A 72089-nucleotide genomic window follows, 5' to 3' on the forward strand; every position below is an offset into this window, starting at 1 on the left:
CGCGTCTCCTTGAGTACATACAGCACACTCGGGAGGCGAGCGCTAACACAGGCCACACGCCCGGGCACAGACTGTGCACCCGAGCCACACGCCTAACTAACCTGCGGGGCGCCATGCACGGGCCTCCAACGAGCTCCGTGACTTCCTCCGACCTCCGTGCTCGCGGGGTGGGCACCCGCTATCGCGGTGCCCGGCTTCTCCGACAGGAGCGGGCCTTCTGCAGGGGATGGGGGGTGGGCACCCATGGTCCCGATGATGTCCTGGGCGCTGCAGGGCCAGGAGCAAGGCCACGTGGGCGTGCGATGTCCGATCGGCGCTTCACCGTGCAGCGGCGGGCCAGGCGACAGGATCATGTTGGGTCGGCCGAGGCGTGGGTGGGACCCGCCTTGGCGCCAACGTGGTGATCGACCTTGGCGAGGCAAGGAATACAAGGTAGGCCTTTATTACTGGATATAAATAATGCAACACCACAATTCACTGCTATAGTATGGGCCAAGACCTCGAGCGGTCATGTGTCCTTTTATTTATACCATTGGGCGTGCCCACCCTCCGGGTGCCTGTTATAGCAACTATGTATAGGGCAAGCCAGTTGGCTCCGTCACTACATTTATCTTTTGTATCCCAATCACAGGTCTCCAAAGCACCCTATTTAATGTCCCGATGCATTTTGAGTTATTTGAGGTATCTAGTTACTTATGTGGTAGACATGCATGTCTTCAAATTTTGCTTCAACCCACCCCATAATTTGCTGTTTGGGACTCATCAGACCAGTGAAGCTGTGCTGATTTGTAAGCAGTTAAATAGTTTATTATTCAATATATTAATGAAATGTTCACATATAGAAAATATGTGGAAGAGATTTTTTTGCAATATGATCATCCTCACCTTTTAGGTTTTGTAAAACCCTTCAGAGCCACAATGGTGATCCAGGTGTGGATGGTCTAGGACAGGTTCATTTTTAAAACCAAACAAGTTCCCTCTATTCCCTCTATTTTTTATCGCCTGCTTGCTGATATGCCCCAGGGTTTTTTGGGTTTGAATTCTGATTCTGCAGTATCTACCTTATGTAAATTGATATCGAGCTAATTACAACAACTGTGTATGATGGTGAGAGTTTTACTGTAACCATGGTGGCCTCTGGGGCTTTGAAGTCTTGGTTTAAAGAGCACAAGGGTAAAACAGATCTATTGCTGACTTCATATATTGGGGAAAGGATGTAGCCTTACGGCTTTGAGCGGGTTCGAGTCTTGGCAATGACACTCAACATCCTGTGAATCTGGGCAAATCAGTTAATCTCCCAGTGCCTAACAAAAAGAAATGAATGTGTCCATCTGTAACGAAGCTGGTGCTCATGTAAAGCGCTCTTATACCTGATGGCTCGGGTCTAGTTTGCGCTATATAGAAAACAAAACAAAAAACACACACAAAAAAATATATATAGAAGGCTTTGGACTCCTCCATTCAACCATTGGCTTTTCCCCGACAAGCTTCTCTCAGCCATTGGCTGAAGACTTTGTCAATCACTTCTTGGCTCAGCCAAGGCTAGTATTCATCTCCCATCTAATGGTATTGGTGTTGATTGTGGGTGTATCCTTCCGATTGTAAGTTGTGACAATGCATGACATTACCCCGCATGCCGTTGCAACGCATACCTTTACCCGGACTTGCTGTCAGGGGTGCGCTGGAAGTTGGAATAGTATAATTTACTATTCCAACTCCAGTGTCTGCAACAGTAGGGAAGGTGTCGGAGTTAAATCGAACACCTTCTGCCCCCTGCAGCAAGCCTTTCGCATTGTAACGACATGCGGAGTAAGGGCATACATTGTAACGCATGCGTTGTAGCGGTTGTTTCCCATCCTTCCACTTCCTCTTGAGTGTTTTTATTGAACTTTACAGCTATAACCCTCTCTGTCTGCTCCTTCAGGCTCCCTCTCAAGTAGATTGCTCCCACATGCTATTGCTGCATGCATTAGCACATTAAACCCAGGCCTGTTGTCTTTGCCAATGCTTGTTACCTTGATTGAGATGCGAACAAGTTGATTGTCCACAACTAAGCTGTATTTCTGATCAAAATGCTTATAAAAAAGTAAAATAAAGCGCTTCAATTTGTTCTATAAGGTGAAGGCTGCCCCTGTTGTGTCGTGGGGTTGCCGGGGTATGACGAGTAAGTTGCCCTTAATCATCGAGTTTCCTCTGATATTGTGTCTGATTCTCCTCTGACTCTTGCAACATCTCACTCTTGTCATCCTCACTGGTCCACATGACACTAAAGGGTGTCGCGCACAAGGTATATTGGTGCAATACCCAATTAAATGTCACCCTTTCTGGACATCTGACCTTGATAGCTCCAGGCCCAGGTGAGGGAGAGTTTACCTTTGGACTTAGGAAGGGATCACTCAGCTGGAGAAACTGTACATGTGCAATAACACAGGAGCCTGGAAGTCACCACACCGGAGCACAGCCAGGAAGTCAGAAGTGATATGGACATGGAGATGCAGAGGTCATAAGGGCAGCAGAGGGATAGTAATAAGACGAGGAGGGTGTTATGGCAGGGGAGGAGAAGGGTTAGTAAAATAGGGCACATCCCACAAACAAAACAATCTAGTGTACAGGATAGGCCAAGAGCATCTTATGTAATGGGTGAGGTATGGTGGGGGACACATGGTGACAGGCAGGGCGATGGGGGAACGGAAATAATACAACTCGCGACAGCTGACATACGATGGTTGTGCAACAATAACAAAACAAAGGGAGCAGCAATCAAGAGACAGAAAGCGAAACGGAGAATTTAAAAAACATATATGTTTTATTAAGGTGAATACATGGATAAACAACTAAACAAACCCCTCCCAACTGTATGAGGCATGTATTAGAGCATACACTCAAAAATAACCAGTCCTCTCGTATTAGTCCCAGGCTGTACCACATCCCTCGGTGGAAAAGTACATGGTGGTTTTCCACCACTTGCACCCTCTCGTCTCTTTTAGAACCTTCTGCACTCATTTGTCTTGCTACCTTCAACCTCTATTGTACCCTCATAATTTCACGTCTCCTGCTGCCATCCACAGGGCCAATTCATGTGGACAGCCCCTTGCTATACCAACCTCTCTGCCCCCATACACCAGTCCATGCCTTCTTCCCCCTCCCGCAAGGTTGTCAACAACCTCTTCCCCCGCATTTGATTGGATCTCTCCGCACCATCATCAGGACCATATTACTAAAGAGCAAGCTATAACGATCAAGGGGTTTTCCCCACCATATGCCTTGGGAGATGAGAGTGAGCATCACCCTAAAGTCTGACACCTCCAATAGCCTGCCACCTATCCTCTCCCAGTATTCTCAGGCCTCCAGACACTCCCAGATATTGTCAATCAAGGAACCCCTCATCCCACAGCCCCGGGGACAATGGTCATTGGCAGTCCGCTCCACCCGGAACAACCGGTTCCTTGTATAGTGCACCCTGAGAAAAAGTTTCAGTTGAATTAACTGAAAACCTGCCCTGATTGCTACCACCCCCGGGTATCGAAACGCCATCCCCCAATCATCATTTTCTAGTAGAAACAGATGATTTAGGGGTATATAAATCAGTTTAAATTCTGCAGAGGGGATAAACAAGACAAGGGTGGTACAGTAGCAGAAAGGGCTCCAGCACATGGGTAAGTGGGCCCAACTCTGCAAAGTTTCCCTGGACCTCATGACATGAGAGGTCTCCCCTACACTACCTTGAATGATCTGAATTGTCTGTCACTGATTAATCCAGAGAAGAGTGATGCTTGCCTTTGATTTCTTTGTTGTAGGAGAGGAAGTTAGTCACCAATTTTTGCTGAAAACGCTTCTCTGAAACTGCACCATGAGAAGTCCCGCCCTAAATAGTGGTATCGTTCAGAGGCAGGGAAGGCGTCTGCCCTGCGGCGGATGGACGCCGGCAAAGGGTTTTCAGCGGCAGACCCAGCTGAGGTGCCACGGTCAGATAAAAAGTGGTTTAGAATCAGGGCAGAGGGACAAGCCAACCTTTGGTGGATTTGATGGTACCACCCTACTCTAAATGACAGCCTAGATATAAATTCTCGTTTGTGTGCTAGATGTCACTACATGAGTTCTCCTTCTTAGTAGGTGAGTTGGGTATACATGTAAGCTAATCTCTTCTGACCCAGGAACTAGGTAGAATTTAGTTATTTAGAAAATACTTCTTAATTCATGTTAAATTATGGGGATTTAGGACTCCATGTCAAGGTCACAAAGTCTTCTCTGCATTTCCTCTGGCTGACTGAGAGCCCTGAAACCTCTGACTGCATAAATTACACTCTGGATTTCAGTTACATACACGGTGTAATCATACATTTTCAAACAAAACTAAATATCAAAAGTAATGGTTAAATTGTAATACATTTAATTAATCACATAGCGGTTTTCTTTTCTTTTTGTGATAATATAAAAACATATGATCTAAAATGACAATCAAATGATCAAAATATGAATTAGTACAAAGGGGTTTCAGAAAGCCCTGCACTCAAATGAGAAATTAAATGTGCCCCTCCCCCGCTAAGCCTCTCAGTATCCTCACATTCCAATAAGTTTTGTAAGCCATCCCATTGCTACAATTTACACAATTTACACAGCGTGCACCAGTGCGAATCTGTAGGGAATCATGGGCCAGATGTACGACCATTTTTGCATGCACAAACGGGTTTGCGAACCCATTTGCGCATGCAAAAACAGCATGGGGAATGTACAAACCCTATTTTGCGAGTCACAATTTTTTGCGACTCGCAAGAATGTTTTGCGTCCGCAATTGTGGGCGCAAACCACTTGCAAATTACCACCCTCTTCAAGAATTATTTATTTTAGTGTGAGTGAGAGAAAGGCTCCTTATGTTCATTATGAGTATGTCCGTATGTCTCTGATATCTTGGGGTCCTGATTTATCTTTGGGAGGAAAGAGTTATGACTCAGATTTGTTCGTATGATGTGCAAGGTCTGTTCTGAATTTGTCCATAGATGTATGAATCTAGCTCCCATTTCTTTTTGTGAGGTGAAGAGTATATACCTGATTTCTCATTGAGTACAATAGCAGTGGCCCAGAATTCCTGGTAAGAGGTACAAAGTATGTCCTTAAGGTATAAAGATGTCCTACATTTCTCTGGGTGAGGTGAAAGGTATAAATCAGATTTCCCGCTGTGGGCAATAGCAACGGCTACGATTTCATTGTATGAGGTACAAGGTATGCCCTTGTTTCAGAATATGAGGTATAAAGATGTCCCTCATTTATCGGTGTGAGATGCAAGGTATATACCAGATTTATAATTGGGAGTGGAAGTGATAGACATGGCCCAGATTTCCCCATACAAGATACAATGTATGTCCTTGATTTCTCCATGTGAAGTATGAAGACTGTCCCTTATTCCTCTGTGTGAAGAGAGAGGGATGTCCTTGATTTTTCTTTAGGAGATAAAAAGTAATTTCTCTCTGTGAAGTCAGAGTCCTGTTCTTGATTTCTCTATAGGAATGAGAGGTCTGAGGTTGGTCATTTCTCTGAGGGAGCTCAGAGGTCTGCTGTAAGAATTCTCCAGGAGGAGAAAGGTTGTTCTCAAGTTTCTCAGTAGAGGGAAGGATGCTACATTTGTTTTGCATTGGAAGTGAGAGGTCTCTTTCTGTTTTCTCCGTTGTGCAAGAGAGTATGTCTGTTTTCGATGCAGTAGCTAAGAAGTCTCTCCCTGACTCAGACCTGTCTCCAATAATGTCTTCAAGGGAGGTGAAATGTAGTGCAGTGTGTGTGTGTATGTTCTGTGTTATGTGGGATTAAGGGGATGTGTCCTTAACTGCTTACCTAATTTAATTCTGCCTTTTCAAACTCTTTTTCTTTTATCTTAATGCAGATGTACATCCTCATTAGGGAGAGAGGGCACTCAGGACTTCATTATAGTCTCCTTTATCCACTGGAGGTAGTTGCCCACTTTGGTATAGAGGGCAAAGTTACCACAGACCCGGGGACCCCAGGATACAATGCCCCCTGCATAGTAGCGGGAGTTGTCATCAGGGTAGTTAAACACATACGCTCCCCCACTGTCCCCACTGCAGCTGTCTGTCTTCTTCAGTTTGTCCCCTGCACAGACCATATTGTTGGTGAACATGTCTTGAGGGAATTTTTTACCTTTCCCCCTTTCCATGTCTTTACAGTTCTGCATCCCCACCACTGAGATAGGGGCCTTCATTAGATCATCTGATGCTAGGTTGGTCTCTGTTTTCCCCCACCCAGATAAATACCCAATTTTCTTCTCCTGAAGTTCGTAGTGGAGACTTGGTCCTGGAAGGCAAATGGGAGAGATAAACTGGTTCATTGTGACCTTCTCGTTGAGCCTGATCAAAGCAATGTCGTTGTTGAAGTTTGTACGTGACTGATGGGCACTGTTCAATTTCCAGTCTGGGTGAATGAAGATCTCTTTGCTTGTCAGTTTAATGGCAAAATCCATCTTCTCCAGGTTGGTTACATTAATGAGCATATCAATGCTTTCTTGATTCTCCACCACATGGGCAGCTGTCATGACCCACTCGTCCGAGATCAGGGCTCCTCCACCCCTCGGCTGGGGAACAAAGACCTGCCAAGGGAAGTTACCTGGTTGGGCTTTGCTTCCTCCAAACACACGTGCTTCTTCTTCAATAGGGTTACTAGGGAACCCGCACACTGAGACGAGAGAAGAAGGGGAGGTCAATGTTCAAAAGCCGATTCAAAGGTGGCAGAGCATTTATATCTCTCTGGCTGATTTGGAATTGCCTAGCAATATAGTAGCTTTGAAAAGGAAGCCTGGAATCAACCAATTTATTTTACAGCCACAAACCATTGATTCATCAGGGTGCCAATCACAATTTGGAAGGGATGCCTACAACACGCTCTTCCAAATTTCGATTCATTGTCCATTTCTAAACCCATTTACCGATTCAGAAAGAGATCTCTGAATTGGTAAATGGATGTAAAAAATTGGAGAATGCTTTTTAGATATCGTATTGCAGCATCTGCAACCATTAAAATGGTTCTTCATCTGGCCCCTAGCACCCTCTCTCTAGTTTCTAGCTACAGCCCTCACTTCCACCGTACCCCCTTGCTTCATCTACGCTGATATGGTACTAGAATATAGTTGCAAGAATATTGTGTGGCATAAATATTGTGTTCCAAATATTGTTCTCGAAAATATCCTTTGGCGATAATAATAGAAAATCTACACCCAATAAGATGATATTTTTCTAAACAATTTTTAGGGCATGCTATTAATGTCAAAGAATATTTCTACATATGATATCCTCTCATACAACCTCTGCACCATTCTTCGCACCCTGTGCACCTGTCCCTGTCTTACCATGTCCTCCTGCACCTACCATACTCCCTGCTTTCTTCTGATCATATTTCTATAGATAAGTCTTCAGCTTCTTCCCACCCTTGAAGGCTATTTACCATCGTACCTCCGTCCCTTCCTTCAACTGCACCTCTTTCCTAATTCTGTGCATTTATCTCTGCCTTCATATCTCTTGCATCGGCAATCCTCCCTCTTCTCTTCTGTTCACATTTCCATACTTTAGTCCTTACCTTCATTTCTCCTTTGAAGGCTACCTACCACCATACCTCCCTTCCTCCTCCCGCACCTCTTTTCTTACCCTGCGCATCTATCACTGCCTTTGTATGATTCTCCCTCTATCCTTCTGTTCACATCTCCATACTTCAACCAATAACTTCTTTGCTCTCTTTCACTCTTGAAGACCTTCCACCATATCATACCACCCTCTACACATTAATCTTCCCTATGTCCATCCCTACCTCCATGCATCTCTTTTTACAGCCCTACTCCTGTCCATTTCCCTCTCCCTCAATCTGTACCTCAATTTCTGCCTCAATGCGTCTTCCATATAACCCACACTACTTCCAAGCATCCGTTCATTCCTCTCCCTTAGTCCATGTCTCTCTACAACACTATTGGCATCAGAACCTCCCATGTTGCTTTTATACTTCACCACTTTACATGATTCCCTCCATAGTGCGATCCAGACTTCCTTCTCTACTGCCAACCAACATACAAGACTAATCCAAGGCAGCACCACCTTCCCCAACCATTTCCTGTGTTACCTGCAGTGCATTCTGACATATTTCTTTGTCCATCTTTTGACTTCCAGAGTCCGTCTGAATAGCAGTGGTACACACCTAGAGAAAACAAGCACCTGTGCTTATACAGAGATGAAGAAGGCAATCTTACCCCCACCCTGACAGAACACAAGTGACCCTACAGCCATCCATTGACAGCTCCACTTACAGGAAGTGGAATAATGCATCTAGGTTGCCTTTGAAATTAACCTTTTGCCCTAAAATGTGATTAAGGGCCTTGTTTAGATTTTGGCAGACAGGATATTCCATCACAAACATGGCGGGTGTCCAGTCCACTCTATTACAAGTGCATTCATTTATAGCTTTAGGCAGTAGTAATGCGGCCGACGGAATATACACCAATTTTTTGAGAGAGTATCCCATCCAGAAAACTTTACAAAAGGCCCTTAAGCTATTTACAACCCTACCGGCCTTTCAAAATTAGTTCATTTTATTGATATGAAAAAATTAAATTGAATATTTGTAAACTTCCATTTCATGGAAAAAACATAATTACCTCATGGAGCTGTCACTCACGTTATCGTCACATTGGGTGCGTGTCTGGTCTTGCATCACTTTACAAGCACTCTATCATGTTGGGAGTGCAGACTACAGGTTGGTGTATATTTTATGATTCAAAACCTTAAACCTAAATATTTGAGATCTACTATTTGATGGATTTAATCTTTCTCATGAGAAATTCGGCTTTCTTTCTATGTAACATAATGTGAAACCTGCATATTACTAAACTTTCAAAGTGGTTGCCAAAACCAAATTATAGTCCTCTTCTTCTGTGGCCCATAGCATTAAAATTTCATAATGGAAAACAGAAAGTGTTGTTTACCTCAAAGATGTTTTACATCATGAATAGGAAAATGGAGTCTGCAAAGGATAGGACAGAAGCAAGCCTTGTGCGTTAGAAGAGCCCCGCCATTGTTGTGTTATGAATTCAGTATGTTGGTAGGACTTCTTTTGCTAAATGGCACATAGAACTCCTCAAAGATAATGTACTGCAGAGGAGAACCATGAGCAGCCTCCTGGCCACAAGGGATGGCTAACTTGTCCTGCTGCACTGCAAAAAATGTTGTGTAACTCAATTGAAACTTTTAACCATTCCCCTTCCTCACTAACTCCATCAGGTTCTACAACCGAATATGGTTCCCGCCTCTTCATGACCCCAAAGATAATTTACTTGAGTTGGAACATGCTTCCTGCATTGGATGATATGTGAAGTGCATATGTTGCTACTCAGACCCATGGCGCCCCCTATGTGCGCCTAGAATGCTCACCGTCTCCTGGAGGGTTCAGTTCATAGTAGACTGACGTGCAGTTGATCTGAATCGCTGCTCCATAAGTAGTCAATCTGCCATCTGATAAATATGTGATTTGACCATTATCGATTTCAACTGGTGAGCCACAATCCATCACTGAAGAGGAAATGAATTAGGTCATCGATTTTCTGCTTACGAGCATCACCTCTCGACAATCTCTTTCATATCACCTCTCTTGACAATTTCTCTCTCCCATTTTTCATTATGTAATCCAATGTTTGACATCATTTTTCTATTTCATGGAATATGCTACAATTCAAATTTTACTCAGCTGGGAAAAGTACAGTTTATTAGTTTTCAATTGAAATGTCCAACAAACGTATTGACAGACTACAAATATACTTAAAACTATTTCTTAACAGTGCGCCCTTATTTGAAATTTTGAAGTTATTCAAGAAAAACTTCTCAAGCAAAGGCACCTTTTTAAACGCTCTTATACAAATGTTGTAATTGGATAGAATGTCAACTTGTTTAACAGCTTTTAATTTCTTTAAAAATACATTAATTACCCTCCTAAAGTGTTTCAAAACTCAGAAAGATTTGTTGACTTTCAATTTGTCAGGTTTATTTCTTTAACACTTTTAAAACACTGCTTTAAATTTTTTATTAGCAATTGCAACATTTTTTTTAATTCCCAAATTGGTTTATAACAATGTAAACAAATACTTCGGACGTATTTTTATATTTATTTAAAAAATATATCTATTAATGTCAAACCTTTTTCAACAATTTGAACATTTTGAAATCATGCAAATCTGTTTTCAATTTTCTATTTGACAATTCTAGCTCAAAACTATTTTTTACAAACACACTTTTCCAAAACTTCTAACTATAAGGACGACTTTGAAAATGTCTAACAATCATATGAACCTTCCAGTTAAATATTACAAAATAGTTAAACTTCATTATGACTTTTAAGTAACATTCCCAATCTTGCTCAAGAGCCATAAATAGCATTTTGCGTTAATTTCAAATGAACTTATTTAACCTTTATAAAGCCCACGAATAAACAGGTAACTACTTAGTTCACGGTTTACTGTTGTGAAGACACGTAAACATTCTCTCTTGTGACACAAGTAAGTGTTAAATTGAACACAATTTCCTTGGCAGCTATTACCTTGGTGCCACTGGGCTTGGGTCTGATCATGATATATTGGCATTTCTTTTATGAAAGCCACATACATTCCCAGCCAATTGGGGCGTCACTTTGAGGGACTCTTTAACTCAATTTTCCTAGGAGGACCTGGTCCAGCTATAAGAAGCTATTGTGCTCTAGAAAATGATTGTGCTGTGTGTGTGCCGACAAACCAAAAGTATGTCCTCTCTCCTACTTGAACCCCACCACACATTTTGGACCAAAGGGAGTAACCCCTTCTTTGCTGACCTGCCCTGTAATAGTGTCCCACAGGTTAAAGTGTAGATGTGTAGGGTCCTGTGCAAGGGATTCAAATCTGAGATTTCTTACATGCCTTTTTCTTCCACCTGCCACTTGAGTCAACACTACCCTGCTCCAAGGACACGCTGGCAGAAGGCCTGACATGATCGGTCAACATACTCACATTGGCAGTGGTGGTACTGACTCCACTCCCCATCCGGTTTGCACGTTGCCTGGTAGGAGATCTTGCTGCTTTTGTCCTAAATGGGACAAGGTGAGATACAGACAGAGTTTGGTCCTGAGCAAAGCTAAGTGTACCTGGAGAAGGGCTCTTAAGATATAGGAATGGAGAAGCAGAGAAAGGATGGTGCAAAGAGGTCTTCCTGTGTTGTGCATTCAAAGACTTCTTACAGTTGTGAAGTCTTCATGTATGAATGTTATCAAGCATAACTACCTTAATAATAGTCTGAACATCACCTAACATTCCCAGTTATGATTTTGGAGAATGACATCTCTATGTTCTGTATTCAAAATCCTCTTCTTCCTTACGCCGTTTGCTCACAGCTCGTTTCAGTTTGAAGAAAGTTTGCAAAAGAGTGGGCAGTGACAGCCAAGCAAATTTCTTAGTAAAGGAAGCAGTAGAAGGGAGGGTGACCAACTTCTGTGTCTTACTCACTGGCATCACAGCTTCATAACCTTCGAGACATGTCACCGTCACAACCTGGCCTGCCGTATACTTTGTTAGTGTGGGCTCTTGCTTCGCATGCGATGGCACTTCTGGTGCGCAGAGTAAACCTAGAGGTTTAAGAATCATGATGATATTAAGTAAGACATTGATTCACGTGAGGTCCACCATTGTCCTTCTCCAGAATAAATGTGATGTGGCAGTCGTTGTCCATTGCTTCGGCTTACTAGAAGCCCAACAGCACGGGGCCATGGAGAGAAGAGGGAGATGGGAAGGCATGTGAGAAAATGCAAAGAGAGGAAAGTAGAGAGACTCAGCAGGAGCATGCCAGGCAAGAAGGGAACTCAACCACACACAGAAAGCACAGATTAACAAGGGGAAGGAGAGCAAGATTGGATACACATGGGAAGAATGGAGACATGACCTCAGAGTGGAACAGAGACTGCTGTGCAGGATAGGAAGGAGCTGGTGGAGGGGTAAGGGAACTAGACACAGAGAGGAGCTAGGTGGGGGGGAGGGGACTGCCAGCAGAGGGCAAAGTCAAAAGCAGACCTGGACATGGAAGAACAACAGCCCGATACTCCACTGGCCAAGCATGGCGAGCGCATCTGATTTTACTCCACAAATGTATTTTAAATGAGTTCAAAAGATTCATTATAAAGTACAAATTTGCAAATATAATGGATAAAAACTCACAGTTTTCTTGGATGGTTGTGAGGAGAAGTGGCAGAAATATTTTGGTTCTTCAGGGTCTAGCGCTGTATAGAGGAGCATTATATGTATAACCACCACAGGATGTATGTGTCTACAAAAACATGGTGTGCTACTTCCCTGGGACTACTTTCAGCCCTGGATAGGTTGAGGCCTTTCCGTTCCTGTTACCTGTCCTCAGCCTAACGTGGGTGTATCCTGCACCGATCCAGCCCTGAGGGAATGTGCAAGGTGGGACACAGGTAGATGCGAGCTGCAGTCAAGCAGGGGGCAGGAGTTTGTTGGAACCTGGGCATGAGTAAAAATGCAGAGCAGGAGGAGGGAACAGCATTTGCAAAATGACTTTAGAGACAAGAGGGATAGAGAATTAGAAATGAAATGTTGGCGTTTGGTAGATAATGAATCATTTTGCAGTGCCCCAGTCTATTATATGAAAGAGTGAGAGATTACTGAAGTCTAAAAGAATATATCAAACTAAAATCCAATCACTTGTGGATCGGTGAGGAGTAACAATATGAACAGACTCTGATTCACAATGATTTTGAACATGGAACAGTATATTAAGCTCACAAAAAAGCTGAATTTCCTGCTTGGAAATAGATCTCAATTGACAAAATCCTAATTGATGGCTAATTCAAATCAAATATTTATCAATGTGCAAAAACTGCAAGGGTACACGTGGGGTGGGCAATTCGTTATTTCTCCTGGATCCCTTTTGGTAGTGGGCAATGTACATGTGGAGATTGGCGAAATGGGTATTTCTCTTAGATCCCTTTTGGTAGCGGGCAATGGGTGCACAGACAGAATATCGAGTTTTAAATATCGACATACACCAATATAGAATTGGAAATATCATGATGCAGAAATATCGACAGCAAGAATATCGTGGTCAAGAATATCGACTTGGAGGTAAGAAATATCGTTTTTGAAAATATCAAAGTCATTAATATCATTTGCAAAAATATAGCTGTTTAACATATCGATGTTTTAATTAGTGTTATGTATTTTAGTATGTATTTTAAAATGATGTGAACTATTTTTTTGTATAAGTATTGCTTTTGTTTTTTAATATATGTGTTATGTTTTTAGTAGTTATTTTCATTACATTTTGCATTTTCTAGTTCTGTAGCGGGTTGTGGGGTTATAGGGCAATAGGGTGGGAAGTAATTTAATTATAATAAATTAATTAATATTTTTTATTCATTAGTATTTATTTAATTTAGATTTCATAGTGTTAATTGTGGGAATTAATTTATTATTAAATAATTATTAATTGGTTGATAATTATTATTAATTAACTAATTGGTAATTATGTTAATTGTGTCATTTTTTAGGAGCAGGTTGTGGGTTTATAGGGCGAATAGGGTGGGAAGCAATTTAATTATAATAAAGTTATTAATATTTTTTATTTATTAATATGTATTTAATATATATATATCATAGTATTAATTTATTATTACTTATTTATTAATTGCTTGTTAATTACTAATAATGAATTGGTAATTGATTATGTCAATTGTTTTATTTTTTTAGGGTTGGGTGGTGGGGTTTATAGGGGAATAGGGTGGAAAATAATGTATTTATAATTAAAATGTAAATATGTCGATTGTGTAATTAATTTTAGATGTGAGTTGTGGGGTTTATAGTGGTAAAGGGTGGGAAGTAAACTCTTTTAATGTAATTAATAGGTTGTTGTTAATTGAAATTAATTTGTTAATGTAAAATTAGTTCTGGAAATTGTGTAACAATTTTTAGGTGTGGGTTGTACTGTTTATTGGGGTAGAGGGTAGAAAGTAATTTATGTTTAATTAATTAATAATTAGTTGATCATTAATATTAATTCATCAATTCATAAAGATTCATGGTAATTGTTTATTTTTATTTTGTGTGTGGCTTTCGGTTTTGAAGGGGTTATGTTGGGGGTGTAAATTAATTTTCATCTGTTTTTTAATTCATTATATTTCTTTAATTGATAAGTAATTATGTTAATTATGGAGGTATTTTTTTTAATTTAGATGTGTGTTGTGAAATTTGTGGTGTCATAGGGTAGAAAATAAAAACAATTACATTTATGTAATAATTAATGTTTTTGAATATAAATAATTTCTACTAAAAATAGTTTTTTGTAAATTATTTTTAAATTTAAAAAAAAATCTTTTTAGGTATTTGTTAGATCTTTTTAACATTATAATATGTTTTATCTTTTGTAAATTTTTTAAAAATTTTATATATGTTTTCTTTTTTGTTTTTTACAATATTTTGTGTTGTACTTGATATTTTGTTTGTTTTTAATTGGAATATTATTTTTACCCCTCTGCTATCCAACACATTCCCTACTTTTGCACTCACTGGAGTGGGAATAGAAAGTTTTACCTTTCCGCTATCCAACACTTTCCCTACTGTTGCACTCACCGAAGTGGAAATAGTAATTTTTACCCCTCCGCTATCTAACATTTTCCCTACTGTTGCACTCACTGGAGTGGGAATATTAAGTTTTACCCCTCCGCTATCCAACACTTTCCCTATTGTTGCACTCACTGGAGTGGAAATAGTCATTTTTACCACTCCGCTATCCAACACTTTCCTTAATGTTGCACTCACTGGAGTGGGAATAGTAATGTTTACCCCTCTGCTATCCAACAATTTCTCTACTGTTGCACTCACTGGAGTGGGGATAGTAATTTTTATCCCGTCGCTATCCAGCAATTTCCTTACTATTGCACTCACTGGAGTGGGAATAGTAATTTTTACCCCTCCACTATCCAACACTTTCCGTACGGTTGCACTCACTGGAGTGGGAATAATAATGTTTACCCCTGCCCTATCCAACACGTTCCCTACTGGTGCACTCAATGCAGTGGGAATCGTAATTTTTACCCCTCTGCTATCCAACACGTTCCCTACTGTAGCACTTAATGGAGTGCATAATTTAAGTTTAAAGACTATTAAATATTTTAAAGTTTTAATTTATAATATAATGTTTTTGTTAGATTTTATATTATAGGTGCATATATATATTTGTAATTTTTTTATATATATTAATACAATTTTAAATTAATAGTTTATTAATTGTTTTAAAGTAAATATATATATATATATACATATATTACATTTTATATATGTATGTTTAAATTATTTTAAATTAAATGTATTTCTTATTTTGTTGAAATGCATATTGAGGGGCCGATTCCGATCTCGCTCAGAAGGGCACCGAACTGGATCCAGCCGGAAAAAGTACAAGCCGTACGTGTATTTTCCACCCGACTTGTACAGCTGTACGAGTGAGCAAGTACGATGTGAGCAACGTGAAATTCACCGACCGAGTCGTTTCCGGGTCCGAACCGCTCCGTACGTCTCGTCCGTAAGTAAACCGCGCCATGCAATGGATGCGATTTACGACAGAGCCAGTACGATGCATGCGTCGGACAGCCCATGCGAGCCGAAGTTTCCGGCTCGCAAAACGTCCCGGTAGTTGCCTTTGGGGGTCCGCGTCGGACCCCCTGTCACCTGCAGCCTTACGACTCGGACACAGGGAAAGAGCCAAGGGTCTCCCCAACACAGGCATGTACGGTGCAGATGGCATCGCGCGTACCCAATGTAGGGGGTGCCCTTGTGCGAGAGGTACCAATTCAGTCAATGGGAGCCCATGTACGCGTCGTACGAACGGCTCCCATTGACTTCTATGGGAGTCCGACCAAACCGACTCTGGCAGCATGCGGCCGCATCATACTCGCTCGGTCAGACTGCAAGACTCCGGGTCGGTCGGGAAACACTCCGAATCCGGCTCGGTCGGAGAGCTTCCTGACCTAGATCAGAATCGGCCCCTGAATCTCCAAAAACATTTTAAAGTTTATTTTATTATTTAACATATTTAACATAATTTTTTACATATATAAAAAAAATCGATATTTTGTACATCTATATATTTTACATCAATATTTTCTTCTCAACATTTTTATACTTACCATTATAAATATAGGATGTCGATATTTTTCACATCGATGTTTATGACTCGATATTTGCGTATGGGGATATTTTGGACGTCTATATTCTATCAGTGAACCGCGGGTGAACATCCACAAACTAAAGAGAAGAGATATAGAAAGTGTGGGAAAGTGCCCATAGCACTCCCATTTTTTCATTGTGTGTATGGGGAGAAATTGCTTCACAGGGAAAATGTTTGTCATGTGCAGGAAAAAGGCAAACAAAACAATCATAAAAATCCACTTTTGCCCTAACCCTGATCCTCAGGATTGTCCAGCGTAAGGTTAGGAGCATCAGAAGTATGGAAGGAAGTAATATTTAAATGACACATTTTCTGTGCATCCTCTTGAAACCTTTGTGGTCAATGAAAAGGTTGCAGATATCCATATAACATGACTTTATGACTTATCTGTGAACTCTGCATGTCATGGTTTGCCTATGTCTTTAGAGAAGATATCACAAGCTCCCCTTTGTAGATCACCATTGATTTAAACAAGGTTTGCATGCTAAAACTGATAAGCTATCTAAAAATGGCCTACAGCCAGGAGCTCACCTAGTGGCATTCATCCCCTCAGTGACATGCAAAAGTCAAGAGGTCCGAGCCTTCTTTGGGATGGGAAGACAAGTGGGACTGTGATGAGAAAAAGTAGGACTTAGTAATGAAGATTATCTCTTGTGATCTGGCAGCTCCCACTCTCCCAGCCGTGCCTTTACCATTATATGGCATTAGTGTTTCTGAGGTGCCTCACTTCAGCCCTAGCTGGTTTCCATTGCCAGTCTTTTCACATGCAGGTCTCCAATCGAATAGTACAGTGTGAAACTCTTCCTGGTTTGCAGTCCAGGGACCATGCACTGCAGCGCCCAACCTGTATCAGCTGTGATAGAGGCACAAACTGCTTGGCGTATCACCACTATAAAATGTAGTAAACACCTCAAAAATGCCCTGTCCTGATCCTAACTGGGATAGACACTTCTTACAAACAATGGGCCCGATTCACAGAACTAACTTAAGACAAAATCCTAAATTTACTACCATTTTGGTATTCACAGAAGGCACTTACTCATTTTGGTATTCACAGAAGTTAGGAGTCCTAACTTTAGGACTCCTAAACTCCTTCTGTGAATACCGAAAGTCTTAAAATTAGGATTTTTCTCAGTTTAGTAGTAGTATAGTTAGGACTCCTAACTTTAGGACTCCTAAATGCCTTCTGTGAATACCGAAAGTCTTAAAATTAGAATTTTTCTCCAATTAGTAGTAGTAAAGTTAGGACTCCTAACTTTAGGACTCCTAAACGCCTTCTGTGAATACCGAAAGCCTTAAAATTAGGATTTTTCTCAGTTTAGTAGTAGTAAAGTTAGGAGTCCTAACTTTAGGACTCCTAAACTGAGAAAAATCCTAATTTTAAGACTTTCGGTATTCACAGAAGGCATTTAGGAGTCCTAAAGTTAGGACTCCTAACTTCTGTGAATACGGAAGTGAGTAAGTGTCTTCTGTGAATACCAAAATGAGTAAGTGCCTTCTGTGAATACGAAAATGGTGGTAAGTTTAGGATTTTGTCTTAAGTTAGTTCTGTGAATCGGGCCCAATGACTGTAGTGGGCTAACTCAAAGTAGCCAATGGCAGAAAGGGGCTGGACCAAAGGGCCCCTGTATAAATTTAGGACATGGGATAAAGCAAACAGCAAGAGCTGTGATTAGTTAGACCTAAAAACATAGTTGCAGACAAGTGGGTTGGAGGATGTCAATCTGTGGAAGGGAAAAAAGAGGCAACCTACAGACTGCAACTGGAAAAGAGAAGTCTAGAGTGGCATCTTGGAGCAATGCCATCAGCACCAGTGAGCAACGATGAGTAGATGGTCACCGGGCCTAGCATCAGTTGTGCTATGCCAGCAAACCTGCTCTGGGCTTCTTATTATGACACAATGATAGTGCACTGCTTTTATTTGATTCTGGAGCATTTCTTTCTATGTCAGACTGACGGTCACTATTTATGTACATAGACTATATAGCACCAGCACACTTTACAGTCACTTATCTCACTTGCACTGATCCCCTGCGCCGCTTGAGATCACCTTTTTATCTTTAAATTGACTTGATTATGAAATTTCAATGATTTTTTTCTTCTGTTGAACACATTGAATAAAATTGTTTTGTTTTGAAATGGAATCAATCTGTTGATGGTTAAACCAATATTTTCAGAAGAAGTAGAGGTTCACACTTCCCCCTCAATGGACTACTGTTTTTCTTTATCACTATTTTACCCAGGTCCCAGGGTTCCTGGGTTTCCCTTGTTCATGTATATCCTAGGCTTCTAGGCTCAGTATGTTCTTTTAGCACTGCGGTTAATGCTATTATTTTATTTAATATTGTTGTTTTTCTCATCATATAATTAGTATATAGTTGTTTCATAAATACAATTGTTATAATGACGTTACTTTTATTTGAACTAAAATGCCATTATTGTTATTTTTATTTTCTCAGTTGTATAATGTTTCTTATTTTGATTTCTAATAGTGTTATTGCTTCTAGTTGTAATTGTTGCTTATTATCATTACCGCTAACATTACAACACAACACTCACCCGTCTCTTCGCATGATGCCTTGTCCTTGCCCAAAGTGTACCCGTGGGCGCATGAGCAGAAGTGGCCCTCAGGGTGGCTGTGGCAGTAGTGTGCGCAGTGTGTGATGCTGTTGGCACATTCATCGAAGGCTGGTCAGTACAAGAAAGAAAGAAAGGGCATATTTTGGGGAAGGTTACAACACAAACAACTCTGTTTGATTCCACATCAGCTACAACAATATGTCACATAACAATGCGTAACATAATGATCAGGCGGACCTAAAATCACCATTGAAACATGCGTATGTTATATGAGTAGCAGACTGTAACTAAAGCTTTACTCTATGACAGTAAACACAAAGGGCCAGATGTACGAATAATTTTACTGCTCGCAAATGGCCCATCCGGCCAATTGCGACCGGTAAAATGCTTTTTGGCATGTACCAACCCTATTTTGCATGTCGGTAACCTATTCCGACTCACAAAATAGGGTTTGCTAGTCGCTATTAGGAAGGGGCGTGTTCAGGGTGTCCCATCCTAATAGCGAGTTGCACTGGTATGTAGGAATGTTTTGCGACCAGGAATGCGGTTACAAAACATTTGCAGTTACCACCAACTTCAAGTTGGTGGCAAGCCATTCGCAAACTGGAAGGAGTCCCCAAGAAACCTTTTCCCCTGCCCACTCTAAAATAATGAAAATAAAACTTTTCAATAAAAAAAAATACATCCCTTTTGCTTTAAGAAAAACGGGCTATATTTCCCAAAAAAACTGCTTTATTCAAAAAGCAGTCACAGACATAGTGGTCTGCTGACCACAGCAAGTCACCATCCCCGTGAGTGCCGACCATTCCCAATGGGTCGCAAATTACGACCTGCCTCATCAATATCAATGAGGCATGTTCCTTGCAACCCATTTGGGAATCACAAACAGTGACTCAGACACTGTTGTACATTAGAGATTGTGACTCACAATTTGTGGATCGATGAAGTTTGCAAATTACGAGTCACAATCTCTAATGGCCATACATCCGGCCCATAATCCCAGTATGCTTCCTGAGGACTAGAAGACAACCTTCATCACCCTCCTTCTTTGTTGCAATGCTTATGTATTGGGCAACAGACTCAGCCATGGGCATGTTACTGGTGTCTGATGTTAGTCTCATACGTTCCCTCACTGTCTTCATTCCATTGTTATTGAGAAATGGTATGAGCCAAACCATCCTCAACAGCTACATAAATGGCAGAAGGGAAGGATATGTTTTGGGGATTCTTAGGGTGTGCTTCCACACAGGCAAGTGTTCGACTCCCTTGCACCGTACGACTGCCTGCATGTTACTGTGGCGAGTGGCAACTAATCCACCATGAACTTCAGTACCCCTGTCACATATCTGCTTGCTAAATATTGGTTAGAAACAGTGCTTAAATTGTACAAGAACAAGTGCCAGGGCCCAATGTTTTGGTCAGCAACCTGCAGCCTGTACTGTTGAAGGTCGGGGTACAGAATACCAAGGATGCATAGTCTTGATTCCACTTCATGCCTCTTTTATCCACCACCAAACTCTATCTGCCCTTTTACCTCCAACTTGCAGGTTCTTTTTCATCCATAGTTTCTCCCTTTGTGACTTCCTTCAGTTTTAACCTTTTATGTTTTTTTCTTTCTTGCTCTGGATCAAGGTTTCTAGAGAAGAATTAAGTGGCAGTCCCCAAAAATGAGAGGCAGTGGACTTGGCCATAAACCATTGACTTAAATTAAGAAATGGCAAGATAGCCCTCCAATCCTAGAGTGGATGTGTCGCCCAAGTAGGCTTGCCTGGAGTCTCAGCCAAAAATCTAGGTGCTTGAGTTTGGCCGGATCCTCGACTGATGTCACTCTCAACTCCCCACTCAAGGCAGTAAGAGGGGTCACTCTGCCTAGCCTCAGGAAGCTTGTGAGGAAGACATTTTGTATTCTTACCAGCCATTTGGCACAAAGTCATCCCCATAGGCGAGTCCCATAGAGCCAGTACCCAATTGCTGCTTGTCTACTTCCTGGAAACCTCATGTAGCTGCTAGGTTTTCTGTATGGAAGTGTTCCTTTACCTGGCTGCCAGTCAAAAAGTACAAAATCTCTGCTATTTACCCAGCAGTCGGCAAAATAGTACTTTATCTCTGCTGTTTAGCTGGCGATAGGCTAAATATTTGAGATGATGTACAATTTGAGCAGTGGCCAGAAAAATAGTTTGAAGGAGGTTTTTATTTAGCCAGCCATAAAGAGTGTGAAGCATTTCAGTAAGCATTTTTGTAAGTGCACATACAAATGTACAATAGTTTGTAAAAAGGCAAGTGCACAAGTTAAGCGAAGCTGTTTACGGATAAAAAAATAAAATCAATTCAGAATAAAAACAGAAGCTTCAGTATATGGCACTCAGATATTTTGCGCTTCTGTCAGGGAGTACTTTGTAAGTAAAGAATATTGATTATGGTTTTAAAGTTTTTAAAGCATGTTACATACATATTTTATTCAATCATGAGAATACTTTTTTTTTCTTTTAATGTTCATGATTCTGCTTTTGATGATTTTTGAGGGCTGGGCTCGTTTTGGTCTTCTTATGAAAGACCTTGGTGCCAATTACGATCTGGCAAAAACCGGGTACGAACCGTCGGACGGAGCATATTCCCCGTCCGACGCGTACCCGGTCGTGTAAATATACAAACATGGAATTACGATTCGGACGGAAACACCTTTTCCGTACGAATCGTAAAAAACACCGACCGACTAAAATCTACGTACAAATGCGATCCGGGAAAGCGCCGACCTGACGTCGGGACGCACGCAGCCTGCCATTCACGAACCAGGAATTACGATTCGCACCGACGTCATCCCGCACGGTGAATATTTTCCGGCTGACAAAAACTGCCGGGAAATCAGGACGACGCGAACAAGGAGTACCAGTACGCGACGGACAGACAGGACGACGCGAAAAAGGAGTACCAGTACGCGACGGACAGACATGGACCCGAACCTACGTGTCATCCCGGCCCTCATAGCAGTCGACCTCCTCTACAGGTTACGACGCAGACGCCGCAGAAGGTCAGACCAACTAGGGGAGGGGGGAAAGGGGGGGAAAGGGGGGGGCAGGAGCAGGGGCAGGCCACAAACCCCCCCCCCCCATAGTCACACAGCACACATGCCCTGGACATACCTGACTCCCAGGCCCTGGTCACTACGAGGGGGTGGGGCCTTGTCCAGCCAAGCCAGCGACCGCCACAACGGAAGTCCTTGACGACGCAAACCTGCAACACAACCAGACAGGTACGTCCCGTACCCACGCCTTAAGAGCGTGGGTACGAGTCGTACCATGCCCACACCTACGTCACCCCAACAATGGCGGGACGGCTCGTACCCACGTGGCAAAGGCCTGGGGACGGCCCGCACAAGCATCACATAGCGTGGGGACGGATATGTACGGACCGTACCCCCACCCCGTATGCATGGAGCAGACCCCCAACCCCAACAGTGCAAGTATGACACGTACCCCCACCCGCGGACGTATGGAGCGTACCCCCCACCCCAACATTGTAAGTACGACACGTACCCTCACCCGCGGACGCATGGAGCGTACCCCCACCCCAACAGTGTAAGTACGACACGTACCCTCACCCGCGGACGCATGGAGCGTACCCCCACCCCAACAGTGTAAGTACGACACGTACCCTCACCTCGAATGCATGGAGCGTACCCCCCACCCCAACAGTGTAAGTACGACCCGTGGCCTCACCCGCGGATGAATGGAGCGTACCCCCACCCCAACAGTGTAAGTACGACACGTACCCTCACCCGCGGACGCATGGAGCGTACCCCCACCCCAACAGTGTAAGTACGACACGTACCCTCACCTCGAATGCATGGAGCGTACCCCCCACCCCAACAGTGTAAGTACGACCCGTGGCCTCACCCGCGGACGAATGGAGCGTACCCCCACCCCAACAGTGTAAGTACGACACGTACCCTCACCTCGAATGCATGGAGCGTACCCGCCACCCCAACAGTGTAAGTACGACCCGTGGCCTCACCCGCGGACGAATGGAGCGTACCCCACCCCAACAGTGTAAGTACGACACGTGGCCTCACCCGTGGACGAATGGAGCGTACCCCACCCCAACAGTGTAAGTACGACACGTACCCTCACCTCGAATGCATGGAGCGTACCCCCCACCCCAACAGTGTTAGTACGACCCGTGGCCTCACCCGCGGACGAATGGATCGTACCCCCACCCCAACAGTGTAAGTATGACACGTACCCCCACCTCGAAGGCATGGAGCGTACCCACATCCGTGTATGTAATGAGCGTACATATTGTGAAATGGGAGAGGTGTGTGCAGAGTCCTCCCAGCAGTGCCCAGAGACAGGAGGGGTGTGTGCAGAGTCCTCCCAGCAGTGCCCAGACATGAGAGGGGTGGGTGCAGAGTCCTCCCAGCAGTGCCCAGAGACAGGAGGGGTGGGTGCCTATCACTCCCAGCAGTGCCCTGAGACAGGAGGGGTGGGTGCAGAGTCCTCCCAGCAGTGCCCAGAGACAGGAGGGGTGGGTGCAGAGTCCTCCCAGCAGTGCCCTGAGACAGGAGGGGTGGGTTCCTATCACTCCCAGCAGTGCCCTGAGACAGGAGGGGTGGGTGCAGAGTCCTCCTAACAGTGCCCAGAGACAGGAAGGGTGGGTGCAGAGTCCTCCCAGCAGTGCCCTGAGACAGGAGGGGTGGGTTCCTATCACTCGCAGCAGTGCCCTGAGACAGGAGGGGTGGGTGCAGAGTCCTCCCAGCAGTGCCCTGAGACAGGAGCGGTGGGTGCCTATCACTCCCAGCAGTGCCCTGAGACAGGAGGGGTGGGTGCAGAGTCCTCCCAGCAGTGCCCTGAGACAGGAGGGGTGGGTGCCTATCCCTCCCAGCAGTGCCCTGAGACAGGAGGGGTGGGTGCCTATCACTCCCAGCAGTGCCCTGAGACAGGAGGGGTGTGTGCAGAGTCCTCCCAGCAGTGCCCTGAGACAGGAGGGGTGGGTTCCTATCACTCCCAGCAGTGCCCTGAGACAGGAGGGGTGGGTGCAGAGTCCTCCCAGCAGTGCCCTGAGACAGGAGGGGTGGGTGCAGAGTCCTCCCAGCAGTGCCCTGAGACAGGAGGGGTGGGTTCCTATCACTCCCAGCAGTGCCCTGAGACAGGAGGGGTGGGTGCAGAGTCCTCCCAGCAGTGCCCTGAGACAGGAGGGGTGGGTGCCTATCACTCCCAGCAGTGCCCTGAGACAGGAGGGGTGGGTGCAGAGTCCTCCCAGCAGTGCCCTGAGACAGGAGGGGTGGGTGCCTATCACTCCCAGCAGTGCCCTGAGACAGGAGGGGTGGGTGCCTATCACTCCCAGCAGTGCCCTGAGACAGGAGGGGTGTGTGCAGAGTCCTCCCAACAGTGCCCTGAGACAGGAGGGGTGGGTTCATATCACTCCCAGCAGTGCCCTGAGACAGGAGGGGTGGGTGCAGAGTCCTCCCAGCAGTGCCCTGAGACAGGAGGGGTGGGTGCAGAGTCCTCCCAGCAGTGCCCAGACATGAGAGGGGTGGGTGCAGAGTCCTCCCAGCAGTGCCCAGAGACAGGAGGGGTGGGTTCCTATCACTCCCAGCAGTGCCCTGAGACAGGAGGGGTGGGTGCAGAGTCCTCCCAGCAGTGCCCAGAGACAGGAGGGGTGGGTGCAGAGTCCTCCCAGCAGTGCCCAGAGACAGGAGGGGTGGGTGCAGAGTCCTCCCAGCAGTGCCCTGAGACAGGAGGGGTGGGTGTGATGCACAGTGTGAGCCTGGATCATTGATTGTGTAGTTGCCCTCATTCCACCTGTGTCATTTCAATGGCACGTACTGCTTTTGGCCTTCCCCCAGAGGATCATGTTCCTATGACAAAGGTGCAATGCGTTGGATGCACACTATGCCTTGTTGTACACAGCAAATGTGTTCTAATCTGTGGGCAGGGTGAAGAGACAGAAATTAATCATACACCTGTATACATATGTCACATGAGTCAAAACTACTTAGGTTACAGTGCATAGCCTGAAACAAAGGAAGAGTTACAATTCCAAAACAAGGTACATATGTAGGCCCTGCAAGACACAGTTGTGTGACCCACCATGCCATGGAAAAACTATGGAGAGCATGACACAATAGCAAATGAGATGACGTGGAATTTTGACTGAGGAGCAAGGCCCTGGGGACAATACAGCACTGCATCTGCACCACACAGCGTGGCAGGAAATTGGGATGAGCAGGGACCATATCCAGGAACTAGAGGCACATGCAGCATAGGTAATACTGATAACATGCCCACCCTGACTGGCACACTGCACCTTGAGTGTATGTCCAGACAAACATCACACACTGGCCAGTCCTAGCAAGGAGATTACAGGTCTTGACATGTAGGACATGCCCGCACCACCCACCCCCTACATGAGACAAATCTGTGGAGACACAGGAAGCACCTACATCTCTTAGTCTGGGTGAAATACACATGGGATGCAATAATTCAAGATTGCACACCAAATACCCAAGGTGCGCCGTCCAAATAATCATGTACAAATGGGCATCATCAGATGATTTCAACAAGACACACAGGCAATGGCCACCGTGAGTATGTACTTTGAAAATCAGGTCAGGCTGGACAGTGGACACTTGTAATACATCTCACGTCAAGAAACATGGTGCCCGGGGACAATGGCACAGAGCACAACCTATGCTGTAGACACAGAGATTCTCGACATTCTCGGATTACACACATGATACCTAGGAAAAGATGCCCCTGGGGACAGTAGTGGCCACACAACTCCATGCTCCTGAATGGGAATGACTGCAACACATGCAAACATCCCTGCACTATGCGTAACGTACACTCATGCACATCATGTCACAGGCCACCACATGGGACATGCCTGCTGGAAGGCCTGGCACTCGAGAGATCAACTCCCATGTCTGGACTCAGCATTAGTGCCAACTGACATGGAACCCACAAGTCCAGAACTGGACAGGGCACAGGCAAGGTCACAAAACCTGTTACACACCACCCCCACACATGATGCTGCAGGCATTGTACACTTGTAGAAGGTGTCAGGCTACATAACCTTGTGATGGAGTGACTACACACAGACCAGGGAACACATTGCAAGGAGGGGAAGGGAGGCAGGAGAGCACTGCAATACTGTGGGTAACAGGATCTGCACAGCACCATAAACCCTGGAAGTGTATCCATGGAACAGTGCACTTACAAATGCTGGTGAAACACAACAAACACACACATGTACCTACCCCCTTACGGCTGCTGCATGTCCTGTAGACGCCTGTCCAAGTCTGGAAAGACCACCGCCAGCACACGTTTCTGGATGTGGGAGAGACGGCGGCGCCCGCGGTTCTTGTGGCTCTCAGGTGAGTCCCCCAGCAGGAGCCGTGCGATCCTCCGCGTCCAGCACCGGATATCCTGCCAGCGTTTCCTCACCTGGGACAGGTGCCGCCTCCGACCATCCGCACTCCTCACGGCACTGACGGCGTCCAGCCATATCTGCTCCTTGGCAGAGGCGTCTACCTGTGAGGATGAACAAGTGACACTACATCAATACACCTTGCACATGTCACAGGGACACAGATTAGAACACATTTGCTGTGTACAACAAGGCATAGTGTGCATCCAACGCATTGCACCTTTGTCATAGGAACATGATCCTCGGGTGGAAGGCCAAAAGCAGTACGTGCCATTGAAATGACACAGGTGGAATGAGGGCAACTACACAATCAATGATCCAGGCTCACACTGTGCATCACACCCACCCCTCCTGTCTCAGGGCACTGCTGGGAGGACTCTGCACCCACCCCTCCTGTCTCAGGGCACTGCTGGGAGGACTCTGCACCCACCCCTCCTGTCTCAGGGCACTGCTGGGAGGACTCTGCACACACCCCTCCTGTCTCAGGGCACTGCTGGGAGTGATAGGAACCCACCCCTCCTGTCTCAGGGCACTGCTGGGAGGACTCTGCACCCACCCCTCCTGTCTCAGGGCACTGCTGGGAGGACTCTGCACCCACCCCTCCTGTCTCAGGGCACTGCTGGGAGGACTCTGCACACACCCCTCCTGTCTCAGGGCACTGCTGGGAGTGATAGGAACCCACCCCTCCTGTCGCTGGGCACTGCTGGGAGGACTCTGCACCCACCCCTTCTGTCTCAGGGCACTGCTGGGAGTGATAGGCACCCACCCCTCCTGTCTCAGGGCACTGCTGGGAGGACTCTGCACCCACCCCTCCTGTCTCAGGGCACTGCTGGGAGGACTCTGCACACACCCCTCCTGTCTCAGGGTACTGCTGGGAGTGATAGGAACCCACCCCTCCTGTCTCTGAGCACTGCTGGGAGGACTCTGCACCCACCCCTCCTGTCTCAGGGCACTGCTGGGAGTGATAGGCACCCACCCCTCCTGTCTCAGGGCACTGCTGGGAGGACTCTGCACCCACCCCTCCTGTCTCAGGGCACTGCTGGGAGGACTCTGCACCCACCCCTCCTGTCTCAGGGCACTGCTGGGAGGACTCTGCACACACCCCTCCTGTCTCAGGGCACTGCTGGGAGTGATAGGAACCCACCCCTCCTGTCTCTGGGCACTGCTGGGAGGACTCTGCACCCACCCCTCCTGTCTCAGGGCACTGCTGGGAGTGATAGGCACCCACCCCTCCTGTCTCAGGGCACTGCTGGGAGGACTCTGCACCCACCCCTCCTGTCTCAAGGCACTGCTGGGAGGACTCTGCACACACCCCTCCTGTCTCAGGGCACTGCTGGGAGTGATAGGAACCCACCCCTCCTGTCTCTGGGCACTGCTGGGAGGACTCTGCACCCACCCCTCCTGTCTCGGGGCACTGCTGGGAGTGATAGGCACCCACCCCTCCTGTCTCAGGGCACTGCTGGGAGTGATAGGAACCCACCCCTCCTGTCTCAGGGCACTGCTGGGAGTGATAGGCACCCACCCCTCCTGTCTCAGGGCACTGCTGGGAGGACTCTGCACCCACCCCTCCTGTCTCAGGGCACTGCTGGGAGACATCGGGCATTCCCCCCCCCTGGGACCCCCCCTACAGTACATAGCATGTGTGTCACACCTGGACACAATGGCAGAAGTCACAGTCACAAAAAAGGGACACAGTCTGTGCCAGTGGACACTGCACTCACCTGATAACCTGGTCGCCCATACAGCATGGGGTACTGTGGGAGGATCACTTCCACCAAAGCCATGTTCTCCTCCAGGGTGAATGGCTGTGACCTCTCCACAGCCCTTGACATGGTTCCAGGGAATCAGTAGCAGCAGCTGGGTCGTGGAATACAGAGATGTGCAGGCAAGTGCTCCCTCATGGGACCTGGCTGCCTTATATCTGCCTTGCTGGCCCATCTCATGCACAGGAGTACAGAGTGATTGGTCACTCACATTTGCATCCTATGTTTCCTCCAATCCCTTCAAACCTAGCAGTCTGTGGGTTCTCTATCGGTTTTTTTCTCCTGCATGATGTCAGCCCCACAAACACATTGCAACAAAGTAGATTCATTCCAACTGACTTCTGCTGTGCACCTTCCAGAACAAATTCAAAATTTGAACTTGGTCTCCATGACAACCAGCATGCATGTAGGCCTTAATACTTGTCCCTCATGTGTCCCCTATGTAATTTGGAGCTTCACACACAGGTACGGTGCGTTCCGGGGCCCTAGGGCACCCCAAATGCATTGCAACGGCCCGTACACGCGTGCCTACGTTCACTATCACTATGGGTGTCCTCGCGTATGCGTACTCATAGTGGTACGGGCCGTACACACGCCTGTACGCTCACTATCACTACGTGTACGCATACGCGAGGACACCCATAGTGATAGGGAGCGTACAGGCGTGTGTACGGCCCGTACCACTGCGAGTACGCATACGCGAGGACACCCATAGTGATAGGGAGCGTACAGGCGTGCGTACGGCCCTACCACTATGGGTGTTCTTGCGTATGCATACTCGTAGTGGTACGGACCGTACACATGCCTGTACGCTCGCAATCACGATGGGTACACATACGGCAGCACTCCCATAGTGATATGGGAACGTACACAGGCCCTCTTAGCAGCAGTACGGCGGTTTTCACACATCACAATGGTGACAGGCGGCACACAGGTAGGAATAGGGCGGACATACTTGTCCATGGATGGAAATACTTGTCCATGAATGGACATCAAGGCATCGTCTGTGCATTACTACATGTGTGGGGCACAGGTGTGACAGGCTGTGATGTGGAACATTACTCCTGAGTCGAGAAGGCACCAGATGTATGATGAGATGTGTACAGATGTACTGTGTGATGGGGCAATGTGTGCCAGGCATGCCCTTGACTCCTTTGACATGTGTGCATGTCGTACTGCACACTTGGGATGAGCGTCACTGGCATGGCACGGACACCAACACACGGAAGTGTCCCCTGATGCCCGGTACAGGGGTCACCACACCTGACTTGTCACTACCCACGGTGCACAATGTGACTATGTCATGTATGTGTGGGGGCTTCCCATCAGGTTGATGTTGGAGCACCCTCAAAAGCTGCAGCTGTAGCAGCAACCAACATGTGTCTGTGTGTAGATTGACATTGCACACTGTTCCGCACACCATGCCACATGTGGTATCGGATGTGAGGTGCACATGTATGCATGGGACACGGAGTAGCGTGACAAGGACATGTCTGCATCCTCACAATGAATGTGTGGTGAGTCATGACATGTGCACCTTCATGGCAAGGTGTGTGGGCTGTCCTAGTGTACTGTCATGTGACCTGTGGCTCTAGTGTTCCGCTACCAGTCTCTGCAATCGGCATCCTACTTCTGCTGATGTGTGGGCGTATGTCACTCCTGTCTTGCGTCTGGCTGTTCACTTGCACTGGGACACAGCTATTCCCATGGCATGGCATGGGGAGGTTCTCAATCTCCGTGTGTAGCTGGGTCTTGGTAGGAGTGTCACCTGGCAGCCATACGTGTCCAGGGCATGTAGCACATACCTGACTCCCTATGTAGCATATGTGTATTGACAGATTAACATGTGCTCAGTACATATGAATTGTTGTCGTAGTGCACTCACTCTTCCTTGTCACTTCCAAATTACTGCAGAGCGCCGCCTCTTGCCCGACCAATTCCGGACTTGGCTGCCATGCGGGAGAATGACAGTATCCGGTGCTATCGCTTCCCCCAACCGTTGATTCTGGAGTTGACGGCGAGACTGGCACCACACCTGCAACCGCAGCACAGGTATCCTACGGCACTGACACCCCAGCTGAAGGTAATGGCTGCCCTACATTTTCTTGCCACGGGTACCTTTCAATATACCATAGCTCATGTTGGTGGCATGTCCCAGAGCATGTTCTGCCGTGTGCTGCATGATTTCTTAGAGGCCATGTTGATTCACCTGGATGACTTCATCAAGTTCCCAACCCCTGAACAGTTGACTGCGGTCAAGCGTGGATTCAATGCCCTGGGAGGGATGCCCCATGTCATTGGGTCCATAGATGGGACACATGTAGCTTTGGTACCACCACACGCACGGGAGGTAGCGTACCGCAATCGGAAGCACTACCACTCCATCAATGCCCTTGTGGTGTGTCTGTCCAACAAGGTGATTTCACATGTCTGTGCTCGTTTTCCAGGATCAGCACACGATGCCTACATCAAGAGGCGTAGCAGGATGCCTGAAATGATGATGCAGCTGCGCAACGAACGAGCATGTGTTGTTGGTGGGTACAGTCTGTCTGTCCTGTATTTTGCATAGCCTACCAGCACGACCGCTTCACCAGTTCTAACGATGTCCATGTGCTTCCCATGTAGGGGACGCTGGCTATCCCAACATGCCATGGCTGATCACACCTCTCCGCAACCCCATCACACCGGCTCAGCTCCGCTACAACACCGCCCATGGCCAGACAAGGTGAGTGATAGAGAGGACGTTTGGCCTGCTGAAGAGCCGATTTCGGTGCCTCCACAAGACCGGCGGCGCGCTCCCATATTCCCCTGCGAAGGTCTGCAAAATCTTCATGGTCTGCTGCATGCTGCACAACATGGCAGTTGAGAAAGCTGTGCCACTCATCCTGGATCAACATGACGAGGACCATCCACCCGTGGAGGACGAAGGGCTTGGCAATGGGGCTAGTGATGTGGAGGATGTGGAGCCGCAAGAGGACATCCGGACTCGGCTCATACGCGACTTCTTCGCTTAGTGGTGAGTACCAGTGTCTGATTGTGCACGCATTGGTCCCCGTGTGGCATGTGTTGTGATGTGTGTCTCCACCTGCATGTATGGAACGTGAGTCAGAGGTGTGTGTGGGTGTGTCACTGGAGTGATGGTGGCAGTGATGATTTTATTTCCCCACTCATAATTGTGAACTAGCATGTTGTCATCCATACATGTGTCGAGTACATGCACATGCAAGTGGCTGTGCTTTTAGTGGCTGACTTCTTGTGTGTCTCTCATCCCCAGGTATTTGCGCATGCCGTCTGCTGGTTGCATTGTTGTGGCCCTGCTATTCCTCATGGACACGTCATCGTGTGCTGACTGAGCGTTACACGCACGGACAAGTTTGGAAGTCTCCTTAGGGTAAGGGATGCATCAGGGGTGTATTGGGTGTGGCAGTTGTTCACGATGTATGCACACCGCCCCTGTCGATGTTTGGTTCCTCTGCAGCCATGTAGCATCACCATGGGACACGACATGCAGCTGTGTACACCTGAATAGATGGTCTGACTGGTTGACAGTCATCAGTGATTGGATAGTGGATTGTGATGATGGCATCAATGTGTGTAACACTGCCCTCGGACACATACGGTTTGCATTGGCTTGACATGGTGTGGGACTACTACATCAGCGGATCAATGGTGTATGGCAGTCTCTCCGTGAGCAGCTGTAGGTGTTTAGCTGTTGGCCGACTTTTGTGTGCCAGTTCCATGGCTATCACGCATTTGTGCTGCAGAAGGGGGGTGCCAGTGTTGGACCCACATGTTACTCCACATGACGTGTTCATGTGTACTTCGAGTTGCCTCTGCAATCCAGAAAACATGACTAATAAAGGTGTCCCTATGCCTCCAAGGTGCCTCTTCTCAGTCAATGCTGGTGTGTTGCCACGGTGCATCCAGCATGTCTGGCATGGTTGTCCCTGATAGTGGCCATGTGTCTATGTGTCGAGTAGCAAGATGCAAGCTGTGTGTGTGGGCTGAGACTGTGTATTATGCATGATGTCCATGAGTGTGTGGGTATTGTGACATGTGCCATCCCCATGCATCCAACGTTGGCCAGGCCCCCATTCTCTGCATCCACCAGACTCACGCTTGCAGGACATGGTTCTGCCACCTGTCTACACATACCTGGGTGCCCCCCAGGACACTGGACGGGATCCCTGACCTCTGCGCATGACTGTTGCTGTACTCAATGTGTCTGTCAGCACGGTTGTGCGGCCACCCCCTCAGCTGGTTGGGCCCATCACGGGTGTGTATGGTGCTCCATGTCTGTCTTGCCTAATACACTGTGGCCCGTGTGTCCTGTGCCAGACTCAGGCCCCAGGGTGTGGATGGTTGAAGTCAAAAGAGAACTCAGGCATGTTTAGACTTTACTAGACACATGTAAGGTAATAATGCAACCAGCAGGCATCTTCTCTTCATGGTGTGAATTTTTATTTTTTGGGGGGGGTGGGGGGGGGGGGGGGGATGACGTGAGGGGCTTCCCGGGAGTTTGGAATCCAAAGTTCAGTAGGGGAGTTGGTGTCCTTGCCATTGGAAATCCTCAGAGTCCATGCCACAGTCTTTGTCCACATTGGTCAGACATCCATCGGATGTTTCCTCCTCCTCCTGATCCCTCCCTGTGGGTGGTGATGTTCTACGCCTTCTGGCACAGGGAGGGTTGCCCATGTTGTTGGCCATCCGACGGAGTGTATCGTGAATCCCCTGGAACACCGTCACTTGCTCAGCCTGTCTGTCCTCCATCCTCCGTTGGTGTTGCAGTAGACAGGCATGTAGCTCCGCATGTTGCTGGGCCTGCTGGGTCTTGATCCCCTCGAGGACGGACACAACCTGGGCCATGCCCGTGGTGTCCTGCCGGTATGAGTCCAGGATGTTACGGACATGGGAATATACCGGATCCCCAGCCAACTGGTCAGGCTGGCGCCTCCGCCGTCCTCCACTCCCACCACCCCTGCCCACTTGCACCTGGCCTGTCCTTGTGGGCACATTGGGTCGCCGGGACCCCTGAGGGGTGGCATTGGCGTTGTCGCCTGCCTCCTCCTGGGTGCCCGGGACACCGTGTCCCTCCTGGCCAGGCTGGCTGCTTTGTGGTGTTGGGGCAGGGATCCTGGGTGTCTCCTGGGATGTGGCAGGAGTGGGGGTGGTGGTTGGCCCCGTTGTACCTGACGCAGGTGCTGCAGGTGGTTGGACACCAGAGGGGCCAGGTTGGTCGGGGTCGTCCACAGAGTGGTGAGAGTCGTCGCTGCCGGTGGGATCGGGCTCCCGCAGATCCGGGTCCTGTGAGTCTTCGCCCCCAGTGTTGGGGGGTGAACCACGACGTTGACCTGTGTGTGAGAGAGACAATGTTAATTTTGGTCCATGCAACATCCATGTTTCATCAGTTTCGACGTTGACACCTTTCCTCTTGGAATTAGGATCTGTCTTGCATTCCACTCACAGTGCACTTGTGCATGGGTGTGTCCCTTGGGCACCACTTTGGCCCCTTTCACTATGTGTGGCACAGTCTTACTTGCTGCGTCAAGTGTGACTGCAGTCAGCAGTGGAGTGGGCAGGTGTGGCGAGCCATGCATTGGCGCCTTCCGTGTAGCACTGTACATGTGCACATGGAGTGGATCCACACACTTATATAATGCAGGCAGCTGTCGTTGTGCTCGTGAACAGGTTGTGACATGGCCCTGTGTTTTGCCATGGGGAAGAGGGGGGGTTCTGGCACTGGCCACCCTTGGCTACATGCACGCAGTCTACCTGCTGACGAGCAGACATTCCCACACACCACACAGCTGATTTGCTCTCCCTGTGTCTCCCTCCCTCTCTGTCCCCCTCTCCCTCCCTCCGTGTGTCAGCCTCCTCCCTCTGTCCGTCTCCCTGTGTCTCCCTCCCTCTCTGTCCCCCTCTCCCTCCCTCCGTGTGTCAGCCTCCTCCCTCTGTCCGTCTCCCTGTGTCTCCCTCCCTCTCTGTCCCCCTCTCCCTCCCTCTCTGTCCCCCTCTTCCTCCCTCCGTGTGTCAGCCTCCTCCCTCTGTCCGTCTCCCTGTGTCTCCCTCCCTCTCTGTCCCCCTCTCCCTCCCTCTCTGTCCCCCTCTCCCTCCCTCTCTGTCCCCCTCTCCCTCCCTCCGTGTGTCAGCCTCCTCCCTCTGTCCGTGTCCCTGTGTCTCCCTCCCTCTCTGTCCCCCTCTCCCTCCCTCCGTGTGTCAGCCTCCTCCCTCTGTCCGTCTCCCTGTGTCTCCCTCCCTCTCTGTCCCCCTCTCCCTCCCTCCGTGTGTCAGCCTCCTCCCTCTGTCGTCTCCCTGTCTCTCCCTCCCTCTCTGTCCCCCTCTCCCTCCCTCTCTGTCCCCCTCTCCCTCCCTCCGTGTGTCAGCCTCCTCCCTCTGTCCGTCTCCCTGTGTCTCCCTCCCTCTCTGTCCCCCTCTCCCTCCCTCCGTGTGTCAGCCTCCTCCCTCTGTCCGTCTCCCTGTGTCTCCCTCCCTCTCTGTCCCCCTCTCCCTCCCTCCATGTGTCAGCCTCCTCCCTCTGTCCGTCTCCCTGTGTCTCCCTCCCTCTCTGTCCCCCTCTCCCTCCCTCTGTGACCCCCTCTCCCTCCCTCTGTGTGTCACCCTCTGTCACCTGAGCCCAGCTTCCTGGGCACACACTGTTAGCAGATCTTTGAATGGCCCTTGGCTTGTTGATGTGAATTTGTTTGTGATCTCCAGGCACCCATTGGGTGTAGTGTCTGTCTCTGCGCTGCTGCTGTGGTGGTGTGTGCTGCCACTCTTTCACAATGTTGGCTGTTAATTCGCTGCTGTCATGTGCAAAACAGTGCCTTCACCCCCATGTGTTGATGCAAGGCGTCCGCCATTTGCTGGCGAGTCTTTCCTGTGTGGGGACACAGTGTTTGTATGGCTGTGACCTAGGCCATATGGGCAGAGGGCATTGTTGTCTGCTTCTGAGTTGCACTATGTGAATTTTGGGGCCCACCCTCCCGCCATCCGGGTTACCGTGTCATGTGTTGGTGTCTTCTGTGGCCTGTGACTTGACATTGTCAAGCTGGGTGCATGGGGCATGGTGGCGCCAGTGGCATGTGCGTGTTCATGGAGTGTGGTTGAGTCATGCGATAGCTTGGGGTGGTTGCGTGCCTGTTAGTGATTTTGGTTGTGGATGACGTTCCCCCCATGTGAGGTGCGTTGTTTGTGTACTCACCCGGGTCTCGGAGTCCTCCTAATCCTTCGACAGCCTCCACCGGCTGTATGGCCATCACCCTCTCCTCCCAGGGCTGGTAGTGTACGGGTCTGCGGGAGGGCCCTCCTCCAGTGGCGTTGGCCTGGTTGTGTTCCTCCAGCATCTTGGCTCGGACCCTCCTCCGCAGATCGTACCACCTGGCTTGGCATTCATGCCTGGTCCTTCTGGTGTCTGCAACAGCATTCACAGCATCGACGATGGTCTGCCACATGGCTGTTTTTGCTGCAATGCTGGTCTGTCTGACCAATGTTCCAAAGAGCTGTGGCTCGACTCTGAGGATTTCATCGACAAGGACCTCCAACTCTCGGTTACTGAACTTTGGATTCTTGTTAGTGGGCATGGTGAGGGGTGTGGGTGTGGGTGTGGATGGGGGGGTGTGTGTGGATGGTTGTGGGTGTGTGGGTGTGGTTGTTTGGGTGTGTGTGTGTGTGAATGTGATGAGGGTGTGTTTGTGAAGGTGGTTGTGTGAAGGTGTGCAAGTGTAAGGTGTGGTGAAGCTTGTAGTATGGTGCTGTGGGTTGTCTGAGGGGTCTGGCAGCAGTGAGTCTGTTGCAAAGGCTCATGGTTTTTGTGTGTGGGCCCTTTTTATTGGTCCATTGGTGGGTGTGGCTGTGTTTGAAGTTTGGGTGGGTGTGTTATAAGGAGTGGTGGTGTTTTGGGCCTCTGTTTGTCTTTGGCAGTTGCAGGTCAGTGAATGTGTTTATTGAGTGTTTGTTGGACATGTTTGGTGGCTTTGTGCCATTCTAATGGTGTATTCTTGTGTTGTTTTGTTTTGTCCTGGTTGTGTACGTGCGTTTTTAGCGTGTGTACTGTGTGTACATGGGCCATTTGGTTGTACGGTGCTGTCCTTGTGTGTGGCTTGGTACGACTCGTACATGCGGTTGTGATGTTGGGGCCTGGGGTGCGCTCCGTACTTAGGAGGTTGTGTTGGGGGTGCGACTCGAACGAACTGGGGTGTACATTGACGGTGGTACGACACGTACAGGGGTGGGGGTACGACTGGAACGTACTGGGGTGTACATTGACGGTGGTACGACACGTACAGGGGTGGGGGTACGACTCGAACGTACACGTACAGGGGTGGGGGTGTGACTCGAACGTACTGGGGTGTACATAGACGGTGGTACGACACGTACAGGGGTGGGGGTACGACTCGAATGTACTGGGGTGTACATACATGGGGGTCGGACACGTACAGGGGTGGGGGTAGGACTCGAACGTACTGGGGTGTACATTGACGGTGGTACAACACGTACAGGGGTGGGGGTACGACTGGAACGTACTGGGGTGTACATTGACGGTGGTACGACACGTACAGGGGTGGGGGTACGACTCGAACGTACACGTACAGGGGTGGGGGTGCGACTCGAACGTACTGGGGTGTACATAGACGGTGGTACGACACGTACAGGGGTGGAGGTACGACTCGAATGTACTGGGGTGTACATACATGGGGGTCGGACACGTACAGGGGTGGGGGTAGGACTCGAACGTACAGGGGTGCACATTGACGGTGGTACGACACGTACAGGGGTGGGGGTACGACTGGAACGTACTGGGGTGTACATTGACGTGGTACGACACGTACAGGGGTGGGGGTACGACTCGACGTACACGTACAGGGGTGGGGGTAGGACTCGAACGTACTGGGGTGTACATTGACGGTGGTACGACACGTACAGGGGTGGGGGTAGGACTCAAACGTACTGGGGTGTACATAGACGGTGGTACGACACGTACAGGGGTGGGGGTACGACTCAGACGTACAGGGGTGTACATACACGGGTGGGGGTGTACATACACGGGGGGTACGTCTCGGACGTACGGGGGCGGGGGGTGTGTTGGGCGCGTATGCGGGCACATGTCTCCATGGTTGCTATGGGAGTTCGGTGCGGCCGGTGTTTTTTCCATACGGTTGTAACATCGGACGCACGGGATGGATCGTGATTCCTCGGTCGGACTTCACCTTTCACATTTGTACGGTAAATCGGCCGAGGACGTGTCGGACACATTTTCCGACCCGAGGACGTGTGGGAAATCATTCCCGATGCGGTTCGTATGGACTTTTTACCATGCGAATCGTGATTGCCAGTTCGTACGCCACTTGTACGATTCGTACGGTAAAAAGACCGGATACGAGTCGCACGGGGAATTTTTTTACCGGATCGTAATTGGCACCCTTGTGTTAGATTTAGGCTTCTGTTTAAGGGGGTTTGTGCTTGCTTAGAATTTCAAATCTGGGAACACAACAGCAGTCAGCAAGCAGCAGCAAATAGGGAATGCAGACAGATAGGTGGTATCTGGGCCCCAGAGGGAGGGACATGTACAGTAGGTAATTGGTGTTTGGGGCACAGTGCTTTGGGGCACTTGCAGGAGGCAAATTGAGTGAGACACTGTAATGGGGCTTCTGTGGAAGGGGGAAGTGAATGCAGGAGATAGGTAAGTAATGCAACTGGGTAATTCACAGGCAGCATTCACTCTATTGTCTGTGAATAAATACACTTTTTCATACTATTCACCCAGCAGAGTACGTTTAGGGCATTGATACTTATTGGTCCTATGTCACAAGTGGCCCTTTCACCCACACTGATAATTTAGTCACCTGCACAATGCATCTTGGGAATGTTTGTTTTGATTTTTAACAAGTTATGCAATTTTTAAGTGGGCAGGGTCCTCTCTCTACCGGGCCCCCATTTCTGTACTTGACGGTGTTATCTAAGCAAAAGAAATATGGAAGCTAAAAGCATACAAATCTGTGTGATAGGCTTGGGGGATGTACCTGACTAAAGTCATTGTGGAGGGGGCAGGAAGCAGTATGAGAATTAAAAGTAGGAGAATAAGGGTGAAAAGGGAAACCACTAGGAGGGCTGGCCACCAGAGTCACAAGGACTAGAAAAGAAGAGCCAGGCCCGGGGAGACCTAATCTATGAGGACCAGCATTACCAATGCCAGAGGGAACCAGGAACTAATAGACAATGAGGAACAGAACAATGAAAAACAGCACTCGGACCAGGATGAGAAGGATCAGGAGGGCCAGGAAAATGTGGAACAGAGGGATCTCGACCCAGTGGACAAGGGGCCGAAGGAATAGAAGGACCCAAGGTAGATGGAACTGAAGGCCCTGGACCATAATGACATGGAGGGCTATGAGGGCATGTGCACACCGACCAGGACCCAGGTGACGTGGACGACCAGGGCCAGGAGTAGCAGGCCCAAGTAGACAGACAAAAGATTACTAGTACCAGGAGACTAACGGAGAGAAGGACTAGAGACAGGAGGGCCTAGACCACAGACATCAGATCAAGGAGGACCAATGGGCCAGAAGCAACGTGACCAGGGCCAGGAAGACCACAGCCACAAAGGACAAGGGATAGCAGGACCTGGAGATCGTAGAATAGAAAGGACTAGAAAGGCGAAGTCCAGTGGGACTAGGATCAGAGGGTCCAGGAGTGTCAGACTCAGAGGGATCCTAGATCAGGGTGACAAGAACTACATGGACTAGGCTGACTAGGAGGACCAGTACCAGAGAGATAAGGAGTACCAGGCCCAATAGGACCATCACTAGGAGGACCATGATAGAGGGGCTCATGGTCAAATGAACAAGAACAAGGTAGAATAGGCAAACCTGGAGACCAGGAGGAATAGTATGAGTAATATGGGGCAGGAGGACCAGGGACTAGGAGGACTAGAGAAACCAAGGCCAGTGGATCTAGCATTAGAAGACCTGTTACATGAGGGCTAGACAAAGGAGTAACAGAACTAAGACCAGGACTACATGGACCAAGGTAACCAGGATCAGAAAGATTAGGAACAGGCAAACCAGGGTACTAGATAAACCAGGGGAGCCAGAACAGGAGGACTGATGGACCAGAATTAGGGTGAGGAGGATGAAAACGTCCAGGACCGAGAGCCTGTGCAACAGAAGACCCAGGATCCAAACGACTAGGGCTAGAAGTACATGGGAATGACGACCAGTCAAACCAGGAACAGGAAGTACAGGGCCAGGAAGTTCTTAGACTAGCATGAACCAGAGGTCAAGGAACATCAAAACTAGGAAAGGCTAGGACGATCTGTGACAGGACAAGTGTTTGCAGAGCCATGTGGGCAAGGAGTTGGAGAACGAGGGCCAGGATGATCAGGACCAGAATGAAAAGGACTAAGAAGATCAGGACCTGAAGGGAAATGCCCAGTATGTCTAGGATACTAGGATAAGAAGGACAAGGAATAGAAAGACCGAGTTGGGCACCCAGAACACCAGAGCAAAAAGACTTAGTAAACTAAAAGAAACATGACCAGGCAGACTATAAACATGGCTAAGAAAGTCATGAAAGTCAGGACCTAGGGGACCAGGGCTTGAATTACCAAGTGGGGCAGAGCAACCATTACCAGAAACAGGACCAGGATGAGGAGGATCCGAGGTACGAAAGCCAACCTGCAGCTGGAAGACAAAGTGGAATGGAGAGTGGTGTGTAGGATGACTAGGACCAGAATGACCAGGCTCCAGAGGTCCCTAACGAGGAGAACCTGGATCAAAAGGACCTGGATCAATGGCTTCAGTACCAGTAGGATTAAATGCCAAGAGATCAAGGACAACCTAATCCAGGAGGACAAAGACTAAGAATGCCAGGATATGAGAAGCAAGATGGACCAGTACTTGCAGTATCAGGGATAGGAGGTTGATGGTGAGAAGAGCCAGGACAATGTGACTAGTACCAAGAGAACCACAAAGGAACAGGGCCAGATCGGCCAAGACTGGGGGAACCAGGAAGGGCCATGATGGCCAAAAGGCAATGTTTATGATAACAAGCCCAATAGGACAAGAAGGACCAGGGCGACCAAGACCAAGGAGACCATGACTAAGATAGCAGGTGGGTCAGGTCCAGCAGAACTAGATCCAGGAGAAACCAAATAATAAGGAACAGGATCAAGAGGAGCAGGGGCAAAAGGCAAAGAATCTCGAGAAGTTCAAGGACTATGCAAAACAAGAATAGCATGACTTGGTCGGAAGGGCCAGGAAACTGAGACCAGAACACAGCCAGCCAGAGTCAGAAGGAAAAGTTCTAAGAGGACCAGGAAACAAACAACTAAGAGGGGCAGGAAGATCAGAGCAAAGAAGATAAGGACCTTGACTACAAAGACCATGAGGACCAGGATGTTGAGGAAAAGGAGGATCAGGGACATCAGGACTAGGATGATCAATGCCTGGAGGTCCTGCCCAAAGGGCTAGGAACAGGATTGTCAGGAAGGTGAGCAACAGGATGGCAGGACCAGGAGGACCATATAAAGAGGGACTTTAATGAGTTTGTGTGGCAGTATGAGGACAAGCAGCAGGAAGACCAGGGCCAAGAGGAGTAAGATCAGATCCAGGAAAACAAGATCCAGACCAATAGGACCGGTGGACAGAATAAGCAAGGAAGACAAGGGACTCAGTACCTAGAATACCAGGAGAACCAGAGCCAGGAGGACCAGAACCAGAGCAAGGAAGATTAGAAGGATCAGCACCAAGAGGGTTCACACCATTGAGTGCAGTGCCAGAAGGACCATGAGGGCAAGGCACAGTCAGAAGGATAAGGATGATCCAAAGCCGGAAGACAAGAGCTAAGAGGGCAATGCCTAAGAGGGCCAGGGCACAAGAGGCCAGGTAGACCGAGGGGACCAGCAGGACAAAGACCTGATGCACTGGGAATCAGAAGAGCAGGGTGAGAAGACTCAGAAGAACCAAGTTAAATGGATGAGGGTCAATAGGATCAGAAAAGAAAAATACAACTAGGAGAATGGAGGAAAAGAACAGGGTGGCCAAATGGACCAGAACCCAGAGGATTAGGCATACAAAGACCCAAACAACGAGGACCAGAAAAAAAGGAATCAAGTCTAGTGGGCACAACACCAGGAAGTGAACAAGGACTGTGAGGACCAGGAATAGGAAGACCATTGCTAGGCAAAGCACACAGTCACTCTAGTTCTTCTCCATCTGGCAAAGCAAATCTCTCTGTAATATTGGTTTACATAAGTGCCACCTGTCAATATATACATCAACACCGCAGTAGAACCTATTCACCAATTGAGTAATTATGCACCAACATCTGTCTATACGCTTTGGGACTTGAACTGGTTGTGTTTTCTCTTTGCCTTTATATCGACATGATCCTCATTACCAATTACCATTACAAAATATATATACAGACTACATAAAAGACTACTGATCCCAGTTGGGAGCACACACAATAGCCAACATTGTTTGTTACCGTAACAAGGCTAAACCCACAGCAGTATCTTCTTAACTACTGGTGCATCCTCTTACTAGACCATTCTGATGTGGTTTGCACACACTCACCTTTGCTCCAGCCTTTCTTACTACATGTCCCATGAGGCTTAGTGGTGTTAACATGCCCTGTGGCGCGATAATGCATTGGGCCTAACGACTTTGTGAAGACAGAACAAACGAGCTACACGAAAAATAAACCTGTTCCTGACACTGCTCGGTACCAGTGGGGAGGTGAAAAGCAGACTGAGTAGGTGTGGATGGAAACAGGTTACCCTTGATAAAGTAGCTGACTTCAGGTGCCAAAGACATACATGGCACCAGCAGAAGGATATTTGCTACTTGTACTTTATTTTCACTCCTAATATTTTATTCCTTCTCCCCCTCTCCCAACACATCTGCCTGGAGTTACCACTATACCTGTGATAATGTATGACTACAAGGACATGTCCCGCACTCCTCCTTTGTAGCCTAGTGGCTAGACATAAGAGGTTTGGTGAACCTCTTTATGACAATTTCGGTCACTACACGTTGGTTTGTCTGCACATACTTTGAGCATGTATCATATGTGCTGATACCTTTGTGTCATGATGCATGTGCTTAGTCTAGAGTTGAATGCACGTTGACCACTACAAAAATTTTCTCTAAAAGGTGCAGTTTTGCTCACTGATTTGAAGGGGTGACTTTGAGTGTGCACAACAGTGCATGTGAGGCATGTAACTATACAAATATAAGCAAACTCTGTGTTGTTATTGTCTTTTTTTCTTACAGGACCCAAGAAGGGACCCCGACTTGAACAAGGACATTATTGCCCTTTTGCATTCCAGATATATGGTGCATGTCTTTGTTTTGTCCTGACCAAATTTATTTAGGGTTGATTGCTTTCATTAATATTACTCTGGTGCATAATTACTGATTGCTGACAAAATCCCTGGATCCTATGGCCACTTTTGCATAGGGCTGACATATGTCGACTTACCACATAGGATGTAGGACCATTGTCTCCATAGACACCCCCGTAATATTATTAATTTACTCATATTAGAAACACCTCTAACAAAGGGATACCTTGGTGTTTCAGGGTGTTTTTAAGACCACAGCAGGAGAATATCATAAGTGCTCCCTGGAACATGTTCAAGCCCATCCTGCTTTTTAGGGATCAGGATGAGACCAGATGATGAAGCATGACACCAGTCGGGTGTGTGAGGGTCTCCCTAACAAACTACAGTTTTTTCCAAACAACGTGGGTGTAGCTTCACTTCATTCGTACTGTGCATCCTGCAGTGATTACAGGACAAACAGCTAAATATATAGGATAGAATTGTGGAGGTTAGTGAAGGACGAAGCCCAGAAGCAGGACGACACCTATGTGAATCTAGGCTACATGTATTAGGATATTCCTTTTGTAAATGGTTCTTATTCTGGCTTCTTATACTGCCTTCTCCTAGAAATCCCCACATCTACAGCCCACATATAGAACTGGTAAGTATTGCTGAAAAATCAAAGCATGCAAAGTTAAGAAAAAGCTGGACTGTTGCACCTTTGAATGTAGAAGATGGGTCTGATGCTGGCACAGTAGTCTGAGGGTGGATCTGAGGCCATGGGGACTGAAACGTGACAGAGGATTTTAAAAGAAGATGGGACAAAATGAGTGTGGTCTGTGAAGGATGGCAGAAAGGGTTTGGGGAACTCAGATGGCTGGAGTCAGGAAAAATGGTTAAAGGCTAAAAATGGGGTCGAAGGGATATGGCAATCAGCCTCGGGAAGCTCATGATCAATAGAAGGATCTTATGAGCAGAAGAGGGGTGATAGAGGCTCCAGATAGATCATCTCATGTGACCCAAAGAGGGATTCTGTGTGACCCCCAGATCTTTGTGCTAACATTCCATGTGTGTGCATGTGAGGTGGGTATGTAGCATAGGGTCGATTTACTAAGAATGCAAGGCAGCACTTGCTGTGCTGCATTGTGTGACATGGAGAAAGCAGAAATGTGCCGTATCTACTAAGATATTCTGCTCTCTCCTTGCTCTGGTGCTCTCTGTGCTGCCTAGCACCAACCGGGACACCCCTGCACCATGGTGCAAGGTTGCCTGCATTATGAGTAGGATTGTTTTTGTGATGGAAGGGGCACCTTCCTGCACAAAAACTTTCCTTTAAGGCATTTTCCTCTTTCTATGTGTGCTGCAGACTGCTGTACATATAGAAAAAGGAAGTAACGAGAAGCAATACAGATATTTCTCGTTATTACACCTCACTTGGGTAGAGATATCATTTTGCCTCAATCCCAGCTGTACTTACCTTAGTAAACCTGGGATTGTGTCAAAATCCTTGGGTGGATGCTTGAGAACACCCATGTTCCACCGTTGGAACGCCTTCTCAACAAAGTTCAATGCAAGGCAACGATTTGTGCTGCCTTGCAAAAGTCTAGATTTACTGAGCCACAGAGAGCCATGAAAGGTAGCTTTGCATGCCACATAAGATCTCATTTAAGAGCTTGTGTTGCTTAACACAAGGGCAACACAAGTACTTAGTAAATCTGCCCCAGAGTGCGTAGTAATAAGACTCCTTGTGTGATGAAAGTCTTAGTTCATGGACCATGTCACCCTAGCAGATCACACTTGCAGGCCGCCATCTTAACCCCTTCCAAGCGCGGCAAATTCCGCCACGATGCGAGGGGGGGCGGGGCTGGGCGTGGCGCCCAGGTACCCAGGACGGCTCCCGGCCGTCATGAATCACGGTGGGCGTGTGCTCATGACGGCCGGGAGCCGTCCGAACTCCACCCACTAATTAATTCGCCCGCACAGGCGGGGAATTAGCCGCGCGTGGGTGGAGCGGCAACGGTCGGACGGCTCCCGGCCGATATGAGCACATGACTACCGTGACTCATGACGGCCGGGAGCCGTCCTGAGCATGGATGTGGTTAATTTAGGATCCACCATTTCATCAAACCTACCTAGTGCGGTATAGATTGCCAGAAAGCCCCGGAAATGCCTGCTCTGTTGCTTTCTTGAGCCAAATGTCACTGTTAAAGTGTTGGAGAGAGAGATGAATTCGAGAGGTTCTGGGATATCCCCAGCGTCAGAGGAGAACTTGCCACAGACTACAACAAGGGGCTGACTGCCATCGGTCACCTGTGGAAAGGACATGAGAGGAGAACAAAGTTAAGCGCAGTTCACTGCAGGTGGCAAGGCATTCCAGCAGGAAAATCTGAATATTTCTCAAGGGAGGGAGGAATTTCTACGAATACAAAAGGCCACAGCTTCTTTCATGTTACTCTTTGCTGGACAAACTTTAAGCACTTCTTGCCCCGTTTAAGCTAGAAGAACTAACTTTTTTAATTAAATATATTACATTTTTTGGGTACAACAATGAAGTTGTCCCTTTTGATTAAAACCCACCCCCATGTTTTCACTCACACATTGATCTAATGCCTTATAATATTCAGTTTGATGCATTTTAACCTCAACTAAATTTGAAGATGCTTAAGTAACCTGCAGCGATCAGGTTAGTTACATTGATGCTGGACCAGCATACCCATCTTCATTTTATAAGGTAATTTGTTTTATCATTACTCTGGGGAGTGCTTTATTCCGTGAATTACTAAGTCCCTCTTTTTACTTTTATCTTTAGAACTAAATTGTTGCTGGTAATTTGTGCCAGTGGTTTCCGGTGCTCGACATCGGCACTTATTTGTCAGCACCGGTTCTAGTGACAGTCCACCACATGGTGGTACTGTCTTTTTAATTATGAGATGAGCACAACAACTGTGTTTATTAAGTCAATATACATTGAAAATGAATATTACCAGCCTCTTATGCCATTATGATATCTTTGGCCTGAAATAGTCTGAATTGTCACAATTGTAGGAGTGTGATGGTTAGGTGTTATGTTGGTATTGCCATTGGCAGTGCCGGCAGGGCATGGGTGATACAGGCTTCAGTACCCTTCTGAGGGGGGCCTGGCACTTAATTTGTTTCACATTAAGCACTTGAAACAATTACAGATATGTTCATAAAATATTTGTATATATGGTGTTTATGCATTTAAGTACAATTAAAGTACAATTCATGACCTTTTTAAACTCAGAAATATTTCCAAATATATGACAGCGAATTTTGATTAAAACATATCAGTAAAATTTTGCTTTCCACACATTTACTCATATTAGCATTATATGCTAGTTTTCACACAACACAGCATATTAGGTATAAGAGCCTACCTGAACGTGGATGCTACTTTACCCGCTAGAAGCTGAGTAGTGCCGAACCAGTAAGAGAACAAGCATTGACAAAGCCGATAGGTCTGGTATTGACTGCCAGACTTTTCTCTTTGTCATGTTTTTGTTATATTCCCATGTAAGGCCGATGTAGCGAAGCAGCTTATTTCTTGCATTGTCCTCACAAATAACATTTTCAGCTGTGACCTTTTGCACATGTTTGCAGGCACGATCAATGTTGGATTAGTTTCTCTGAAACTAAACTTGTTTACACATGTAGCTTCGCACAACATTATCACAAAGCCCTAGACATCAAGTACAAGGTCTCCTTTCGCACTACGGACAAATGTCACCACTATATGCATCCACGGGGCGACAGGACTATCTACATATCCATAACATCACCAATCCAAACGCACATGGCAAGGCTGCTTTCTATTATAAAAGATGAGCATCCAGATAGATTAGCAGAGGAGGCACTTCCGCTGACACCGAAGGTCCTTGCATGCTGAGAAATCACCATGCAGTGGTCTGACATCTCGTGAGAGGTGTCCAGTTTATGACCAAGATGGGGTCCTTCACTCTGTTCTCTCAGGTAATGGGGTTGGATCGTCCCTTGGATGGATTCTGAGCTTTAAACTTACATACACTCTAGATACACTTAGAGTAGGGTTTGCATCGTAGGAGTATGCTCGGCTACTGCCTTGTGTTTTATGTCGGCATAAATACATTGTTTTAGCACCATGTTAGAACTATATCTACTATTTCCCTTTTGGTGCTTGTAATCACGTTTATCTGCTTCTTTATACTAATCATTTCAGCACACCTATTTTATGCAAGAATAACATTGGTTCAATAAATGTTATTGAAAACGTCCCCCATGTGTATTCTCTGTATATTTCTCTGAGAATAAGTGAGCACCAGTGACTGTGTGAAAAGTTCTGTACTGTTTCAACGAACCCTGAGGGGACATGGATGTCATGTCCCTTGGTTACCAGAAACCTTTCGCTTCCTGGTAGGTTGGGGGGCTTACAGTGGCACTGTGAGCTAGCTGGTCTATAGGCCAACATATCCTGCGGGATGTCCAGAATCAGTCTTGACACCACGCCTCTAGTTTATGTTGTCCAAACAATGCGCAGATCCTACGGATTGGGAGGAACTACTCGACATGGCGCCACCAACGTTGGTTAGGCTCTTATTTAGTGGTCAAATCTGAGTAGTTCAGTTGTTCTTTCTCAGAGATCCCTACTTACATTTTTACCTGAGACATCCGTAGTGGGAAGGGAAAACAAATCCGCCTGAGCTGAGTAGGTACATCCTATGTATTGGCTGTAGGTTAATCAAGCTGTGAGGGTTAGAAGTTCCCGCATTGCGCAAACACAAGCGTTATAAAATATCAGTTAAATACTACTGCTGTGACAATGACCGAACAAGGTGAGGACGTTGAAGAACAGATAATTAGACTAAATATTTCAGAAAATTGCAGACAGGCAGTTACAATGAAATTATTACAACAGGGCCTCCCGGCAACAGGTTGAGATGTTACCTTCGTGGTTGAGGCACACGAAGCATTCAGAACAGAGGTATTCAATTCTTGGGTTAAACTCCCTCCTGCATATGCACACACATGGTTGTTTCATGACTACATTGAAGTTGAACCACCGGAAGAGTATTATCCTTACGTGGACTTAGAGGTCCCGGTAACTTACCAAGACCACATTCATTGGTTTAAAGGCACCCTACACCATATCATAGAACATGTGAGACTCCATTCTCTTAGCAGAGAAGGAGCAACCTGGCCGGTCTTAGGTTCATACACACCGCATCCAGATGTTGCTGCTTTAACAGCAGCAGGAATGCGTACACTTTATGGAGACCTAGTAAAAATGTACAGGAATATTACACAATACATAATGATAACATTAACAATACAACCTGCGAGGGCTGCGAGGGCTAGGTAACCACACATGGTTACTACAGGTATTAGCCTGCAAACACTGAATGCCATTATGGGAAAAATTCCCACCAGCCGGGAGCAAATCTCGTTCTGGATAGCACAAAAAACAGCACAGCTTGAGGCAGTTTTTCCCCACGCAGCCCCACAGGAAAAACACAGAATACTGACAATTTGCTTGCTAGTGGGGATGGCTCCCCCTATCGAAGATTGTATCACTAGGGGTACAATCTTTGCGGCCGTATATACCAGAACACATGGTTCCCCTTCAACAGCAGTCATAGCAGATGTACTGAAACCGATTCAGAAAGAGTACGGGGCAGAGCCTGCCTTAGATCCAGGGATGAAACTGTTGAGCAATTTTGCCCACGTATCAGCCATTATGTTGAGTAACATAAAAGGGGAGGCAGCAGTGGTGGCTATATGCCAACTCCTGAGGAAATTCACTCCTGCACAGCAGTAGCAAGAATTGCCTAAGATTATCAAAGACACATACACTTTGCTTGGTAGAGATCATCTGGGAGCCAGACCTGGCAAAATAATAGTTAAGATTACTTCTAAAAAGGATAACTCTAAGCAAGCACCCGATTCTTCAAAAAAGAAATGGGCCAATGAACAAGAAAATAAACAAAACAAAACACAGTCATGGAGTGGATCTCCTCAACAGGAGCACACCAAGAGAAAATATAACTTGAGAAACCGTGACAATATTAGGAAGCCTGATAGGTATCAGGATCCTGATACACGTTCCTCTCGTTCCTTTCAGGATTCATCCGAAAAAGGTTCGGAGAGAGACGAACGGTCAAAGCTCAGAACGAAAGAGCGAGTCAAGCTAAAAAGGGAGACACATCGCACTTCAGACTACAAGAGCTGTGATTATTCATTGAGGTGGGCAGTCAGTCATCCCAAATAAATATCCAATTTATTATAGTTACAAGTAGATATTCTGCCTTACACAAAAAGGAGAAGCAAAAAGCTGATTCTCACTAGTGAAGCAAGCATTCTTTCTTATTCACAAAATATTATTAATGGACAGATGATAAGGCAATAGTACGACAAGAGGCATAGGCACATGCGTACGACACACTCACCTTGACATAGTCTTGGCAGTATTCTTCATCTTCCCCAACATCAAAGTGGGTAAACTGGAGTCTCAGTCTGTAGCCGTGAGGCACAGATACTGTCCATGTCATGGACTGGTTTGATGGGTAGAGCGCAGGATATCCGGGGGATGCAATCGTCCCAAATAGTTCTGCATCAGAACCTTGAAAAGTAATGCAGAACACTGAAAGCAGCCAGATGTAGGCCCTGAAAATGGAGAGGCATGGGGTGATACGCTGTTTAGCTTTTGGTTAAGTAGAGTGAGGTCTTAAAAGTAGGAATGTGAAAATTGTATATGCCTTTTATTACTAGCAGGACTCTTGAACAAAGGGCAGGAGTGATATATGACACAAACTGGTCCATTTACTTCAGTAGGCTCTAACCGTAGAGTAAGCAATTGGAAGTTACACTGCCTCAACAGGATATAAATAATTTGATTCTATATTTAAAGCTGATATTTGTATGAAAGCGCTGCAGTATGAGCCTGTAAAATATGTAGCTTTTCTGTCTATGGCCTGGGATTATGAGATTTGTGTGCACTTGTATTTTTCATTTTTGGCCCTTCTAAAGAGTTACTCACTCATAGAATGTGTCAGAGAATTTATTAGAGAAACACATGGTGGAAAACTAATAGGGCATGTGAAATACCATTTTTCATTATGCCTATTTCACCAATAACTTTTGGGTTTTTTTTAGCAAATTTGTGCTGAAAAATACAACATTATGCCACAATTTTCTCAAAATATTGTTATAATGAGTGACCCCCCCCCATGAGCCTGGGTAAATGGGCCCTTCCTTGACACACCATGAAAGTCTTGGACTATTTCATCACTGAGCCTTCAGATCCTAAAGCAGGATAGCAAACTTAGATGAGTCTATGCTGTAAAATGTATATTTGCTTTTAAATATTCCCTGACTCAGAGAACCTGGGAGAAGGTGTGCTCACTTCCTTGAGTCTGTCTTCTGTGTTTATGTCCCACCACTTCCGAAGATCAGCAGCTGCCACAGAGACAGACTAAGTAAAAAAGCAAAACAAACGGTGGAGATGCAATAAATAGACTGTAAGGAGCTGAAACCTTATAGAGGGATGAAATGGCAGGACTGGGACAGGGAAGGATAAACTTGGATCACTGGGGTATTGGGATCTGATTCACAAAGGTAAACTTACAGTGTTGTGTATGTTTACTATTGTTTTGGTATTCACAAACTACAAGTTTAATTTTACTAATAGGAATTTTGCCACTCCGCACGCATGGCTGAGACTCCACACATAACAAAATAGGCCTGTGGTATCTTTTTATGTGCAGAGTTGTCTGCCCCAACCGCAGGGTCCCCACAGTGGTAAAATTACTATGAGTAGACTTAAACTCATAGTTTGTGAATATCAAGAAATGAAGACTTACACAAAAGTGTAAGTTTCACTTTGTGAACCGGGCTTACAGTATCATGCAGTCAAACTACCAATCCACTGGGGTGGCAGGTGAAACACCACATTTTGGGTTCCATGCCATAGTGTCATGGCTTTTTCAACAGGGAAATATTTATGTGATAGCATTCCCATTCCAGTCAGCCGCGGTCAGTAGTAGGAGTTCCTGCAGGGCGGTGACGTGGGGAGGGGGAGGGGCAGGGTGGGGGGTAGTAAACTATGGATTACGGAGGTTTACAGGTAAGTAAACATATAAATTAATAAAACGAATTTCGTTGCGTGCACTGCATCGCATTTGGGGATGCAGTGCACGCAACGAAATTCGTTTTATTAATTTATATGTTTACTTACCTGTAAACCTCCGTAATCCATAGTTTACTACTCCCCACCCTGCCCCTCCCCCTCCCCACGTCACCGCCCTGCAGGAACTCCTAGTAGGGCACAGTGGAACTGCCAACACAGAGACTGGTTCTGTAAGCAGTGCTTAATTTGTAAAAAAACATAAGTGCCAGGGCTCTCGTCAGGAGGCCACTGCAGCTTGCACAACACATCGCTCCTGCCATGCTGCCAATAGTATTAACAACACACCTACTAACCATCACACTTCTGCAAGTGTGACAATTCAGACAATTCCAGGCCCCCAAAGCTATAATTATGACTTGGGCAGCAGGTAAGTCATTTTTTATGTAGACTGGATTAATAATTTGTGGTCAGATCAGACAGTGCCATCTTGTGGCAGATTGCCACAAGTGTCGGTGTTGACAATTAAATGCCAGTGCCGAGCACCGAAAACCACTGGCTCAAATTAAGCACTAACTGGAAGTGCATTTTATGAGGTAGAGTACAGTTCCAGTATTCACGTTACCAATGTCCCAGTACCCATGTGATGGAAATGTTTTTCCAAGTATGGATACCACACCTCCCATTTCCTCGCAACGTGAAAGGCTTGCGAGTCATGATAAATTATATTTTCAAACTTGGGAGTAGGCATTGAGGACTTGCGAGTTGCAAATGACCTTTATTGTAACTCCTGGGTGCTAGGTGTGGACTTGAGACTCACGGACCATTGTGTTTTCTTTCTGACGTGTGTCTGACATGCTGGCCTGCAGCTCATAAGACATCTATGTTCATTCTTTGTATGAAGAGCCATTCAAAAAAAGTAATTTAAGTTGGACCACTATGTGATATCAGCTCATCACCATGTGACTGTGTGAAGGGAAGGTGTCACACCGTGGCACCGTGTGGATTGGGCGTCTGAAACCAGCAGCGCATTGCCTTTGACTGTGCGGGGCAGGCTGTGGACAAAGGATTTCGCCTACGAACCCAAATCCCAAACCCAGACCCTATCACACCCAGATCAGCTGTGCACATCTTAAGGCTGTGCATAGCGGGTCCCGCGCACAGGCTCTGGTCTTCAGCCAGGCCCTAATCCTGTCCCCGTGTCCTGCAGTGCTTACTGTCGACAAAACAACTTGGATGGAAGTGTATTTATTTGTAATATTTTGTGAAGATTCGCCAAATGGGGGATACGGAGCAAAGAAGAAAACCTTTTGCTATGAACTACCGGACACAGCTATAACTACAGGGTCAATATTGCAGACTCCTAATGTACAGAAACTATACAGCCACTGACCTCCCTGTGACACTTTTGCACTAGAACAAGTGTGCATTGTCTAGAGTCTTGAGTCATACCATTCAAGGAGAAAGAAACAACTTTCCCTCACCATTGTGTCAGTGTTCATTTCACTTCTCAGAGTGTTTATTCCTGGTAACTTTATTGGCCTGGCATTGCCCCTGAAATATATGCAACTGGCAAAGAAGAAAGACCTGAATCGGCCACTTCTCTGTTTTCAACCAAATGTATATACCTATACACTGAGCTTTAAGTAAGATGAAAAAACTGGGGGGTCTCTCACAGGGGCGAGGCCGATGTAATTAAGGGCGTGGCTTAAAACGCTTGAGCTAAAAATCTGTGCTTAGCATAGTGTGCTGCCTGACTGGTATTTTGCTGCATCTGTCCATTCATTCAGATATATAACACAAGTTTACACCTACAACAAGACAGGACTATTGACTTTGTCAATGGTTGTAAATTACATAAAGACAAATAAGCAACAACTATGACTTCGTTGTATATTCGCGAAGTAGCGCTACGCGTAGCTACGCGAACTGCGTAGTACCCTGTTTGCACTGTGCAAGATGCCGTTTTCAATGATTGCACAGTGCGAACAAGCATCCTGCACTGTGCAACCATTGAAAACGGCATCTTGCACAGTGCGAGCTGTAGTTTTCTGCCGCTCGAGGAGATTTTTACTCGAGCTGCAGCTTTCTCAACGCGGACTGGTAGTTTCTCATCGCGAGCGGTCGCGAGCATACGCGACCACTCGCAATGAGAAACCTGACCTCCCCGCGTTGAGAATCTCGCCGGGAGGTTTATTTTCCACGCACGCGGTCGCCAACTTGACGTTGAGGACCACGAGCAAGCAAAAAATGACCGCTGCTCTACGCAACACTACGCATGTTTGCACTGTGCTACGTGCAATTTGCGTAGTGCGAAGTAGTGCAAACTTCGCCAACTACGCTAGCGAAGCATAGTGCTTTGCCCAGGCTTATATAATATTGAAAATGCTTCCGTTCTTGTTGAGCGAGGTTGTGACGTAAGGATAGAGCTGCCGACTTTCAAGTTGAGAAAACAGGTGCGAGCATCACGTCGGCTCAACATCCTGTAATTCAAAACATGAATATGTCCCTGTGTAATGCGCAACTGGTGCTCATGTTTGCTCCAAGTTTTCACTATATAAAACAAAAAAAATAGAGGCAGATTTTCAAGCCCCTCGCGCCACTTTTGCGTCGCAAGGGGCTTGTAAATGTGCCCCTTAGTCTGTTTGAAATTACATCAAAAGCAATGACGGATGGTAAAGTTAAGCTTTTTTTTCCCTCCACCCTGAAGGTAAAAATGGAGAGCCAGATAGAGAGACTCGTTTCGGCACCTGCTTTTAAGAACTGCCTTTTAAGGACCCGGCACACTTAAAGCCTGCCTATACACACAGAGGTCACTTCATCTCTGATAGCATAACAGACTGCTTCCTACCAGCTAGCTAAACTTAAGTCTATCTGCCTTCTCCCTAAAATTGACACAGTTTTTCTGCACAACGTTTTCCAGTGTCACAAAACTTTCTGATTCTATCAGGTCTCAAACAGTACAGTAAATTACCGCTTGGTGGCGCTAACTGATTGGTTTCTTTCTATTCCTCCCCCACGACTTTAGCCAAGACATCTTGAAACATTCCCCGCATTGTGGGAGGATGGGAATTGAGACCGATAATTGTATTTACTACCCTGCGAAAAGCAGTGATTCAAGATTTTATACGCGTATTTCATTGTAAACAAATGTTGTGCCTGGGCACCATCCTCCTTTGACGTTTCCTGAAATTCACCGACATGGGGCCGGCCAGCTGGTAAACATAACTTCTCGGACTCGGTGTAAATTTCTAATGCATTTTGCATCCTTAATTGACCCTCATTCCACTGAATTGTATAATAAGTAGAGGCGGGTGAGCCGCTGAAAAACTCAAGCCTGAAGCCGACTCGGGCTCAGCTCGAGGTCCTGTTGGAACCTCAAGCCCAGAGCGAGACTAACTTTAAAAGTGGTTTCTGTCTGTCTGTCTGTCTGTCCCTCCTCTACCCAGGATGTGGCATTGCTGCCAGAGCTACCGACTGTGGATCTGGTGGAACCTGGTCGGCTCAACATCCAGTGATTGCGGCACATCACTTCATTTCCCTGTGCCCACAAACAATGCATGTGACCCTGTGTGATGTCACTGGTGCTCATGTAAAGCGCTCGGGCTTAGGGTCGACTTCCTGCTGTATTTAAAAACTGCAGAAAATGAACTCAGAGATTAAAACAAAACCTTAAAATAAGGAAAGACAAATAGAGAGCCATTTCCTGGCTGATTTGCACAAGGTGGAACCAAAAATCATAGATAAATCGCGGTTCTCTACTGAAATTGTGTAATCGTAAGCAAAAACGTTATTGAACCAAACTCTTTTTCTTCTTTATTCCGTATGCGAGCGCTTTCAAATAGGAGTCCAGACTACTAGTTGTACAAAACGATCAATACACTTTTAATAGGTACTTCTCCGTGCGCTGCTACAATTAGTGCTTTTTTAATGTTAATGCTTCAACGTGTTAAAGAAATACACTTCTCGGCTCGTGCGCCGGCTCTAAGATCCGAGCCAGACCCTTGGCTCGGCTCTGGCTCGACTCTCTCCACGTTAATTTCTTGGCTCGCCCACCTATAACAATAACCACATTTTCAGACCGTGTTGTGAATATCATTGGCAGGTTAAAGTGAACTCTAACCCGGGAATTATTTCCAATACTGAGCAAACATGAACAGCGGGCGCGGTGGACAGGACACTCACCTCATCATTCGGAGTGACACAGGAGGAAGAGGGGAGAAATGAGGTAGCGAGAAAGCAGCGTCAGGGCCCAAAATACGGTGTCGTGTGCGTGTTTGTGTCGTGCCTGTGTGTGCAGGGGATGCCCTGTTCTGAGTCAGGCCACAGAAGATGCAGTTAAGACGACAGCAGATGTCCTGTGCGAAGTCAGCCTGCCAGGAGAAACAGAGTCAGGCCACCAGAAGATGCAGAGTCAGGCCGCGAGGAGATGCAGAGTCAGGCCGCCAATAGATGTCTCGTGCTCAGCCAGACGGTCAGGAGATGCAGAGTCAGGCCGCAAGGAGATGCAGTCAGGCTGCCAATAGACGCTTCGTGCTGAGTCAGGCCACGAGAAGATGCAGAGTCAGGCCGCAAGGAGATGCCTCGTGATGATTCAGGCTGCCAGGAGATGCAGAGCCAGAATGTCAGGAGAGGCAGTCAAGCCGCAAGAAGATGCAGTCAGGCTGCCAGTAGATGCTTCGTGCTGAGTCAGGCCGCAAGGAGATGCCTCGTGATGATTCAGGCTGCCAGGAGATGCAGAGCCAGAATGTCAGGAGAGGCAGTCAAGCCGCAAGAAGATGCAGTCAGGCTGCCAGTAGATGCTTCGTGCTGAGTCAGGCCGCCAGAAGATGCAGAGCCATGATGCCGCCAATAGAGGTAAGTCTCCGGGAGATCCTTACTTCCGACTCACGCCTGCAGATGGAGGGCTTCAGGCCGCTAGCGGGCTCCTGGTTCAGAGCAAGGAACCGTCCGGCGCTGTCAGTGACCATAGCGTGTGCAGACGCTGCCCCCGGGCTGAGTGAGGGGGCCACTGCCCTATGAACAGCTCCGCAGCTATCTGTGGATCTGAGGGTCACTGACCCTTGGGCTGATATCGAAGTGGGCTCAGGGACAGGCTGAGAATCCACAGCGGCAGATTCTGTCAGACCAGCCCCGTAGGGTGCATAGTGAGTGCAGCGAGCGAGCCTGACCACTGCAAAGAGGGTTTGGGGGTTCACCCTCAAAAAATTTGGGCAAAATGGCACATTTTTCTGTATACATTCAATTGTATTAGCTTTTAAAGCCTAGTAAATGATGACGTTACAGTGCACCAGGATACCACAATCTTTGTTGGGGCTCTTCAATGAGCCCTCACTACCACCCTCCCAGTGCCTCTCATCTCTCCATAGCCCCTCTCTCACATGCATTTAATTTGTTTTACATCACCTCTCATACCAGTGTAGGGTGTCTGAGCACTTTACTTCACACACACTTAGAGACAAGGAATCATACGTGTGTAAATCAGTGTAAAGAAAATGTTACTTAAGACAAAGTCACCCATACTGGTAGGTGTTTTTTAAGTATGCTTGGTCTGGAGAAGCACAAACTCAGGATTCAGAACGTAACACAGTGGTTAGGGTTGGCTTTACTAATAAAAATGTATTTCTGGCGGCAGCGGTTGGAGGGAGGAACATGGCGGCAGCAGGCTAGCTGCCGGAGTACTCTGCTCTGAGCTCCCTGCAGGGCGTCGCTACAGCTATAGCTTTTTTTCTTCGTTTTTTTCCTCTTCCCGAAAATGCTGAATATTATCAGTGTTGGCATGTAATCAGCGACTTTATGAATAATAACTAACGAACCTGCCTTTGTTTTTTTTGTTTTTTTCTGGTAGAGCGACTTTCTTTTGCTGCTTGCTTATACCGACGGGAAAGTTACCGTGTTAGCGCGGTCTTTCTTCTATCTTCATGTGCCTGAAGTCGGGGGCGATACAGCTGTCCCCTGAGGTTTCGGACCTAGTTACACCATCATTTGGAAATCGGCACGGCCTGTGGCCCTGGTTCCGCGCCGCCCTGGAGCTCCGTCGGGGGAGGAAGCAGTGGAGTCATCGGCGCGATCACCAGGTCAGCGTCAGCGTCCATCAGGGCGGCGATAACTTCAAGATACGAGGAGAAGGCAGCGCGGAGCATATAGCCTGTATAGTCAAAGCAGCTGATCAGGTGACGGGCAAGACTGTTGAAAAGGGGGTTTTCTCTGGTCAAGAAGAAATTTTTTACTTTGCAGGGAAGTTAGAGAAATCCCCCTTACAAGTGTCGGGTGAAACTTTTCCTAGAGCTTGGGTGGCGGGGATTAGCAACCCTGCGAGGGTCACAACGAGAGCCACATCGAGAGCCAACACGCGCAATGCGCTTAGTCTGCTGTCGGGTAAACCACACATTCAAGAGCCAGTTATACCCTCGATTCCTAGTACTAAGGAGTCCCTTACAAACAAAGACTTGGGTGAAAAAGTTAAGCATAGCGCAAAAAGGAGGCACTCACGCAGAAGCAAAGGGAGTAGGAAGTTTTCAACTGAGGTTGCGGCTGGGGTTGGTACTAAGTCTGCTACAAGGCTGGATTGTGGGAGCGCTCCCCAGGGTGGCACAGAAGGGGGGTGGGAATCGGCTGGGCCCCCCTCTAAATCTTCTGAACCCCAGATCCCCTCAAAAACGTCTTCCTATTTGCATGTTGAAGTTATGGCCAAACGTACGAAGAGGTCTGACAAATTAGCTAGGTCTAATAAATCCTCTAAGTCAAGCAAATCGCTTCCAGACTCTACCTCAAGAATTACGCCTTCATTACGATCGTATTTCAAGGTTGTTCCTCAAGTACTCGACCTGGCTCAATCCCAGCTCCAGACTTCTTCTGTTTCCATCTCCTCGCTAACAATTTCCAACATGTTGGCACCTCCGGATCTTTCGGTCACAGGGGCCCTTCTTGTATCGTCTCCTCAATTAGTAGCTCCAGGGCCTGTTGCTTCACCTACTAAGTCACCGGCATGCTCTCCTTCTAAAGTTCTATTATCAACCCTAATCCTGGCTGATGAGAATGATCCATCTAAGGGATCTGGAGAATGCTCTAAGCAAATTAATCTAGGCTTAACTCTTCCAATTCCCTCACTTCCGTCAGGGCTTTCAGTGCCTCTATCTGATGCCACCGGTGCTAAATTTAAAGCGACTCAGGCACGGATATTACCTGATAGCGAAACCGGGGGTAAGACAGTGCATCACGACCCCTTAGACAGTAGCAGCATGGTCTCAAGCAATTTTGACAGACCCAGGGTTGAGGGTGTACTTAGTGGAGGGGCTCTTGGGCAGGGTTCGGACCCCGAACTCGTAAGCTTGGGGTGTGCTGTTCAGAAGGAGCTCCCGTCTGCCACTGATGCAGTACACTTGAACCCTAACTTAGGCGATACTATTGACTCTAACAGTGGCTCAATGTCAGACTCTCTTGCCTTAGATCTCCCAGTCTCTGCCTTACAGCTTATGTTTTCTACTCTGTCGGCTGATATTAAAAGGGGGTTTGAGGAGTCTGCACTAAATCAGCGGGAGATAAGAAGCTATTGTGAATCCTTAGACACAAAGATTGATTGACTCTTCTCAAGAACAGGAGTCTTAGAAGAGACAGTGGCCAGCATGTCGATACACCTTGACAAAGCTAAGGAGGAAATTGAGAGGCTTAAGAGAGCTGATACTGCTATGGCTGAAAGAATGGAAACCCTTGAAAACAATGCCAGACGGAGCAACATCCGCATCTTGAATGTGCCTGAGGGCAGTGAAGGATCTGACATTAAGCGCTATATTATCACCCTTCTGAGACACTCTCTAAAACTGGATCAATCTGAGGAGGAATTAGCATCTGACATACAGCGAATACATAGAGAACCATTTAGGCGGAATCCACAACGGACAAAGCCAAGGAAGATTCTGTTGAACTTCCATACATACTCGCTGAAAGAACATATTCTCAATCTTGCACTCAAGCAAAAATCCCTTGCAGGGGTGGGTTTCACGTTTCAAATTCGATCTGACCTGTCGAGGGCTACCCTTGAAAAGCAATGGGAGCTAGGAAGCAGAATGGAGGTCTTTAGGAAGCTTGGTGCATCAGTTCAAATGGGGTTTCCAGCCGTTTTGAAAATAATGATCAACAATAAAATGCATAATATTCGTTCAGTACAGGCGGCGGATGATCTTCTGCTGACCTTAGGGGGCTCTAAGGGAGGTTCTGGCTCTGGTTGAGAGTCTTGTGTCATTAACTTCGGACCCTGACCTCTCTTGGGATTCTAAAGTAGTTTCCCCTACTGTACCTTTTATCCTTTTGTCTTCAGATAGTATATACTTACTCTTCCTGCATTTTGTTAGCAGGTTCCTATGTGTTCATAGACAGTTTAAGTTAGACAGATTTAAAGAAAAAAAATATATAAGAAGAAAAAAGAAAAAAGAAAAATATATAAAGAAATCGACAAACAAGTAAAAAAAAGGGAGAATTCACAATGAAAATGGGGGAAATCGCTTTTTTTTTTTTTTTAAGCCTATAATTCCTTTATCGCACTTAGTTAGTGATGCCCTGTGCGGGCTCGGCAAAGGGTAGGGAGTACCACAAACCGGGCTTGTTCCGGTTAGTTAGTACCAGGGTTCCTCACGGGTGGGGGGGAGGTATGGGGGTGAGGGGGGGTGGGTGGAAAAATATGCAAAATTGTTCCTCATCTTTTTTTTGGCAGCTGGCATATTATGTTCTACTAATACTGGATAATTTAGTCAAGAATTGTAAGCTTTTTCATAGTTTTTTTAGTCATGAGTAATCTTAAGATTCTCTCCTGGAATGTTAATGGCCTGCGCACTAAGCCAAGGGCAAATAGGATCCTACAATATCTGCGTGATTCCGATGCGCAGGTCATTATACTCCAGGAGACACACTTAGTGGAGAACGAGGTATCTGAGTTGGTTAAAAAGAACAGGTGGATAGACTTATCAGTTTCTACCTCTCAGTCGCATAATGAGAGGTGTATCTATTTTTTTCAAGAAAACTATCACTACCAGATTAGTTAGTCAGTTGGTAAATTCGGCTGGGAGATGGGCAATTGCCACTGTAGAGATAGGAGGTTTCAAATAACATTGGTAGGTTACTACGGGCCCAACAGAGATGACCCCTCAGCACTAGAATCTCTATTCTCACAGCTTTTGCACTTTCCTGAACCCACTATTATCGCAGGGGATTAACATCGTGCTTGACTACGCTCTAGATAAAATGCCATCGAGTCGACAACAAGTTCTTTCTAAGTCTAGAGCGTTTCTACTTAACTGTATGCAGCAATATGGCTATATTGATATCTGGCGGATAAGGGCAGGTCAGCAACCTGGATTTTCTTTTCGAAATTTTAAATACCGCCACCAGTCCAGGATTGATTTCTTTTTGATTAGTCGCAATTTGCAGGGCTTCACAAATAATGTTAGCCATTTTGCCTTCTCATCTGTCGGACCATTCCGCAGTATTGTTAGATCTCGCAGGTATTGTGCAACTCCCTAATAGATCATGGTCTTTTGATCGTATTTTTCTTTCTTCACCGGATGATGTTGCTTATCTCAAACTGCAGGCACGTGAATTTATGCAAGTTAACATAGCCACAGCAGGGACCAACATTGTATGGGATGCTTTCAAGTGCTTCCTGCGTGGAGTTATTAAAAATAAGGCCACACTTCGCAGGAGGCAGTATACTCAGGAAGTGGCGTCTATTGAAGCCAATCTTTTATCAGTACAGGCGGAATTAGATTCCTGTAGTAGTACTCCCAACTTTATATCAGCTAAACAAGAGAAACTGCTTGAGCTTAAAATGCAATTGCCTTCAGTTCTAAATCAACGCCTGCTCCGTAGATGGGAAGCTAGTAAACTAGAAAAACAACGGGAGAGAAAGTTTTTTTTTATGTCTGTTAGGGGTACTCCTAGTCCCCTAGAACAAATGTTAACAAACAATGGCAGGAGTACACCCTCAAAGGTAAATCAATACCTCAAGGATAAAGAGAGGTGCACTGAAAGGAGAGAGTATAACCTTTCTTATAGAAGACCCCTCACTCACCAACCTAGTTGGTGACATGCTTCATCATCGGGGTCCCACCCGGAGAGCCGAGTGCCATCCGGGTGTGCTGCGACACCTGACTACAGTGGAGCTGGTATTTTTGTGTATGGTGCAAGTGCTAGACGTGGATTAAAAATTGGTCAAATATAACTCTCTATCAAAAAAATGTTTTAATCATGGAGCAATTGAACAATGTTAAAATAGATTGGGGATACCATATGAGGTTAAATTGACCTGAGGTATCGAAAAGAATGTGAAGTGAACTAAGTGAAATAGGTCTACATGTTTCAACCTTAAAGGAAAAATCTCCAGGTTTTCTTCAGGACCGATGGTGCTAACCAGGGCGGTCTAAACACGCTAAGGTGTACCCTACCCTTGGTTAGATTAAAAAATCCCCTCCTGTAATTACAGTGGGAATGTACCTGTGGAAGAAAGAGAAAGGAAAAATATATAGTAAACTAGCCCACTTTGAATTTGGCGAAGGGGCTGGCAAATTGCTTGCATGGAAATCCAGAACCGACCAGGTGCGGAACACTATTAATTCAATCACTTCCAGCTCTGGGACTTCAACGTCTGATGTAGAAATTAGAATGGCATTTAAAGATTTATTTCAGGTGATCTATCAAGAGGACAAAGACATCTCCCCAGAAAGCATTAGAGAGTGGCTAAATAATATATCTCTACCTTCGCTCTTGTCAGATCAAAGAGTTTTTTAGATATGGCAGTTAAGGAGGAAGAAGTGGTGGCCGCAATATGCGGAAGTAAGGGCGGCAAGGCGGCAGGGCCCGACGGCCTACCAGCCGAAATATACAAGAAGTTGGTGGAAGAGATCTCTCCTTTTCTTGTTCTGCTTTTTAATCAAATACTGCAGAAAGAGGCACTCCCCCCTAGTTCCTGGAACAACGCATCCATCACATTGATACTTAAGCCTGGCAAGGCTCCCACAGATTGCGGGTCATATCGTCCTATTTCCATTCTTAATGCCGATTATGAGATCTTTGCATCGCTTTTGGCTAAGAGATTGGGTAAGGTTGCTCCGGACATTTTACATCCTAACCAGAAGGGCTTTGTAAGGGGTCGCCAGCTCTTTGAATTAACCTATGATCTAGCGGGAGCTATAGATATGGCCACCACTAACTCTTTGCCACTTGCTATCCTCACGTTGGACGCCACCAAGGCATTCGACAGGGTCAATTGGTTGTACCTGTCGGGTGCCTTGGCTAAGTTCAACGTGGGTGAGGGCTTCCGTAGAGCTGTGCGACTTCTATATCACAGTCCATCAGCATCCGTTCTGGTTAATGGGGGCCTATCCGAGTCTTTTAACATCACAAGAGGAACACGGCAGGGCTGCCCTCTATCTCCCTTGCTTTTTGATCTTTACATTGAGCCTTATGCTCAGACATTACGGTATAACAATATCATTAAGCCCTTTAAGTATAAAGCATGGGAGAGGAGGGTGGCCCTGTATGCGGATGATGTTATGATTTTAACATCAGAGATTAGTACCGCCTTCCCCACCGCTATTAATCTAGCCCTCGAATTTGGAAATGTTTCGGGGTATGAGGTGAATGCCTCAAAAACCGAAATAATGGTTTGGAACACTGACCTAACAGGGTTTAATGAACCACTCAGCACAAGCCTGAGATATTTGGGGCTAAGAATTGTCAATGATATTAATCTAATTGCATCCACCAATTTATCCGCAGTAGCTAAAGAGTGTCGGAAATTAATGGATACTTGGGGGCACCTCCCCTTGTTGGTTCTGGGACGTGCAAATCTGGTCAAAATGTCTATCTTGCCAAAATTCTCCTTTTTATTTAATACAATCCCACTTTATTTTGATAAATTATCTTTGACTAAATTACAAGCCGATATTAGCTCATTTATTTGGAAAAAAAAGAATGCTAGGATTGCATGGAAAAAAATTAGGCGGCGTCGTGAGAAGGGGGGACTGGCAGGGCCTGACTTACAGATTTACGCTTGGGCATTCCAATTATCTCATGCCCGCATGCTGCTAAAAATGCCATTTGAACAGGGGGTAGGGACGATGTTTTCGGCCATGTTGGAGGGCAAAGGATTTGGGCAGTCTGGCTTTTTATTTAAGTTCGGCCATCCCAAATACTTTAAGAAGGTTAAACTCAAAGTATTACAGAGTTTAGCTAAAACTTGGTCCAATATCAGATCATCGATTAAACTGGGATACTATTCCTACAGGGCACCCATTTGGGATCTACCGGTACCCACGGACTGGACAAGGGATACATTATCAGCTCCATTGAAGGAGGCGGGTATATCAGTATGGGGGGACCTATTTGCTGAAGGGGTGTTGCTTCCATGGGAACTCTTAAGTAATAAAATAGGTCCCAATTTCTCTAGCTTTAAATTCCTCCAAATGTCAAGTTGGGCACATGCTCTTCTCATTCAAAATCCACGTCGTAAGAGCCCTCCATTGGGGGCAGTAGTCAACTGCTATCTCTTTTGATGGACAAACCACCTGCCTCAAAAGAAATTTACCTGTGGTATAATCTAATACTTGAAGAGATCGACGGGGAATTTAATCTACCTGAGCAACTTTGGGGCCCCTTGATACCCAGCTGTAATGTCAATGATCTTTGGAAAAAATCCTGCACAGTTATGTGGGACATAGTTAAGCCAGCTTGGCTCAGAAGAAATCACTTATTTACTATACACAGGGCATGCTACTCTCCACAGAGGCTGTCCAAGTTTTCTACAGGCGACCCAGTGGCTTGTCCTCGCTGTGGTTCGATAACAGCCTCCGACGCTCATATGTTTTTTCAATGCCCTCACTTGTCATCCTACTGGGATGCCATCGGCAAGAAACTTACATCTTCCCTGGGTTTTTCAGTGGTCATCGATCTTAGGCTGGTAGTCTTCGGAATCCTTGATCCGATTCGGAGCCCAGTAAATAACCTCCTCTTTTATTGTAAGCTGGCAGCTCGCAGGGAAATTTGCAAACGTTGGAAAGAACCTGATCCCCCAACTCTACTCGATTGGTGTTTATCAATCTCTCAAATTTCGAAGTTGGACCTAGCCAGGATTGGCAACCCAAAGAAGAGAGCTTTTTGGCTGTTGCTAGATTGGACTGTTTAGCAGCTTGGGTTTTTTTTTTTCCCCCCAGTCCGATGATTATCTAGCCATGATACAATCTCCCTGCTACTCCACGTAGCTCTTCTTTGGCAAGTGGTCAGCATTGGTGTCACCGGCACATGGTTAGCAGCTGCCGACTCAATAACTGGGCATCGGGCTGTGTATGATACTGGCTGTCGCTGTAGGGTTGGGTCTTCTTCGTTCAGCCGGCAACCCACACCAGCTCACGACTGAGACAGCACGCCTATACCTAATAAGCCCTTGCAGCCTTGTTTGTACAGTCTGGCTAATGCAGCCTTGATAGAGATGAGGACAAAAAATAAAAAAATAAAAAATAAAAAAAATAAAAAGAATTTATTTCTACCCAAATAAACCCTTTTTTAGCAACATTAGGATAATGAAAGACTGGGGTGGGTAGGAGAGAACAAACCCTTCCAACCTGCACCATGTAGTTTGTAGGCTGCTCCTTGATGGCACTTCATAGCTCACTGTGCTAGATTATTGTAATTTATGAGCTGCACAGTAACCAAAGGTTCTCTGTGACAAAAGCAGTAACCCAGAGAGCTATGCACATAAACCACTGTACTGTGAGTCCATCACAGCAGGCATATTAACCCTCTGAGCTACCTTAGATGAGTCAAAACTGCGACCTCTCTCCAGCAGGTACATTAATCACCAGAGTTGTCCTGACACTTTTATCACTTTTACTGTTGCCTGAAAACTACTGGATATATAAAGAAACTCTGCACAAGGTGGTTTCAAAACTGCTGCACTGCTACAAAACCAGCCCCCAGTTACAAAACCGGCGCCTCACCCTTCAAACCTCCCGGAAAAACTCCCAGTACAGCCAGTCTGGCCTTGAGTAGACGGGATCAAAGGAGCACAACGTGCCCATACTTTCACATGCAAGTAAAACAGTTCCCCTTTTTTTGTGAAAAGACATCCTTCATGGGACAGTTAATTCCTAAAGTTGAAATGTTTCAACTGAAGTGTAAAGCAGGGAGTCCTCGGTGCTATTAAACCGATGGAGGGGCAGACAACTAAACAAGCCTTCTTGCCAGGGTTCCTGCTCTCCTGAAAGAAATGTAAATATAAGCAACTGGGTAATCTGCAAATGTTAAGGGTGCTTGGAAGCTGGAATTGCCTTTAATTGACAGAATCACTTGAAGCTTTGTGATACAAAATATTTATTCCTTGTGGGTGGTATTGCAAGGGAGTTCCCAGCTGAGCTGCAAGGTGCTTGCTTTTAAGGAACAATTGTTAAAAAAATTGATTAAGTACAGTGTAGGTATTACTAAAATCTCTATTTTTGAAGCACCATTTTATCTTAAACCTTTTTGCACATTTTGCAGAAGTCTATCTTATACTGTGTGCAATGCAAGTTTAAAATATTGACTTACATATTTACAGTGCTTTCTGTCACAGGCTGGGACCTCGTAGCACTAAAAATACAGAGGTCACTATTCTTCCCTGCACCGACCTAGATTCATTTCTGAGGTTATCTGGTTACATGCACAGACGTCTGCAGTGCATTAACTAATAGAGGTTTCATAATGTACTAGAGGGCATTTCCCACTGATTAACTTAAGTGTTTTTATTTATTTTTCATTTAAGCTGCAGGTTATTTTATTTGTGTTTACCACAAGGTGAAGACCAAAATAACTAACAGAATATTTAGTTTTTTTAGCCACTGTCTTGACCCATCTCCAACTCTCACTCCTGCCTCCAATGCAGCATTACATTTCTCATACTTTTTTAATGCACTTTTACCGGTGCCCCTTGTGCGATGATTCCTTCAGGGCACCAAACACAGATGAAGTCTAAAGTCTCTGTCTCTTCAGCGGAGAAGCGAGAGATTGCTGTTTGCTCTCAACGCAGACTTTGCTCCTAGAGTTCATTTGGCAGGTTGTTGGTTTTGGATGTCCACATGGCTCACAAACATACGTGATACAGGGAGGCCCCTAAAGAAGCTCCCCAATCTGTTATAGGAATTAGTTGGGGTCTAGGAACTACAGCCCAGGATGACACCTCCCTCCAGGTCATTACATACACCGTTTCCAGTCCTGACATTTTATAGGATTGCCTAATGTATTCTGGACGTTGTGGTCTTGATCTGATTCCATTGAAATAATTCGACTAAATCACCTGAGATCAATGTGCATGGTCATAAGTTTTAGTTTCAACAATCGATTCTCATCCAGGAGTGATGACCAGCCTGTCCTACCTGGCCGTCCTGTCATTTCTCAAGTCAGGGGAATATGACTTGTTACACAGGCCATGTACGGCCAACAAGCATTATTACTACTCTAACGGATCCGGAACGCCGGTTGGGCCTTCGGCTCCTGTATATTAATATTAAAACTTATGACCATGCACAGCTTAATTCACGTCTGAACGGTAGATGTGATCTGTTGAATTAAAAGGTGTGGTTATCAATTTATTATTCGTGTTTTCGGACGACGTTGTGCCAAATCCTAAGGTGAACTAAGTAGGATTAAAATGGCCCTGATGAAGCCCTGTTGAGGGTGAAACGCGTTGGCTGCGCATGTTTTGAATCCACATATTAAAGAAGGAGACAGCTTCAACACTAAAGGCTCAAGAAAATATTTTTTCTGATTGTCTTGTTGCTATTGTTGCCTCTCTGTTCATGAATTGATAGTTATATATATGTATTTATTTAGAGTTAGGATAAAAGAAGGAGGGGCCCAAAGACGTTTTTCTACCAATGCATTTTCTTTTGACTTTACACTCTGACTTAGCGCCAATATAGGCAAACAATTTTTCTTCATAATTGGCAGGATTATATACTAGAGAAAGAATCCCCTTTGTTACTACATCAAAATTGGTTCCGTAGTTAAAAAGTTATAAGGCATAAAAACATGATGCTATATTGGGCCACGGTTCGCCACTGTAATTTCACAGTATACCGCGTTACATGCTGATGCCAAGGCAGTATATGATTGTATAATCAAAGCCCTTACACATTTTAAAGGCAGTCATGTTGTTTAGCCCACACTTAGTTTGTGTTGTGGGTTTTAAGTGGAAATGTAGTGCATTAGTGGTTTATAAGTGCATAGGAAGTATTGAGTCACTGTAGGTAGGTTTATAAAGGTAGTAAAAAGTAGTTTTATTACTTTATATTTATTTTTTTTAAAAATGACAGAGTGCTGCGGTACTACCTAGAAAGTAGTGCAGTACTTAAAAACATTTTTCTAAAATTACAGATGTAAATTCTTTTTAAAACAGAGTACTACACTATATTGCCCTTTAAAACCCAGAATGCAAACAAAGTGTGGTCTAAACAATATTTCGCCTTTTACAAATGTAAAAGGCAGCCATATTGTTTAAACTGCCCTTAGTCTGTGTTCTGCATTTTGAGGGAAAATATCATGTACTGCAGTTTTTATAAATTATTTAACATATTTAAGTTTTTGATTATTCTGTACCTATCACAGTACTTTCTATGTACTGGCACACTACTCCTTAAACTTTTTTCAAAAATATATAAAGTGATAAAACGACCTCTCCATACCGTAACAGACTTACCTTAACTGCTACATTCCTTCCTTTGCACTTATAATAGAGTAGTACACTACATTTCCATTTAAAAACCAGAACTCAGACTAAGGGCCTGATTCCGATCCCTTTAGGAAAGCCTCCAGACGGGTTCCAGAATGAGCAAATCCGATTTGGAGCCTATGTTTCAGACCGAATTGTCCCCAAGTACGATGCGAAGATCTCATCAGCACCAACTGAATTGTTTCCGAAGCTGATTCTGTCAGTCCGAGTCGTTCGGAGCCAAATCCTGCCATGCAACGGGGCCGGCTTCTGAACGAGCGAGTATGATGCCCGATTCTGACAGCCGTACCAACTCGGTTTTGACGAGATGAAAAGGCTTTGGGAATCAGACTTTGGGGTGCCATAGCAGGCCCCTCTTCACCCGGGGCTCTCCAAATCAGTCGCAGGGGGGGTGCCCATGGGTCCCCTGATCCAAGCATGCACAGTGTGTTGGGCACCATGGGGTGCCGCCACAGGGTGCCTACTTTTCCCCACCCACCCATTTTTGCAATGGGAGCCTGTGTACGTGTTCAGTACACAGGCTCCCATAGAGTTCAATGGGAGTCTGAGTAAACCGAGTCCGTCACTATACGGATGCTTCGGAATCAGTTGCAAGGACTCCCGGATTGCGATTCGCTTGGAAAGCTCTCCAGGACCGAGTCGTTCGGAGGGCTTTTCTAACAGGATCAGAATCGGGCCCTAAGCGTGGTATAAAAAATATGGTGACTTTAATTTTTGTACGGGCTTTCATTACCCAATCATATGCTGGTTTGTTATCTCGATGTACCGGGTCACAATATATTACTAAGTTTTTGGAGTTATAACTTTAATCTACAGTACCAATTTAGATATAACAAAAAGGACACTTTCCACCTCAAAATCTATATTCCTGACAAATTTCATGTACATACGTTCAATCATTTTTCTGCTACGTTGGTTTAAACTACACCCAATACACACTCCATGGCACCCCACGCTACGACACGTCACTCCACTCTACAAATGCCACTCCACTCTATCACACTCCATGCCACTCCACTCTATGACATGCCATTCCACTCTATGACATGCCACTCCACTGTACACCACCCCACTCTATGACATCCCAGCTCACGCTACGCCACTCCACTTTACGCCCCTCAACTCTAAGACACTATATCACACGCCACTATATGACTCGCCACTCCACTCTATGCCAGTCCAAGCTACCACACACTATTCCACTCTGCGACATGCCACTCCACTCTACGACATCCCACTCCACTCTACAGCATCTCACTTCGCTCAAGACGCTGTACGACACACACTGAATGACACAATATTCCACTTTACGATATACCACTCCACTATACAGCAATCTATGGCATGGTACTCCACTCTATGACACTCTACACTCTTTCAGTCTACAACAATTTACTTCACACTATGCAACTGCACAATACTATACTGCACACCAGGCCACTTAAAACACTCTACTGCACTCTACTCCACTCTACAATACTCTACCAAACTTCCTTTATGCCACTCCACTCCACTTTACTACACTCTACTCTTTGACACACTACTTCACTCTACTGCACTGTACTACAGTATTCCACTCTACAACACTGTATGCCGCACCCCTTTATAACACTTTATGCCACTTCTCTCCACCACACTCTACAACAAGCCACTCCACTCTACACCACTCCCATGGACGCTAATCCCCTCTATGTCACTTAACTCTACGTTACAACACTATATGCCATGACATTACACCACAACACTCTACACCACAATACCCTATGCCACTGGAGTGGAGTGGCATAGAGTAGAGTGACATAGAGTTGAGTAGCGTAGAGCAGAGTGGAGTACAGTGGAGTGTCACAGAGTTGAGTGGCGTAGCATGAAAGAGCATAGACTGGAGTGGAAGAGAGTGGAGTGACATGGCGTGGAATAGCGTAGAGTGGAATGGCACAGAGTTTAGTTGCGTACAGTGGAATAGCATATTGGGAAGTTGTGTAGAGGTGGACTGGCGTAGAGTGAAGTGGTGTAGAGTGGAATAGCGTACAGTGGAGTGTCATAGAGTGGAGTGGAATATAATGGAGTGTCGTAAAGTTGAGGTGTAAATGTTAATTTTTGGTAGTTGGTGTAAATAGTTTAAGTAGTGACAAATTAAAAAAATTTTAGCGAGGGAGGTAATGTGTACGTATTACTGTGGTACTCCGCAGATGTCTTTAGAAAAAAAATAATGAATACAATTTTTAAATACACTGTAGTACACTGTATTTGTGAAATATAGTGTAGTACAGTGAATTAAAATTTTGTAAACAATTTAGTAATTTTTTTTTAAGGACTGCGACTTACTAGGTTGTACTGTGGTAATCTGTCAAATGTTTTTTATATCTAAACCCCTAACCCAGAACGCAGCCAAAGTGTACTTAAAACAACATTGCTGCCTTTAACTTTTGTAAAGACAGTCATTAGCCAATCACATAATGCCTTGTCATCACCATGAAATTTTGCAAAGCTTTAGCAGTCACAGATATCAAAAAATTAAAATGCCTTATAACTTAAAAATACACAATTTACTAACCTATAGTCTCAAAAAGGTTCATCTGCACAGCATAGTCTCTAATCCTGCCAAATGCCCAATACATTACGCAGAGAGTTGCGATGACTCTGGTAACCGCGACAATTGAGCCTTTTTTAAGAGGTGTAAAACACATATATGCACACATTTTACAGTATTTAATTTTATTTATATTTATGTGATTTATAAAGCGCATAGCTGCTCGAGGGCTTTCCAGTGCTGCAGAGAGGGGGGTGGATCTGTGTGGAGGACCAATCATGGAGAAAGCCAGGTTTTACGTTTCTTCCTGAAGAAACGTAGGTCCTTTATAAGTCGCAATTCATATGGCATTGAGTTCCAGAGTTTTGGAACCAGATGGGAGAAGGAACTTCCTCCCGTTCTGGCTTTTTTTATTCTCGTTGTACTCATGAGGTAACCACCTGAGGACCTCAAAGGCCTGTTAGGGACATATGGTAGAGCGAGGGACAGTATCAAAGTTGGACCTTTGCCATGCATGGCCTTGTGGGCCATGCAAATCACCTTGAACTTAATTCTGGATTGGACTGGAAGCCAGTGAAGTTTGGAGGTTTACACGACTACTGCTTTGGTATCTTCAGCAACATCCGGGCTGCCGCATTTCGAGCTACCTGAAGGCTGTTGACTACATATTTGGGGGCCCCAAGGTACAGTGAGTTGGCATAGTCCAATCTTGAGACCACAAGTGCCTGGATCACTGTTCTCCGCGCTTGATCTGGAAGTAGGTGTATAATCTTATGGAGCAAGCGAAGAATGCCAAAGCAGGTGGCCAGGAGAATTTTTGCTTGTGTATCCATGGTAAGGTGCAGGTCAAGCCACAACCCCAAATTCCTAATGGAGGGTTTAGGGACGGGGGGGACGACCCCCAGTTGCCCGGCCAGCTGATCTTGTTTCAAGAATCTATGCAGTTCCCCAGGAACATAAGCTCACTTTTTTCCCAGTTGAGCTTTAGACAGCAGCTATACATCCATGTTGCTATTTTTTCCAAGCATGGCTGGCACTAACCTCAGGTGATTGGAGTTAGAGGCGTCGTACACTGAGACTACCAATTATGTGTCATCAGCATAGGACACAATTGATATCCATATTCCGCTACAATTTGTGATAGTGGACTCATGTACACATTAAACAAGGTGGGACTTAGTGCTGAACCCTGAGGGGATCCACATGGGGCAGCGAGCGAGTCAGAGAAGAGGCCAGATTCCATGCATTGGAAGGATCTTTCATTTAGGAAGGAGGACAGCCATAGAATGGCCTTGTCTTGAATCCCAATCTCCCCTAGTCTGTGTATTAGCATCCTGCGGTCTACTGTATCAAATGCCGCACTAAGATCGAGAAGAAGAATTGCGGCCGTTCCCCCTGATCCAGTATAATTTTAAGTTTCTCAGTGACTATGATGAGAGCGGATTGCGTGCTACGTTCAGGACGAAACCTCATCTGTGATTTGTGAAGAATATTATTCGCCTCCAGGAGTTGCGAAATTGTACTATTTACATGTTTCGCAGCAACCTTGCCCAGAATGGGCAGCAACGAGATGGGGTGATAATTCCTCAAAGAAGTGGAATCAAGTTGGGGTTTCTTGAGCAGGGGATTCACAACGGCATACTTCCATTTATTGGTACTATCCCCGTTCTCAAGGACAGCGAAATAAGATCTGCTTCTGGAAAGAACTGGCTTCCCCCCTTGGAGAAGAATATATGGGGGGCAGGGTCAAGAGGTGATCCAAATTTGATGTTCTTGAGTATGAGTCCCATGTGTTGTGAGCGGGAAAGAATTCCAGGGTAGGCACTGTTGGAGGAGGAGTAAAGGCAGGACTATGATGATGACCTGATTTCTCCAGGATTCCCTGTGTAATTTCTGAATTGTCCCAGGCATTCCATGGCATTGAGTTATAGATAAGTTCTATTATATTTTTAAAGAATGTGGCAAACTCATTGCATCTCTTTTTAGAGGCTTGGGGAACGGGGGTACTATGTTCAATGGTAGTAAGGGACTTTACAATTTTTTTAAAGTTCTTTGGGGGAATTGGCGGCCATACTAAACCATTCTTCATAGTATTTTTTCTGAGCTACCTTAATATCCTTATGATATTCTCGGATCACGTTTTTATATCACCTCATAAGATCAGGGTCATACACCTTCCTCCAATTTCTTACTAGCCTCTTGCATTTCTTCTTTTGGAACGCTAGGTGGTTGTTAGACACTAGGGGTTTATTACTGCACTGTTTAAAGCCATATTTTTATGGGGAGTTTGTACAAAAACAATCCTTTAAACCGATTTTCCATTTTCACAGTGACGCCGGGCATTGCGAAGATATCGGTAGCCGTGAC

At 46.2% G+C, this 72089-nt stretch overlaps 1 protein-coding gene across 2 annotated transcripts; it reads right to left on the reverse strand.

The window, feature by feature from the left end:
• Positions 1-2782: 2782 nt before the first annotated feature.
• On the reverse strand, positions 2783-55443 carry LOC146812775 (complement C1s subcomponent-like). 2 transcript variants are annotated; one of them, XM_085619890.1, is made up of 9 exons: positions 54628-55443; positions 48767-48983; positions 44459-44636; positions 18795-18923; positions 11510-11628; positions 11018-11093; positions 9417-9554; positions 8113-8187; positions 2783-6681 (listed from the first exon to the last, which is right to left on the reverse strand). In XM_085619890.1, exons 1-9 carry the CDS (start codon positions 54633-54635, stop codon positions 5906-5908), a joined length of 1716 nt encoding a protein of 571 aa, XP_085476016.1. In that variant the 5' UTR covers positions 54636-55443; the 3' UTR covers positions 2783-5905. The 2 variants fall into 2 exon arrangements, with proteins under 2 accessions (XP_085476016.1, XP_085476017.1); XM_085619891.1 differs by having other exon boundaries at positions 48767-48939; positions 54628-55382.
• Positions 55444-72089: the final 16646 nt, after the last annotated feature.

The sequence above is a fragment of the Triturus cristatus genome, chromosome 7, assembly GCF_964204655.1.
Source record: "Triturus cristatus chromosome 7, aTriCri1.1, whole genome shotgun sequence".
NCBI lineage: Eukaryota > Metazoa > Chordata > Amphibia > Caudata > Salamandridae > Triturus > Triturus cristatus.

Excerpts from the sequence above, each read along its gene's own strand:
- LOC146812775 (XM_085619890.1), bottom strand. Across the intron at positions 44,637-48,766 it reads ACTGCCAAGACTATGTCAAG|GTGACCGATGGCAGTCAGCC; the intron begins GTGAGTGTGTCG and ends TCCTTTCCACAG. Across the intron at positions 18,924-44,458 it reads GGCAATCTATACCGCACTAG|CCTTCGATGAATGTGCCAAC; the intron begins GTAGGTTTGATG and ends TGTACTGACCAG.